At 36.9% G+C, this 72,089-nt stretch overlaps 1 protein-coding gene and 1 pseudogene across 1 annotated transcript; one reads left to right on the top strand and one right to left on the bottom strand.

The window, feature by feature from the left end:
- Positions 1-15,258: 15,258 nt before the first annotated feature.
- Positions 15,259-45,278, bottom strand: LOC139150856 (serine/threonine-protein phosphatase 6 regulatory subunit 3-like; annotated as a pseudogene).
- Positions 45,279-71,516: 26,238 nt separating this feature from the next.
- On the top strand, positions 71,517-71,885 carry LOC139150849 (uncharacterized). Its single transcript, XM_070723266.1, has one exon. The coding sequence runs from the start codon at positions 71,517-71,519 to the stop codon at positions 71,883-71,885; it is 369 nt and encodes a 122-aa protein (XP_070579367.1).
- The last annotated feature ends 204 nt before the right edge of the window (positions 71,886-72,089 follow it).

Raw genomic sequence — 72,089 nt, 5'->3', positions numbered from 1 at the left:
CTCCTGGATGAAATGGGCATGCAGAGGGAGGGTGTTTTCACAATTGCACTCCTAGTTTCGTTAATTTAACTCTTTCTTTGTCCCCCATTTTTGGCGAGAGGTGCGTGTTGGATCTCACCCAAAAGTCGGTGAGCCCTCCTAGGTGAAATGGGGACTCAAAGAGGGTGCTGTTCCCAAAATTACGCCCGACTTTAGTTAATTTAATAATAATAATAATAATAATAATAATAATAATAATAATAATGATAATAATAATAATAAGCAACGGACATGTTCAAAGGCATTGAACAAATGATGAAAAGGCAAATAAATAAATAAAAAGTTCAAAACTATAAGAAAGCAACAGTATAAACGATGGCAACCCAATAAAGGAGAGTAAAAACGTCACTTAAAAACAGTACGTTTGCTTATAAAGGAGGGTTTCAAGTTTGGCTTTGAAAGAAGTAACAGTATTTAATTCCCTTATCTAAAGAGGCATTATTGTTCCATAACTGTGGTGCTACATGAGCAAATACTCGATCACCAAATGATTTCGGTCTAGCTGGCACTTCATCATAAAGATGCTTTTGACCAGACAGAAGATTGTGTGATGACTGGTGTAGAGTAATGACACTGCAGATGTAAACAGTGCTGAGCCATGGATTGAACGAAATGCAAGGAGAAGAATCTTGACTTCTATTCTCTGTTTTATTGGTAACCAATGAAGAGAACGAAGAATTTGTGTAATATTATCATACTTCCAGGTCTTTGCAATGAGTCGCGCTGCAGTGTTTTGAACCTGTTCTACTTTGTTGCGGCTGGTTTTCGATATACCACACAGTAGACCATTTCCAAAATCTAGTCTTGAAGATGCGAAGGCGTGAACAAGGTGTATGGTTGCTTCCCATGTCAAATACTGTCGAATTCTTCCAATATTTATTATGTAGTAGTTTGCAGTTTTGCATACCTTGTTGAGATGGTCTTCTATATTCAGTTTATTATCCATCATAGCCCCAAGGTCACGTACTTTTGTTGATGAGGTTATTTCATAATTAACGATACGGATAGATGGAATTTTGATGCATAAAAGGGTTCTGGATGATCAAAAGAATATGACTTCTGTCATCTCAGAATTGAGCTTCAATAAGTTGTCACTCATTCGTTTTTGGATTTCTGCCACTGTAATACAATTTTACGTAAAGATTCAGTCATGTTTTTGAATGTAAAACACTGGTCTAGTTGTAAGTCATCTGCATATAGGTGAAAATTGACTTTACTGTGATATATGATGTTACCGAGGGGCGAGGTGTAGACGGTGGATAGTACTGACCTAATACAGAGCGCTGGAGAACTCTATATTCTGATGGCTGTGGTTGAGATGAGGTGCCTTAAACATTAATTGATTGTGAACGATCAGTGAGGTACAACGTGAACCAAGGTAATGCAGTGTCTGACGCTCCCATGTCATCTTCCAAACGTGATCATAGTGTAGAGTGATCAACTGTGTCGAATGCAGCTTATAAGTCTAGTAACACCAACATGAATTTAACTTTTTCTTTGTCCCCGTTTTGGCGAGAGTTGCGTTTTTTGACGAGATTTGCCTGTTGTGAGCCCCGTTAGAAACATGGAAGCTTAGAGAGGTTTTTTTTCACAATTGCGCCAGAACCGGCAGTCTTATACTACTTTCAGGTGAGCGAACGATATCAAGTATGTTTAGTGTCCTATAAACGCGAACAAGGCATCATTCTGTCATAGGTAATAGCTACCTTGAACACTTGTCACATTCTTTAGTTACACTCGACATCCGTAAGTACCATTTCTTGACCAAATTCCTATTCGATGGTCTATCAATAACTCTATCTCAGTGTTACTTTGTGCTCGTGATCTTATGGAGAGTGAGCTTTGAAATGCAAATAATGAGCAAAGTGTGTATGCTCTTAAATTTTAACAGACTTGCCCTGTTAACATGTCAAATGCAATTGGATATTTTTCAATCTTATATTCGTTGTTTATTTTCCAAATGTTAATCTTCAATGCTTACATGGTCATCAATTTACACCCTCCTCGACTTTTTATGTGAGCATTGTGTAGCGAAATCACGCAAATTTACTATAAATGAACGTAAAAATTACATTTATGGTCCATTTTGCGATCACATAAGAACGGTTTGGAAACAGAATATCTTGCCTTACCTGTCAGAAAAACTGGACACATTAGCATATTTGTACAAAAGGGATATTATGTGTACCCCCTTGCAAATCATATGTGCCTTGTTCTGTGCATCGATTGTATTTTTTTTTCTTCTATTGTAGCATGTTAGAATAACAAGATTCAGTTTGGCAAATACTCTGTAGTGTAATGACCATAACCATTGTTATTTATGGCAATTAGTTCTAGTGCCGACTTGAATTCAAGTTAAAACAATTACAATGCTGACAGTACATATGTGGCTGTGTGGACTTGTCATAACGCTTGAAGTAGAAGCTCCAAGGGATGCACAAAACAAAACGACCCAAAAAGAAGGTCAAATGTTACAGCTTAAATTGACAATCCTACACATATTTTATATCAACAACAGACATTGTGTTTCAAGTCCCCCCTTTAAAGACATGAGCTGCAACGTTTTGCATTATTTTCATGATTTTTTATTTAGATTAAGATTAGTACATAGAAATGTTCTCACTCAGAGATGTTTAATTAAGTATAATTATCCACTGAGTTGGACTGCAAAAGGAAGGTTTCAGTAAGACAAATAATAAATAAACGGGTGCCGCACCCAAATATGGCCGCCTCCATACAACTACATAATAAACAATGTAAATGGTGCACGTACAAATTTGAATCTTTACAGTACGACATGGTGCAATAAATGAAAGGACGGGAAGGTATTCACTCCACTTTGTCAAAAAATTCTCCGTTTTTCACATAAAATGGCAAGACTTTGAAATGGCCGGAAATTTAAAAAAAAAATCTGTTAAATTTATTGCCTATTCTGCCACTAGCAAACGTTGTTGAGGCATAGATAATGACTATCTTGTTCAATTTGCAGATTGCAATGGACATCTGAGGAAATCAGACGAGTTGCAGCTCATGGGACTTTAAGTCCCCGAGTTCTTCTAAGTGCCAGCCAACATACCCTTGATATTTTCGATCCGCCAGTCAATTCTCTCCCCCCCCCCCCCGCCGCTTCCAAAAGCCTATAGCCTTATCTCTTTTTACATGGTTTTTGTTCTAAATCAAAATGACTAACATGCAAGATTCCAGTCGAAGATACAACTGACAAATAGGAGACATACTGCCGAGCCTCAAAGCTATACTTTCAACATAGGTGATCCACCTACTTTTGTTCTCAGTCTAGCAGCATTTAATCCCGCGAATGGCCTTTAAATGACAGTCCCCTGATAAAAAGACAAAATGCGTTTACGGTTGCATTTTACCACCAAAAGTTCCATAAAAATCGTACTTTGTCCCGACACAATAAACGTCAACAACTACATAGCAAACATCAGGTGCGAAAAGTTGTGCCAGGTTCATTTTGAGTTTAGGATAAGAAATAGCTGCTCCCCCTTTCATTCGACACAGGTCTGTTAGCCTTGAGACAAAGGACAACCTTTCGGGCAGTCATAAAATACAATACTAAAATTTTTTGCCGTTAAATGTGTACAAAGTATTATTGATTAAGATCTGTGAAACGTGACATTCAAATATGAATGTTGAAGAATCGCTGTTTATATCAATCGCAGTAATGGATCCAATGAGAACGCTTTCGTTAATCAATGGCTATAACTGATATAGATCGTCTATTTTGATGACAAAAAAATGATGTAAAACAGAAAATTTAACCACGCTAAAGTGGAGTTCAATTCTTCGGAAATCTTGAAATCGTGTGAAACGAGAAGCCAAGAAATCGAGGGATTTGGGTAAATTTGCATAAATTTACACTTTTTGTCACCCAACTTACGACTTCTTGATATGCTGAAAGGCAAAGTCAGCCAATATTTTAACCCAGGGTTAACAAATAACATAAAATTGAATGAATCTTTGAAAAGTGATTTTGAGCAAAAGACGCTGTGTTACGTACAGCGCCCCCTTAAATCATTTTAGACGTTATTAGTCTGACTCGGTTAGAAGAACAAAGGATAAATATTCCAATTACAATGTCGACCTTTGAACTAGTTTTGTGTCGGATCATCATCTCCTAGATAATTTTTGTCGTTGTGCGAGACATTTCTGACCGCCCCACTGATCAGATCCCTGCCCTTTTCGTTTTTCTACTACAAAAAGCCTGTTCAGAGTGGGAGAGAATTTATTGTTTCTGTCGTTACCAACAAAAATGGACAGGGCAAGATTATGCAATATGCAAAGGTTCCTCTTATAGTGGTCCTTTTTCGGAGGCACCACTCGATATAATTCTCACGTTTAGAACCGTATCATAAACAACAACAAACATCGACATATAGTCATACGTTTACCCGTATATACCAATCAATCTTGCAATCCTTCCAAATGACTCAAAATAGCATCTTGTTAAATTCAATTTAAATGTTCCGCATTCCTTCTATATTTTGTCATGACAGGTGAAAGGGTGATATAAATATTTCAGAATTTATTATTCGGGTACGCTTAAAAGAGAACCAACGGTAAATATTCCCTTCACAATTTTGGCCTTTATACTAGTTTTTACTGATTAAGAACAAACTTCTCCCTAATCTTTCTTGCAGGTATATATATTTCGCCTTCATAATTGATGCCCTTTGCCCTACGCTCTTCCCTTCTTCCGTGTTTATTAAGTCCTAAAGAGCGACTTCTTCTTTTCAGAGCAAATGTTGAAAGCATCTCAATTCATTTAGACACGCAGGTCATATCTTTGAGTGACACCGCGAAAACCTAATCGGAGGAGAAGAATTTTGATTAGAAAGATTATAAAATAACTGAAATACGTTGTTATATTTATGGAGTACCAATGATGCAGTGCACTGACTACTTTCGAGTTCCTTTTTAATTTTAGTGACAAGTATGGCTGTACTGCTAAGCCTGGTCCAATTGTTGCCACAAGAGAACAATTAAGGTGATTGGGTGAGGCAAACGATATCAAGTATTTTTAGTGTCCTACAAAAGCGAAAAGGCATCGTTTTGCCATAGGTAATAGCTACCTTGAACACTTGTCACATTCTGGTGTGAAGCACGACTTAATTTTTCATCAGACTCATTACAAGTATTTTTATAATCGTATCATAAACAGCAATAAACGTCGGTATCCAGACATAAGTTGTCGCCGCCCGGTCGTCGCCGCCTTCTCACTCAAATACCCCTACACGTGATACTGGCTCCAGACAAAACAAAATGGAGAAATGGAAAATTTTCAAGCGTATTAACAAGTATTATCAGTCTTGCAAACATTTTTCTTCAATTCTAACCCTCAACAATTCTTCTCGCCCTTTACCATTTGATTTTAATCACGTAGCCAATTCTTATTCTTATACTTTATTGGAATCCAATCAGCTTTCTTCAAAGTAGTAGCTGTTTTTCATGGAGCCAAAAACCAATCTAAAAGTACATGTAAATCGAAATTGATATAAAATACTCAAGAGAGGAAAGAGGACAGGTAAAGACGGCATAAGCGAGAACATTTCATTTTGAATGCGTGTTTCAAATTGTGTCAAACGCCAAGCACGTATGACGATTGTAATATTGAGAATTGGCTTTGTAGATAGGAGTATCGAGATACTTTACAAACGATATTCCTATCAGGTATTTGCTTCGGCAGTGACGTCTTGACTGTTCAATGCCACTTCTGCAATCCTGGTTCATTGGAATAATTACAGCATTTCTTTGTTTTACTGTTTAGGTGAGAGTGCATACTGTATTTGTTAAACAGGCCCACATCACAAATTTGCTTTTACACCGAAAATCTTTACACATGTAATACCACAGGTGTTTTTTCACCGCATACGGCAACGGAAGGGCCCCACGACTTTTGTTTTGGTTCCTCATACGCAAGTCCATAACTTATCATTTAATAAATACTACTTGACAGATTATCGAAGAGATAAACTAGTTCCTGGTTGGGTTGTGATATCTGATTGTCCAAAATGTGTGCAAAAATAATCTAAATTTAAAAATGTTGTCACTTCGTAGAGCTTGTGATAGATATATTTTTGTTGGTTCTAATTCAAAGCGGCGTGAAAGATCAAAATATGCTTCAGCTTTGATTAAGTACAATAGATTGAAAAATTAAAAGGAAAAGAAATTATAGAGAACGTATATCAAGGCAGTGATGTCATGGCAGCCATTACTGCGTTTGATATCAACTCTGATCTATGCAACATTCATATTTGAATGTCAAGATCCACTGATCATAATCAATGATTCTTTGCATACATTTTAAAGGCTAAAATATATTTTAAGTGCCCGAAAGTTTGTCTTTTGTCTCAAGGCTGACTTACCTGTGTCGAATGAAAGGGAGGGCAGCTATATGTCATCGTAAAATCTAAATAAACCTGGTACAAATTTTATCACTTTAAGCTTGTAATGCAGTTGTTAATGTTTATTGTGTCGATCGGGGTAAAAGTCCGATTTTATGGTACTTTTAGTAGTAAAATACAACATTGAACACATTTGTTCGCCCGCCGACTGTCATGGAAAGGCCATTCGTGGGATCAAAATCCGTTAGATTTAGAACAAAGGTTGACGGATCATCTGTGATGAAAGTAGGGAGCTCGGTCTTTATGGCTTTATATTTGACAGTAGTATCTTCGACTGGAATCTTACATTTTTAGTCATTTTACTCTTTACCCGTCGACACTCATAACGTTATACCTGCAGGGCATGTTTTTCAGCAATCTAATTAAAATCAGAAGTAGAGATGGCGATGTTTCCACCTTTACATGTTTCCTGTTGTTCCGGTTAATCTTGTTAGCTGACAGTCACCTCGTTCATGTCGTTAGGAAGTACGTCTTCGGTTCACCAAGCGACTTTTGGTTACGGGTTGACTCCATCATAAACAAGAAGAGGGTTGCTGATTTTTACAATGGCACAAAGACATGGATCTGAATACCCGTTTGGGTTCATTTTGAGCTCATGGACTGGCTAACGTTTTCACACTAATTTTTGGTGCAAATCGTAAATTTTATTTTCCTCGTCGAAGAATGCAAGGATCGCGGCGACTTTTAATTTGCCAACACATAGCCTACTGCTTAGACTAGTTAGATTAAGTCTCCTAAATCGTCACGTACAATTTTAAAAGATAAGAAACATAGCAACCCAGTAAGCGATAGAGTCTCATTAGGAATTTTGCTAAGAAATGGACCTTACAACTGCATTTATGTCAGGATGCCAACATTTATTTTTGTTTATGGCACAACTCTCTCGTTAAAAAGTAGTAGGTAAAGTGAAATTCCAACGTCTGAAAATGTGAGGGTACCCAAAGTTTATCGTAAAGTCATGCAACGTTTCTATTTAGGGCACTTTAGAGTCTAGTACCTTCTGATCTTCATATAGGTTGTTACTTAACAACATGGACTGCGATCGTGTCATTGACCCCCCTCTCCTTAACAAAAACAGATACCAGATTTTTTTCAAAATTCGTTATACAGGTATATTCATTCTAAAGAAATACATGGAGTATGTATTTGCGACATTTCTCTGAAAGCAGAGTTATTTGCCTTTCAAAGATTCAGAACGCCATATCATTCGAAAAACAAGCTGCTTTTAGCAGTCCCTTAGTAAGGACAATTTCGGAATATGTTTGTAGGCATCACAATGATCGAATGAAGTTGCTTTGAGTAGGCTAAAGACTAGTTCATAGGCTATGATTACAAACTTAACAAAGTATGTTCTCACTTTCCTGGCCGCTGGGAGTGCGGGATCGACAGTGTGGGAAAAATCGATCCCACACTCTCAGAAACCGCCCCACACTCTGCAGTAAATATTACACGAGCTCTGATTGGATGATAAACAGTCTGTTTTGTTCCACGCGCAAAATGTTATCCAATGGCACGACGAGTAACACACGGAGCAGAACTACAAAGTAAGCAGGTCAAAGTACAGTGGCAGACGACAGAGTTGTCACGATTTTTGATAATATTGTACGTGTCTAATATGAATTTAACGCATTTTGTGGTCATGTGAGAAAAAGAATCTCACACACCAAGGACCTGGGATCAGATTTCTCACACTCGTTGGGGATATTTTGTCTCACACTCGCCTGCGGCTCGTGTGAGACAAAATATCCCCAACTCGTGTGAGAAATCTGATCCCAGGTCCTTGGGGGTGTGAGATTCTATTATTTACCCGACTCATATTCGCAAGCAATCTCACCTTATCACCTGCCACAGCAAAGTACAACGAGATGACAGGGAACCAACACATTGATATATCAGGTCAAATTCAAAAAAAATGCAAAGTAAAGATAAGAAGCGCTATTAATCAGGTCATAATTCAGAAAGATCTATGACAGTTCAACCGGAACAGTATGCAACGCTGTTTTGTATTGATGTTTATAAATCCGACATGATTTGCGTAAGCAGAATATTACAGTGAGTGTAATAAGCTTACCAAGACGTTTCAGCGAACAGAATATACGGATCGACTCTCAGATAACAGAATATACGGATCGACTCTCAGACTTTTTAAATTCTGTTTTGATCTATCACTTGTTATGGTTCATTTTGAAGGTCATTGAGTAACGATTCACCACCATGTTCCTGTGCAAATAGTAAATATAATTTTCTCAGTCGAGTCGACGTAAGAAGCGCTGCCACTTCTAATTTGCACAAACGACAGCATAGAGACAGGTAAGACTAAGTCTCCAGCATCCTCCCCACGTGTAACGCGATTTGGATAATTCTAACCTACCTTGAGAGTGTTTTGGTCATTGATCCGTTTGAATCCCGGGTTCAACCATTCAGTGTGGCTGTTGGTTAGACTCCCTAGTTAGGTTATAATTATCCACACCTCGATACAATCTCACTGCGTAGATTGACACTCAGCTCATATTGGGAGCTTGTATCTTTCTAGGTGATTCATTTGATGAGATAAAGTCCCCTTCTCATTTCTACCGCTGGCTGCGCTTCTCATGAAATAAGGGTTCAGGTGTACAAAAGTAAATGCTACCATAAAAGAGCAGAGTCGAGAAAGTGGAGCTGCACGTAACCAAGACATTTTTATTTTTATTTTTATATGTACAAAAAACTACCATATTTTGCATTATCTATCCTCATGCTAAAATGACAGGGGTTGAAAGACTGACGCCCAAAAAAGTCATTAAAATCATGATAAGCAACATTAAAATGCCTCTCATTTAAAATGTGAGAACTTTATTGCAAAAAAAATGTTTTGTTAAATAGAATTGAAAAAACATAATGTGAATTTTTTAGAAAATTTGACCCAGCCAGAGTGGAGTTGAAATTGGAAGGAAAGGGAAGCCAGGAACTCATTTAAGTTGCATAAATTCGCATACATTTACCCTTCTTTTTTTCCTAACTTTCGATTGCTAGCTGAAAAGGTGAACCAAACTTATATTTTAATCTTTCGTAATTAGTTAGGATGAATCTTTGCAAAAAAGTGATTTTTAGCAAAATACGCTGTATTATGTACAGCACCATCTTGAATGTGAAGCCATGCAAATGACACCGACGTTCGGTGTTTCGTCGTCTATTGATTCTGATCACGTGATATACTCAGGTTGCTGTAATAATTAATAAAATTAATATGCAGTCAAATTTTCACTGAAATAGTGGCCCATACCTGGACTCTATTTTCGTGTGCAGTGCAGCCAGCGGTCCAGACAACAGATGACGATATTGGTATGTGACTTATAGGCGAACAAATAATTTATTGTGACTACATTTGCGACAAATTTCATTTTTTGACAAATAAAAGCAGGATCTTTACGGATTTGTACGCCGAGAAGATAAGGCCGAACAAAAACATCGTGCTGCTCCTGTAACCCCACCTACCCTATTTTTTTACCTGCCGACCCTAAACTTTTTAGAATTACGTAAACACGGAAGTGAAAAAACAGGAAAGAACAAATCCGTAAATCACGCGTTCGTTACTTTGCATTTGAATTTTGCTTGAACGAGGATGTCTTTTTTGTTTTTATTCCTTTTATATGTATGATACATTTTTTTGGAAATGTGACCAGTGTTTGACCGCTCTGAACCCCTGAAAAATGCATATTTAAAACTAAAAATAGTTTGGAAAAAAATTCCTGCCGACCTACCTCTCTACCTACCCTATTTTTGAAAACCATTTATAGGAACAGCACAATTTATTTATTATCTATTTATTTATTTTTGGGGGCCTAAAGGAACATGTATGTATAAAGCTCCTTCACGATAATGGTTAGGGGGCTGGAGGAAGCGCGATTGAAATCTATTTTTAAGATCCCACAATACCCTTAAACATCTTTCCAAGTCCCCCATCTATATACTCAAACTTTTCAAGTCCTAAGAGTTATCATACAACCCCATATTTGGGGGAGGGGGTGTACGCAAAGAAAAATAAACATGTAATGCATAGTTCTGCTCACAGATATTCGACACTACCTGTTATCAGCAGCTTGTAGAGCTGTATTCTTGGGGCAGGTTTCTTAGATTTATTCAGTTTTTAACGCATCAGAGGACTTTTTGGATTTATCAGTCTATGAGTAAGAGGGCGAAATTGTGTTTTTCGTAGTTTTTTGTAAAGCGAATCTCCCAACTTCAATGTAATTAGCCGATTGCAATCGGATTTGTTTGAATGTTTGGTTTTGATCTTCGTTTTGTCTACTGCTATAATAGCAATAACCCCCGCTGCAGTCGGGTATACACTAGTGTATTACCCACTGGCGGTGGGAATTATTGCAGAATTATCTTGTCATCAAATACTGTCTACACCATCAAATATTGCAACAATGCAAAATTGAGGAATATGTCATTGTGGTTTGTACCTAATTTATGGCCGTCTACTGGCATGACTCCACGTCTTTGGAATCTGGCTTGCTCAGCGCCGCATAAGGGGTGTCATGTGCACACTATGTCAACATGTACAGACCCTGAGTGAGACCAACAAAATCCGGGAATCAGGAGCCAAAAATTCTGTGGAAGATTTGCATCAACATTTTCTGTTGAAGCTTTTCAATTAACACGATTGGAACTAATTTGGGATAATTGGATTTTTATATTTGCAAATTTCTCAAAAGTGTTACGTGTCATATAGCTGAATGTTGTAATGTGGCACTGTTCATAATTAAAATAAAGGAAAGAATGATTAGTGCCTGGAAGTGTTCGTGTTAATCATCAACTCGATTATTGCTACCAGGGTTGGAATACCCAAATCCCCCAGGGAGGAATCGGCTTGAAGGACTCTGTGTGTGTAACGTAGTTTCCTATTGGATAGACTGTCATCGTCATAGCAACAGGACGGACATTGACAACTCAAGGAGAAACCATTGTACAACCATATGAACATTAGCTAAGTGAGTAAACCCTAGACAACAGCCATTTTAGAATTACCTAGAACTTTATTATGGTGGATGAACTTTAGATTTTGCGCCTGGAAATTATTTCCAGTAATACTGCTATTAGTTTTAATTACTGTAGATCAGTGTGTTATTCTTTTATTATTATTATCATTAGTAGTAGATATTTTAGTTATAGTGAAATAAACCCCAATATAAACAGAGCGGAAATTGTATGATAATCATTCTTTCCTTTGTTGTTGATTGGATAATATGAACTTGGGTCCAGGTTTTCCGTGAAAATAGTGTCTTTTGAAGGAAACATAAGTACAAACCACAGAATTTTAACTCAAACGTTTACAGTTCTTTTCTGATCTACTACTTGTTTGAGCTCCATTTAAAGCTCTTGATGCAAGGAATATTTTTACCTTCTTAGTTTTTCGAAAATCGAAAAGTTAAATTTACTCCACTGAAGTAACACAGAAACACCCACTCGCGGCAATGTGACAATTTTGCTTAAGCAGTGTCAAATCATTGCAAACGGCTCAAAATATATACAGTAAAACCTGTGTATAGTGGTCACTCAATGGACTAAGAAAAGTGAACGCTATATGGAGGTGGCCTTTCTATAGAGGGTGTGTGTGGCATTACAGTGTATGTGGCATGCTGAGTGAATTTAGGAAAAGATAACAGCAATAATAAAATTCAATAACAAATCTGTTAAAAGTCGCAGTAAATTCATATAGTTTCTGAAAGCTTGTAATGCAGATACTAAATTGGTCAAAAGAGACTCTTATGTTTCTTGCTTTTCATTTAGAACAGTCAGAGCACTTTACAAAAGAGACCATTCATTATCAGATATGCTGACCATTATACACAGGATTTGCACCAAATTGGAGCAATTCAATGTGGCCACTTACCATATATGAGAGGTGGCTTTTCTGTAGAGGGCCTTAAACATGTTAAACATTAAGGGACTGCTACACAGTGACCACTATAGAGAGGTGACCGTTCTGTAAAGGTGAACACTCAGACAGGTTTGACTGTATACTGTAATAATCACATGTATTTCTTCGTTTATGGCCTAGAAGTTTTTAATGTGGAAGTACGGTTATCAAACTAATACCAAATCATGAAGTACTTCTGGTTTCTATGAGCATAATTACAAACTTGTATGTACACAAGTAACCGGGATAGTGACAACCATCAAGGACATTACACATTATCAGATGATGATACTGACAAATCCACTCAGATATTTTGGTGGTGGTACTGGGGTATACATTTGTACTTAAAAACCAGTTTTCAACAACAATGTAATTTCAAATTTTGAATGATAATTACTCTTTTATCAGTGCTGCATGTTCAATATACTTAGCCTCCAAACTGGCAGTCTACACTTGAAGAAAGCACCAGTTTCCCTTTCACAAAAGTATTGATAAGGCTTCCAGATATCAGTGTTTTTGAAAACCACAAAACCAGTGGCTAGACTGAAAAATCCGTCGCTCGAGGGCGCTCTAAGAGGGAGCATGGAGAGCACCCTCTCGAACAACGGATCTTTCAGTCTTAATCAGTTCCTTGCTCAGGAAATTCATTCCGGTTCAGTTACTAGCAAGCTAGAGCTAGGTTGTCAGTTTTTAATCACAAAAAAGAAAATCAAAAATATATTTTTGTCTTTATTGGTAAACGATTCAATCAAAAAGCTTGGAACCAGATCAATTTAGTTCCGGGGGATGGAATCAAACCAGTGAAAATGTGCAAAAACAATCCTGTTACCTGACACAGAAGCTACAGATATAGATAAGCATTGTATGCACTCATTTCATTAGGAAACAGAATGAGAGCAGAGACTAGTTTTATTTTGAGTACTGTATGATTCAAGGGCAAACTGAAAATATTCTGTTTAGATCAATCTACTCCTCCAACTAACGTCTGTCTTCCTCTCTATATCACCTTTGACGATGAAAGTTGAACACAAACAATCACGAAAAACTCTTGTGATTGTTTCTAGTTGAGAAATTCTCATCCTTGGTACTTTACTATGCTTTGGCAGACATGATATAGAGCTCCCGAAGGCACTGTTGTTTGGGCTTATCAATAAATATGTATTTGAAACCTAGTTGACAATATCTGATGCTTTGATATTACTGACAAATTTGATAGAGTCCCAGATTTCCTATACACTGCTGTAACACCAAACAGCTGTATGGCTGGGTATCTCCACTCTTACTATGACATGTTGTTGAAAGTGTCTGATCATAATTGGAGGATCTACCCTGGTATTGCATGAGTGTGTGAACACAAAAAATCTTATCTCAGAGTCTTGACACAGGCTGGAAATTGTTTAATTTTGCAACATCAGACATTTAAAGGTACACAAGCAACCACAGAAACACACAACACAAAAATTCTTAAAATACTCAAGGATATTTTACATTGGGAATAAAACAACCTTTACAAAATATTTATGACACAGCTTGTTTGTCACATGTGATATACTGCTGAAAACATTTCAGTGTCACTGATTTCCTTTGTACATAACCCTTGGCATATAACCTTTGACCTTTCATTTATGGCACTTAACTGATAACCTTTGACCTTTATCTCTGGTACACATACCCTCTGATATTTATCATATTCTCTTGATTATCCTCAATAAGTTTGCAAAATTTCAACAATCTGAGCATTTTTTAATCTTTATTCTGACCTGACAAACCACAGGCAGCTGTCCAGCATTGTTCGCTCTCATACCACCTGGTGTTTAGTTACACTGGAGTCACAATGAACAAAATGAACTGGTGGGAAAGAAAGGCAAGAATTCAAATCCTTTCTTGCAACCCAAGTAAATAAGCTACTCAGGAAGGAAACAAAATATATGGGGTCTGGTTATAGCTTTGCTTAATTTCTCTGTCAATGTTTGAGTAACTTGAATACATGAGCACCAGTGTTTTCATAATAATATGGTGAAACTCTGCAATACAAAATTATTTTGCTTGTCTGAAATATCAGTGGCTTCCCTTCAATATCTATAAATTCGGTACGGTGTGATTTTCAGAACATCAATACAGCACAGGCACTGATAATATCTGCTTTCATCCTGCAGGCAAGTGACACTTTCTTTGACATTTTTCTTGTACAAAGGAAAGAACAGAAACAACCAGGTTTCCAACAAAATTATATGCATAAAGGTTTGGAATATAGAAAACCAGACAAAGGTGTATAAAGATTTTAATACTTGGAGAGAAACATTCTGGAGAAATTCCTGTCTGTGAATAATATAATATTTCGATAAACTGCTTAGTCCCTGTGTTTATGTATGTAAATTTTTTTCTAATTGATTGCTTTTCATGGATACCAATCACTTCTACCTATGTTGTGAACATGCGTACAAGAGTCTGTCAGGAATTTTGTCAATAAACTCCTCCATCACAATTATTTGGGTTTATTGTTTTTCACACTGATAAAAAGCTGAAATTATACAGCTCAGGAATTCTATCTGAAGTCAGACAACCTTTCTTATTCCAATTTTTTCTTCTGAAATAATAATTGTTGTAAATAACTGCAGGAAAAAAGTACTTTCAGAATAATTCTTTTGTTTCTTTTCAGATAAAAAACTAAATTCAGTGTGCAATGGGATGTATACGAGTCTCAGTAAATGTTTCAATATATTTGCTAGAATTATTACAAGACCAGCCTATGCAAAATGACGCCTTTTTTCTTTCGAAGCTTTGAAATTCTGAATGAAGTGCCGATATAGCCACCCAAAAAAGTTACTCCAATAATTATGTAAACACATAGTATTATTTGTTTCAACTAAAAAATATTTCCTTGCAAAATTTGGCGAGACTATATTCCAATGGTCAGTTTTATTAAAGTTCATTATACAGTCACTTGCTCCTATTATACAGTCCACAACAAACCTTGATTTATTCCGCATGTCAATGAGATGAGTAAAATTACACTTTGATTACATTCTCTCACTCTTTTTTACACCAGCATTCAAAAAGTTCAAATTGCCTGAAATATTTCTTCCGTATAGCTAGGTGCACACAGTGTATTCTGCTTGGAACAAAGTCACCCTGAACCGGATCCAACCGGTTATGACCGGTTCATACTGGTCCGTTCTGCTGTGTTGCTGTTTTCCACTGTTCTAAGGCCTCTATTGCTTCAGCTCTGCAATTAACAATAATAGCAACAACAATAGTATCAACCACAACAAAACTATAGTGCTTTGTATTATCGTCAAGTAATAACAGAACCTCTATAATGTGGAAGTTGTAATTTCATGAGAAGCACAGAGATGATTCTGTACATTATACAGCAACATAAATATAACAGCGAACAGTGTCAACAGATTGTAATTTTGACTTTGACCATTAACCTACACAGGAGCCATGAATGCACCATGCTATAAAAGACTTTTGCCCTTTCTCTTGATTCACACGTACATGCTTAACCCTTTGTCGACCATGGTTTGGCCTGAACCCATTGTTATAAACTGTGATTCTAGACTGGTTTACAGCAAATCAGGGGTGAACAGGTTAAATTAAATTTTGAAGTTGTAAAGATTTGAGTTGACAGTAAACTACACACCTTGCTTTTTCCAGTCTTGCCTTTTCTTCCGGTGTCATACTACTTGGTTCATTGGTGCTCTGTTTGTTGGCTGTGTTTCCCTCCGTGGGTCCGTTGGCCGATTTGGGAGTTGCTGGGCTAGAGGAGCTACTGTAAGGAGAACCGAATTTCATTAGAACACTAGAGGAGAGGAAACTATTAAGATGAAGCCACACACACAAACACCAGCCAAGATGAAGATCAAGAATGAAACGAGGAGAAAGCGCAAGAAACACGAAGATGACAAAGAGGAGACAGTCACAGGAGATGGACATGTAACAATCAAAAAGGTAATGACCACCACAAGTGACAAAACAGTCAAAGACAAAAAACAAAAAAACAATGGAGAGGGGAAAAAAGAAGAAAAATAATATATTACAAAGCATGCAACAAAGCAAAATGTCTATTCTATTGTTGGTTAGAAGACAGATGGACAGATTAACATGGATACATGAAATATGAGACAAGACAAATAATTATACATTTTTAATCTTTTTAACTACCCAAGTTTATTTTACAATATTATACTATCATTTATTGCTATATTTCAACTTACATTAACTTTGTTTCCTTGTCTCTTAAAATCAGAAAGCCTTACATTTCTTTGAATCTTGATATGAGCTAAAAGGAATTCAACTTTGCTTGAAACCAAATTTTGTACAAAGTATGGCATTTTACCATGAAAAATTCAGATTTCTGTCTCTGTATAAAACTTGAAACATTTGGCAGTTGTGACTTGAAATCCCATCAAGATTTTACCGAATTCACACTTAGCATTGAAAATCACATCATAAAAACGCTAAATGGCTGGCTTTCTGATTCTGTACTAAATTTTGATTACCATTGATATAATTATTTTCTGTAAAGAAACTAATTCATTCCTTAAAATGATTTTACATAGGAACAGTAAAGAGATCCACAGTCATATTAAATGTGACTTCTTTAATTTTTCACAAAAAAATATTGTATTTTGTCTCATAAAGTTTAGCAATGGAGTTGACACATTAAACTTTTCCCCAATTTGGCATAAGCACCTTTAATACATTGCATTTTACTCAGACATATGGAATGGAACTTGTGAAACTTAAGAAGTGAGATGAGGTTATGAATAAAAAAGTAGATATGGCTCTATAACAGTGAGCCAATCAGATCAAAGGGACAGAATGGACATGAGGTGGACTGACAAGTTCAAACTAGGACACAAACACAATGAAAGCTACATGTCACAATGGGAGGAGATTCAGCCATGCATTTGATTTCTGTTATGCCATGAACTCACTCAAAGTTATCGTCAAGGTCACCTTCATCTTCTTCATTCTCCTCTTTGCTGTTGTCATGGGAACCAACATCCTCGATGGTGATCTGCGTTTTTGATTCACCTGCAGTTTCCATGTCTGTGGCTTTGCTGGATTCTCCCGATGGCTTGTTCTCATCACTTGTTGTTGAAGCAGAGTCCGCTACAACCAAGTTTCTTCACTGGTACTAGTACTTGAGACAGCTGGACTTGACACTGTGTCCTCCTTGGTCTCAATACTGGGTTTACTTTCCTGTGATATGCTGGAATCACCTTCTTGTGGAGTGGTTGCTGTGGAGGAGACCTGCCTTGGTGGTTCTACTTCCGCTGTGGAGCCATCTTCTTCCATTTTTGAGCTGTAAAGTGTGAAAGATGTATCAAGATATGCCATATAATTAATTTTCAAAATTAAATCATCTAATTGTAAACATAAAAACATCTAAGCTTGCAAGGGCTTGAATAATTTTACTAACTCATGAAAGTCAACACATAAATACAACATCTACAGTTGTTGAAATCATGTTACGCTGAAATGGGGTTTTGATGTACAAGAACCCATCAATGCTTCCAAGGTCATGCATGATCTTAAATTCAAAACAAATGAGATTTCAAAACCAAACACTGGTGGCGCTCATCACCAAATCTGGCAAGTGCTACAAGGCTGCGCTTTTTGACATTTTGAACACTGAGTGCAAGATACAGACTTTAAAAGAAACGATATTTCCATCAGTTTGAATACAAAAGGTTAAGAAAAAGACATAAAATGTGATCATGATATCAAGAAAGGTCATGGCCTGAGCTACTTTCATGTAATTTAAACTCTACAATCATGGATTCTTTGGTTAATATCACTCTACCCGCTTAGATATTTCACATGCCCTGACTGAAGAATTTTCTCTATTACTCAAAGAAATTTTGTCTTACATGTGCTGCTATAGGGCTGAAACACAGACATGTCAAGAAATTTTGAAATTAACAAGATGTCGGTGAGTTTGAGGGTTCAAAGGTCAGTATGCAAGTGAAATCATGGAAGCACTCATCCAAATGATTAAACACCATGATCTTGTAGAGCTGATAGGTTATAGATAGGTTATTGGTGTGAACAGTCAAAACTTACCTTTCTACTGTCATTGTTGTGGTTGCTGGTTGAAGTTCCAGACTACTCTTGTTGACTGCAGTGTTTTCAACACTTCGTAGGATAATGGGAGGTGCCGTGCTTACCACTGTGGAAAATGAAGTACAGAAGGATGGGTATCAAGACTACATTGTGATTCCAGATATCAGAGATACACATGTTGATATCGACCAATTTTTAGGGCTGCAAATCATTCATGCTGATGATTGCAATGTTCTGACAGTAAACTGTGCACCACTGAGATGAATATGATACATGCATCATGAGCTATCATCAAACAAATTTCCATCCAAATTTTGGTGAAATCACACAATTATGAATGATTCCTATATAATTACAAATTTTCAATCTCATGACCTTTTTCTTAAGACAATTACGCTTGAATGACTGATGGTCTAAAATTAAACAGACCACGCTGAACACAAAATCTTTCTCTGTTATGGTCCAATGTCCAGATGAACAGTTTCAGTCCGAAATAAACAGAACATGTGGTGTTCTACAAAGTAAGCCAAAGAAATCATGTGATGTCTGTGCCAACAGACAAACATGTGCAAATGCATATTGAAATACACATTTCTGTGCACATTTCCCAACATAGATTTGTTTATCCTGTGATATGTTAGAATTCTGAGTTTCACCTATTGATCATGAACATCTCTTTTGATGCATTGGTATGATGAGGCAGACTTTAAAAAAATTCTTGAAGATTCATGAATTGGATTCAAGAGTTCAGATATGCACATATACTACCATAGCCAGAGGGCCTTCTGCCAAGATAGACCATTGCATATTTGATCAAATATCCCTACATTATAATTGAAGTCATTATTTTTCAAAATGATCCCACAGCAGCAATTTTGTTATTTATTACAATGTTTGAATACAAATTTAAGGTATAGACACACGTTTAATGCATTTTTACAGAGATTTTGGTTTTATTTCAAAATTGGAGTCAGTACCGTATGACCTTTACATGAGGAAAAATGTTGAGACAATATTGTATAAAAAAATGCGTAAAATACTAATAAAAATATACTTTTTGGGAACTACGCGTACTGTTATATTCGGTTGTCTTAACTGTGAACGGATTAGTTAGGATAGGGACGCAAGGTCAACAGATTATGTTAATTTTTCCGATCTTGTCCGGCGCGCATGCGCATACTTTCCACTATCCTATATGAGTGATAATGGCTTCCGTGGTGACAAGCGGAAGGCAGAGACGCATAAAACGTAACGTAAGCGTGGTCGTAAGAAGAGATTAAGTAAGATCATGGACCAGGCTATCAGAACAAAACTCAGATTGTCTGACTTAGGGTCGTACTATAGCAACGTGGCAGAAGATGAGATGTCGGACACGAGTCTTTCTTCCGACGAGGAAGCTGATTGATTATCAGATTCTCTCCACCGAAGTAAGTTCTCTAACGTGAAAGTCAGCGACAGAGTCTGTTTACCACAGTACGCCCATTCCGATGCGAAGGTCGGCGATAAGTGAACAAATTTGTGAATGAAACTGGTGGACGTGTCAAGCGATGCGTATGCATAAATTTCATCTTCCAGGGGAAGTTCTACAAGCGCACGGGCCGAATGACGAACTTGAATAGTCACCGCCATGGCTTCCGTGACGCCGCGATGTCAAAATCAATGTGGTCCACTGAGACTCTCGCAAACATAAAATATCGCAATTCGCCTCCGACGGGCGTAAGAGATACTTCTAAACTGAAGAGAAACGGATTGATAGATCTTGACAACCGTTTACAGTTACGGTAACAAGCTTAGACTCTAATTTGAGCAAAAACAGATTAGCCGTGACAGTGTTTGTTATGTAAATAAACTGTCCTCATTACTCGTACAACTCAACAGTTTGTGTGTGTTTCTCCCGATTTTCTCGCCATTTATGATCTTCGGAAGGGTATTTGATGTAAAATACAAAACATCTAGTCTCCTGCTTGATGCAAGTTCGTGAACATGAATAAAAATCGCCCGGAAAGTCATATCAACGATCGATTTTTGTACGTATACGGGTGTTTACACAATTCTTTGATTATCTCTCTTCCGATTTTGGCCTGACAAGCGTAACTTCAAAAGAAATTAGGTTGGAGTAGGGTGCACAGATCGGTCTGATTTTTTACCAGGTCACAGTAGCAATACATATCTGTAAAACGGTGTCTCAGATTTTCGGTAAAATTTATGGAACATGAGAAAGTCTTGCTGAAGTGAACGAAACCCGGTAATTTATTCAAAAATCCAGAGTTGTTACTTTCACACCTTATTGTGCTGAAACAAAGGGAATAGAAAAAATCTGGGACACCGTTTTTTCCCCAGAGTACTCAATTGCTGATTTCTGTTAAAAGATCTCAAGTCGCCATAGTCCTTGAACACCTAATTTTTTTAAGTAAAAAAACTCAAAAACGCATATTTTTGAGAGAAATGGACACAGACACAATGATTTTGGAAAATAAACATATTTTTCATAATGTTGAGATATAGGGCTAACAGAAAATATATAATGTGTAGGGTCCAAAAGTGAAATTTATTGAGAAAAAGTGAGTTTAAAATAAGTATCATCTAACGTGTGTCTCTACCTTAAAAGGAGAGTTGACGCTAAACCCTAAATCACAGGATTTCACCACTTACTGTATTTTTGTTGTACACTACTATCTGCCATTGGCATATCTGAAGATTCACTCTCCATTGCAACTGGAGAATTACTACGAGGTTGTCCAGACCTGTCATGTGAGTGAAAGAAATATTCAAATTAATAGGAATATCTTGAAAGCTCTGTTCAACAGACAACTTGTGAGAAATAAACATCAATACATTACAATGTAACTGAGTAAAAGGGATACAGGCAATGCTGCTTGCTAATTGTTTAAGACTTTTGTCATGAAGAGCTACTGCTGTTCAAAAACTAACATTGCTCTCTAAACAGTAAAACACAAAAAATATGATGCCTTTGGTCAAACAAGAAATTCAATCTTAACAAAAAAAGGACTAAAATTATCAAGCATTAATCTGAAATTTCTAGAAGATGGACACACCTTGTTGAAAGGCCGTGAGAGAAAATTGGTGGTTTGAGAGATTCAAATTATTTGGACAGATGGCAAGGCATGATAGTTTTTACAACTGGGTGTGACTGTTATGATCTGAACTGACAAAAATACTTTTTGCCCGGAAGAAGTTTTGGCCACCAACGCAACTAAAACCAGCACTCCATAGTTACAAGATAGAGCTGTATTAGTGAATGCTCATTTCAGGAATTTTTTTCTGGCAAGGGTGCAATCCTGATACCTTAACTACAAAGGACATGTTTCGGGATTTGTACAATGGCAGATGCCCTTTTAAAACTTCACTGCCTGAAGCAGAATAGAATCGTGGTAACTCTTGTCTTCACACACCATTATGACAAAACGATTTTACATACAGTTCATTTAATAATAAAATCCATTTCCATTCTGCAAATTAATTTATCATGAATATCTACATTATGAGAGAGAAATGGTGGTGATATAAAAATCTTAACTACAGACAACGTCAGCTGTCACTATTCTCCAGACTTGGAACTTAATTTTTACATTTCACCTGACTCACTAAAAACTTTGCCCATAAATATGAGTATATCGAGATGCAATTTCTCATTTCTCAAGGAAGACAAGCAATCTTCACATAATTTCAAAGAATACTATTACATTGATACTTGTGCTACAAGCTGCTAATATTTTTGATAGTTGTGCTACAAGCTGCTAACTTCATATCTGTCCTTCCTTTTTTGAAAAAACAAAAGTACTACAAGACTGACAACTGAGGGCGCTACACAGATGAAATGAATCTGACAGATTACCAGTTCACAGACACTTCATTTTTAAGTTTATTGGAAGAATGCACAATTGAATGGGGAAAACAGTGAAGGAACAGTCATACAATAGCCTAATGAGTACCACTTCAAGACTTTCTTTGAAATACACACAGAAACTGGCTGATGTTTTCAGAAATAGTACTATAACAAAATTCTTATATTCTATCATTTATCAGAGATCAATTCATGAAAATGTACTTTCCCTTTATGTAAATGTTCTCATTATTGTAACCATATGTACAAAATTTGGTAAAATATATGAAAACTGCCTATTGTATAATAATTAATCTGTAATCAAGTCACTGCTCTAATACTTATGATTCATTTTTCTTTACAAATAAGATTTTATCTTCTTGTAATCTTCAGTGACTTACCTTGTTTTGTTATCAAAGGCATTGAAATCAGCAAAACTTGCCCACCCGACTGCTTGTTGCTCATTTGAACCACTTGCACTTCCCATCCTGCAGGCGTTGTATCCATGGCAACAGTTGTTTCCATAGTATTGAAGTTGGCCCATGCTACAACAGAGAACAATCAGTTGTACAGTAATTCAACATCTGTTTTTACTAATGATAGGCATTCAAAATTGACAGCAAAAAGACATAAAAGGCCAGTTGGTGTAAATTTTGATGATTTTCCACTAATTTTTGTTTTGTCTATCACATGGCGAGTTGTTGTTCTACTTCCCTAAGCATGTCACCACAGTGTCTATACATGTAAAATGCACTGTTCTTGTTTACCTTTGAATGCTGGATAGGAATAGAATTCACTTGTCAACAACAACGCAGTTTAAACATGTACAGGCTGAGTTGACAAGCTCAACACTTAGTATCTTACTGAGTATGTTTTGGCGAGATGAATAAGAAACTGTGGTTGATATTTAAAAGGAAAATGGTGGGAAATTACTAAAAGCTACATATGACAATAATGATTTTTTGATTATTTCATTGATATACGATCTCACGTTTTTTCTCAAAAACATTCTATTGTTTTTTTCTTGACTTGCCACAGAGGGCGCTATCATCATTTTTTTTCCCACGCCTGCCAACCTTGATACCATACACAGGAGAAAACATCCCACCATTGACAAGACTTGTACACAAAGAATGATGAAACCTTGATCAGCCGGAATACTTTACTGAGTATGTTTAATAATCTTCCATAACAATTTGACACTATACACTAATTACCCTCAACAAACATCCCATTAGTTGCATGTCTCTGTTACATTGTAACAATTAGAGTCTTGTCAGTGTCATCATGACTTAAAACTAATCAAGAACAAATCTTTTAACTTAGAGGTAGTTTGTATTACTATTAACCTCTACGGAGATGAAATTCTCCACAAACAGACTGTCTCTATACAGGTCTTTGGTATGAAATATGTTTCACAATATATGTCAAATCAGACGACCAGTTCCAAAAACACAACAAAGTTGTCAAACATGTTGTTAAAATATTGCAATCTTTAGCTGTAAGACCCATAGAAAGATGATATTCATGAGTGTCATGTGACAGTCACCTGACTTACCATCTGACGAATCAACATCCATCTTCATGTCTTCAGTTGTGGTTGCACTAGCTGTAGTTGTGGCTGAGATTGTGGCGGCTGTAGAGGTGACAGTCCTCGGCGTTCTTGGCGACTCTAGCCCTGATGACGGCGGAGAGTTGTTATCAAAGGCACCATGATCATCTTCATCACTGTCTGTGCTATTATCGCTATGATCACTGGGTGCGTCTGGTGATATTTCACTGTTGAGGGATAAAGGAAATTCTTATCATAAATGTTTCCTATGTATATGAATACTTGCAAGTACTGACACACTAAAAATTTGCCCTTTTTAACTATTTTCACATTCATTCAGAGTTAACATCAGTGGTTTGTTACAACCTTACACTTTCAAGATTTGCTATAACCCTATTGTTTTTTACATAAAAGTTGGACCTCTACACTGAGGAAGGAGGTGGTGAAAGGGTTACAACAATGCTGGTTTACCTTCAAATCATTTTGAATCCAAGGTTAACCAAAGGTCAACAGTCTGATTTGTGAAATTTTTAAACTCCACACGGCACCTGCTAAACACTACAAATCATTGCTCACTTCAAAGATGACCAGGGAATCAAAATGATTCATCAAATTCTGTCTAACACACAGATGGTGCTATAAACATTGGCAATGATAGAATTAAGATTACCAATTATGCTAAAATGTGCCTCTAGGATGTTTAGGATGCATAAATATTTACAATACTATTCTGGTCTAAGATGAAATTGTTCACCAACAATAAAAAGATATGAATGGTAGTGGTGGGTTACCTTTTTCTTGAATCTTGAACCGGTGAAAAGGTGAGTTCTTTTTCCTCCCAGATATCATCTTCATCACTTCCACTGTCGTTAAATTGTTGAATTCTCTCATTACAGCAAGCTTCAAACAAGGCAGAGTTTGGCTGCAGTTCAGAAAGATGGATACGAGAGAAGAGGTTGTAAATTATATTGTACATTTTTCCCAGATTTAGTGGTTTTCCTTTTCATCAAGCAAAGCATACAACCATACTTGATGTGACTTACAATCTCTCCTGATGGTCATTAAGAAAGACAACTTTTGAAATAACAAGTTTCTTCTTTTGATAAATCAAACCAAGGCTAAATAGCGTCCGTGCTGAGTTTGATAATACCACTGTTGATGTTGAATTTACTCATTCTTGCCTTTAGTTCAGAGTTCTAAGTCTAACTACCACTCATTCCAATACAAGGTAATAATATTACACAAATTCATAAACAAGAATCTGAAACTAAATTCATCCTCTGACTTCTTCAGTGAACTCTCAAGCACTTTTGGTAATATTTTTCACATTAGTAGAATCGCTAACAAACACAACAAGTACTACTAGCAGAGTTTAAAATTTTAGAATTTCCTGACGATGTTCAATTTATGATACTATTTATTCAATTGTCACTGAGAAGCACAACACGGAGATATAGGGTTCATGAAAATACTTACATTGTCCTCATTTGCTGATATTGAGAAGTTAATATCTGTGATACGGTCAAATGGTGCACTGTAACATGAAAAGATTCACACAAAGTTGTACTCATTGTTTTATCAAGAAAATTCCAGCAGTCTCTTTTGTTTTCAAAATTGTGCTTTATTAACTGTGATATATAAATGTTAAAAGTTTCTGATCAATCCATGATTATTTCACTTTCACATCACAGCAAATTGTCTTTGGTTATTTTGAACATGGCATCACACAAGTGTTTAATTGACAACTTTGCAATGTGTTTAGGTGATGAAATCTTGTAGCACCTACACTGATGACCAAATGACGTCACTCACAACAGCATGACAAACTTATCAAACACAGAGCAGTCTGGGTGCAGATGAAATGCAAGTACTGATACACAGCTATGGCATAGAGATACAGATCATGGTGATTTCATTACATGCAGTGGCAAACAAACACACAAATCAACCAGATCATAGAACAACTTACTTTACATTGTCGTCCTGGTCCCCAAAGTCTTCATCGTTGAATCCAAACTGGTCAATAAAATTGGACGTCATTTGTTGCATCTGATAATCAGAGAAGGCCTGACAATAGGTATCAGACCAAAAAACATACATTGACTCACTAAGAATAGACTACGGCACACACACACACATGCACTACAGCCACTAACACATTACAATCCATAATGCACAGAGGCTGATGCAACATGGGATACATGTGGCAGCTGTGTGGTTTGATACAGCACATAGCAATTGGTTTTCTGTGTTGTGGTGTTGGTAGTGTGATGATGGTGGGTGTTATACTGTGGTTTAACAATGGTATGGTGAGAAAATGTTTATTTTGAAAGAATGGCTACTTAGGATGGGTACATGACAGAAACATAGTTTTATTGTAGGGTGACTGTGAAACAGGTTGAAGAATACAGGCTATTGTGTCACAAAATGGAGCAATTTTATCCTGAGTTTGACAGTTTTTGGAAAGCCAATTATTGAGGCCACAGTTTACATGTTTGGCAAATAAAACACAGACATATTCTTTTGTACAAAACCTGCACCAATCGTACTGGTCATAGCAAAGACTTCCCTGTAAGCTTTCAAATTTATCATTTGTAATGTTTTTGTGTAAGTTTTGAAAACTATTCTTGGCAATGCAAACAGGCTGCATTAATTTTCGGAGCAGGTATTTCAACAGTCAGTTGCAAAAATACATCAAAGTGACTTGTCGTAACATTTGCACATATTATCTTAGCACATCACAGGGTGTGCATGCATGTGTGAGACAGAGGACGACACTGAAATTTGAACACGGAAGTAACACAAATGTGAGGTTATTGAACAGCGGCTTTAAGAGGAGGAAAACACAGTATTTAGCAGAACTCAAATCATGACACAGTAGTGTACAACAGTGTACTGTGGGTTAGAATTAGTAAAGACTGTGAATTGTATGGATCCACCATTCAACAGACACAAGGCAAAGATTGGACATGACAATGCAGTGAGTTACTGTGAATGACTGTAGAGTGAGTTCAACAACAAACATTTTTCAGCCTACAGTATTCGACAGAGCATTTCAAAAAAGAAGAGTTGACTGCATATGATTTGAGAAAGCTGATCATGACAATATATTATATAAAACTACTGAACAATCAAATGGATTTATCTAATGAGTTATGTTTAGCTTTATAATTTGCAATAATTTCACAAATCAATGAATCTGAAAAGTGCAACTTAATTTAAGTGAGTTTAAAGAGGATGAAACTTAAAATATAGCAGAGAAGCTAATACATGCCAAGACTTGTACACAATTTCTGTCATAAATATGTTATAACTTTCTTTCACATATATAAATAACATCCCTATCATACAGTTTGGTTAAAATGTTTTTAAATGCATTATCTTAAAGCAGTCAACTTTTCTTTTTATCAAAACTGAGGTAACAACACACACAAGAGACATCTACGCTGTTCCACCCCTATTTCTCTAAAATAGATTCACCCATACCATAGTAGGCAATGGGCTTATACCACATTGCAGCGGTGGCAGGGTTCAATGACAAATGTTAGAATTACTGGAAATGACGACCTCATTTACACACATTTCTACAACAAGACTCTACACAGATAATTAACACAGACATACACTGACAATATTTTAGTAAACAATAAATACAAATTAGTGTATGTGGAAGGTCATAATTCAATTTCCGTAACGTTACGCTGACACAGCAATTTGAAATTTGAGTCAGCATGAGGGTTGTGAGATTTCTTCAAGGACAAAACTGTAAACCATCTTGTGAACTGTCATCACAAATGATATAGATAAATGTTTGTGCTGATGAAACAATGCTGAGACTATACCTTCTTTGGTCTCTGTGAATTTTCCCTTTAATTACATTGCTTTTTATGATTGTAAATGTTGATTACCGATCACAGCTATCTTTTATCAAATGTTTAATGTGGCACGAATGAATTCAATCTATTTGACAGGAGGATTAGGAAATAATGGATTAGACACTGACCTGCTGCATTGCTGCATCTTGTGGAAAGGGAATGTCTCTAAAATCAGCATCATCATCCTCACTGGAGGAATGAAGTGGATGACCACCAACCTACAAACAAACAGGAACACTTCATGAGCACTTAGGAGTCACGCAAGCCACAGTTCTCATTTCCATACTTTCTGTTGAACTGTCGTGAAATGTTTGCCGAAAGCTCATTTGATGGAAACTTCTAGTTACTCAAGATAATTTTTGTGTATCTTGAAGGTTGGTCAACATAACTTATACTAAACAGAGAACAAATTTTATTATGCATTCATAAGCAATCTGTTCTCCTAAATCTTAAACAATCAAATGCTATTATAGACTCTGGAAATGTCTAAGCGTCTCTACTTCGACTTGCATTCACATACATTATACTGACCTGTTATGAGCTTCCTAGGACTGCTACATGACTGTGAGTAAAGATATTGTACATGAAAAATCTTATCAGCTAAACTATTACGGAAATCCACCAGTGGTTAACTTACCAAGTCTACTGTATTTCTCTTGTTTGTTTCTGCTAAAGGTCCTGAGACAAAGTTTTCCCACTTTTCCCTATAATCTTCCGGAACAAATTCTGGTCAGAAAGAAGAGAAAAACATGAAAGAGATAAATACACACGACTCCTAGAAATTTGCACTTCTAGCAAGATATTATTACAGCTAATTTTACGTTTGAACAAATTTGTTGACTTTAATGTTCCTTAGTCTAGTCATATTTTCTGGGACAGTTTGCCTACTCTGTTTATCGCATTACTGTAAAATACATTTTACTCAAATCTACATCATGAACCACTTGCATATCCACATATATCCTTAATTTTGCAAATCATATCTAATCCTGACATTCAACATTTGTGTTTCCACACACACAACTTGACTACGCAAACTTGATAACACTGTGGTTCCTTGCCCCATTGCTGCCGCTGTGTTCAGCAAAATGCGTCTTGGTGTGTGGCATTTAATCCATGGTTGTCATTGACCAGCTTTATCAAGTAATTTTGAGTGAGTGTCCATTGATGTTTTCAACTTTGTTCCACATTCAAACCACGATCTATAGAGAAATGGGGCAAGGAACCAGACTTGCCACACATCATATAGGTCTCCTGAGAGAGCACTACAAATGCAGGGACAACACTGGTTCATAGTTCAATAGATGGTGTGATGTCAGAGTATCTCAACTAAATGACGTGCACATATCAGATCATTTTTGTGTGCACAGCAAAGCTAGCCAGAGAAATGGGGAAAGGAACCAGACTGGCTTGACAATGGCCATTTGTTTGACTGTTATGGCAACTGCTTGTTTCCTCCAACTCATGTTGGTTTGTTAAAACATCCACCATTTTGTTTCCTCCAGTGCAGCAGTCTCACCTTGGAACTGTTGTTTTGTCAATTCACTATTGCAACCCTTATCCATGGCATATGTGATATCATTGGCTGTCTTGGTGAGGTGTCCCATATATCCCTTTCTTCTGCCAGGGTTTTGTGTTTGAACCTGTTCATTCTCTTCCCAACTATCTAATATCCTTTGAATTATTTTACATTCTGAAAATAGCTGAAATGAAAAATAGTATGCTCATTAAGGGTTTGGAAAAAGTCTATCGAGAGTATTTAATTATTCACCAGTTTTCTATCTGTATATCCATTTTTTGTTAATTTTGCAATTTTTATTTCTTGGTTGCATTTTGACATACTTAAATACTGTTGGATGTCAACTTTTTCCACAAAAACTAAAAGACAAGACAAATGCTAAGTTCAAAATACTGTAACACAGTAAGTCTAATTTAATATTTCACAATGATCAATAGTCAGCTGGTATTGAATGGATGACATTGTAAATCCAAAGAAATTTGACACAGATGACTTGGACGGCTAATTCACTGAATATCTGGAAAACTCTCCATTGAATTTGACCTGGCAGTTACTGAATCCGGTAAACTGTCACACCAGGGAGTTACCTCCAGGACTGTTCATTATTTTATGGGGAAGACAGAGGGTTATGAGGGACAAACAGATGGATCAATTCTACAGTTAATGAAAGAACTACTGATCACTTTTTTGGAAGGCCAAGCAAAACCATAACCCTAACCGATACAAAACAATACAACACAAACAAACACAACATCAACTACACTGCTTTTCAAATATTTTTCATATTTTTCATATTTTCTCTTTTGTACACTTGTTCAAGAAGACAAGTTCTACCCTTTCATCATAGCTTTCCACTGTCACCCTTTTTGCAATCCCTCACTCCCACTGGCCCTTCCCCTCCCAAAATAATGGTAGAGTCCTGGTGTAGCTCAGTTCATGACACTTGACCAGGTCAAATTGTAAACTACAACACTTGGAAGCAAAGGGACGAGTTTGATAGAAGTATTCACACACTGCAGCAAACCAAACAAGTCATCTACTCAGGAAGAAAATGCTATGAAAGATACACTTTTCAGTGTTTATTAGTGTTCAGTACAGTGCATAACCCTTCAAGCCTTATCAAGACTCAATTAAAATACACAGACATTTTCACTGAGGGTCACATGTTGACACTTTGAACAAACTTTACGAGAGAAATAAACCTAAAAACGTACACATAGAAAAAACTGTCACATTTTATTTGATGGATCACAGTGTAAGTCAGTGCCCTGGTTTTGAGAAGTATTTCCAGCTGCCTAGGTATGTCATCAAGGGTATAGGTATCAGTTTTAGAGACCTCCTTACGTAGATGAGGGAAGACATTGGAGTAATAGTCTGAACTTTGAACTGAGTCTGAACTTAAAGTTGCGTGTGTCAGCTCAGCAGATCTGACATGTACATTAACTATTGGTTTCAATGATTGCACAATGGAGTAATGCACAATTCTTGGACAGAAAACTTTGGAATGGACAAGTATTTGACATTAAGTGGAATGTGGTCCCTATGAGATTGGTAAACAAAAACACATCTTATTCGTAGCTTTTAAAGACTTACCTATTGTTTTCTATAAAACTGATGACTTCATTTGTTGTGTTTTAACAAATACTGGATCATTAAAGGTTTTGTACTTTCACTTCAGCGTTAACACAATTAAATGATATGTTACATTTAATATGCCTTTCAAAGTGTTAAAAGTGGGCTACACCCAACTTATGGAAAAGGGGAGCCCTACATTGGTCCAAAAGGGCCTATTTAACAAGCAGTTATTCAGATCACTAAGTCATGCTTAACGCACTCTGCATTTTCTCCAGGTTTCTCTCTCAAGGGAGAATGTCCACCTCTGCTTGAAAATTTTGATGAAATTGGTACTGATTGAGGTGTTAGCATGACTTAGTGATCTGAATAACTGCTTGTCAAATAGGCCCTTTTGGACCATAAAATAAATTATGCAAATTTAAGATTTTTTCAAGGTAATAGCAAATTAAGGTTGTAGCATTTATCAAGAATAAAAGACAGTCTTTCAGCTTTACACATCCCCACTGCAGATCGGAAGCTTGTATCACCATATACTGTGGGTACATATATTGGATTACATCAACTGTATGATGTTACATCATAGACAGTCATCATCAAGTGGAATGCCACTGCAAATACTCTGTGTGAATCATAATCTCAAACCTCATTGTAGAAGGGCGACACCGTGCACATTTGTAATTATTTTAGGGGAGTTTTGATAAGGTAGGGGGATTCATGCAATCGTACGTCCTGGAGAAAACACTGCTTACAGTATGTTATTGCAGACTGAAAACTACACATGGACAGGCTTTAGTTCATGTATGGAACAGTTGAAACAAGATTCTTTGTACCAATGTGTTTCAGTATGCAAGACTGAAATTATACAAGGCACAGTAAAAGAGAGTTCACTGATCAACTGTATTGTGATACTGTTATAGATTGGAAATGTTTTGAATGCAAGATAGTTCACAGTATTGAATTTGTAGTTTTTCATATTGTTGTTTACTTACATGAACTAACATTGGATGTTTTGTTTACCATCTTCAGCTTCTGTTGGTGTGTTTGTGAGTACTATATTGATACACTGTTCAACTTGAGTGTGAAGAAAATTATTCCATGAATACTGGAAGAACAAGTCCTGTGGACAAATCAAAATGCATGGAGCATAAAATGAAGAGTTTCTGCTCTCTTTGGATTCGAAGCCACACAGTCCTTCTCAGGCATTACTGCTCATAAAAAATAAATAAAACCATGTCATGATGTAAACACACATACTGATCAGATCCCTGCAGCCCCCCCCCCTCCCCTGATTATCAATTTGTTGTTTTCTTGTGATATATTTACATTTGAAGTCAGCTGCATATCACCTTTATGTATAGCTGCACATGTACTGGATAAAATGTGAGTTAATAGTCGCGCCAGCGGCTTACTGACTACGCATGCGCATATTCATAATATACTATGCGAGTAACCGGAAGTGTACCCTACTTTCGTGGGCGCCGCCATGTTTTTTTGAGTGCTCGTAAATTCGAAACGTTCTTGCTATTATTTTATAACATGCCATTGATAAAGTATATGTTTTTTATTAGCGAGTAATTATATTATCCACCCCATACAAAATATCGGTACTATCACGCCTAAAAAATAAAAGAAGAGAGAAAACTGTCGTGCATATGAACGAGAACGTTCGCAAAGAATGCTGGGATTGAATCTTAGAAAAGCGCCCTCTGTGTCAATAACTTGGTGCAAAATTTGCCCGTCCAGACGTAACGCTGGTTTTCAGCTTACAATATCGGAAGTTGGGCGGTACAGTTACTCTTGCAATGTTAATGATGGCACAATACGTCCCTTGTTAAACACAATAGGTAGTTATTATGGTAAAAATTGCCAATTTATGTCAAAACTTTTTTACACATAATACAGAAAATCTATACCTACTGGGTCTGACATCGTCATTTACGTAAACTGTTTTCATCAGGGTAAAAAGGTCATACTTGTACAAACGTACATAGAAAGTTACAATTAATTCTATTTTATCCTTTACGATATCTAATCATGAATCGATACAAATAACATTTTTAATATCAACACCTGGCGTGACACCAAGGGCTGAGCCCTATATAATATTACATGTTAGAACAGACAGCCACTACTTACCAATAATGTTTTAAGTGTTCCTAATCGACAAAGTTCACTATTGACAGCGTGTGTATTGGTCAGAAGTAGAGCACCAACCAACCTGGATAATTGTAACCTAGTATTACCAAACGGTGGATCTAGAAGACCTACTGTACTAGGCATTGCACGTTGCTGTGAAAAACAAACAAGACTTGATTCAGTAATTAGATTATCACATCATAAATATGAATTTATTCTTTTATGTAATCACTTGGTGAAAGTAGCCGGGCAGACAGTTAAGGAGCTCACATCTCCACTGCTCTGTGCTGTCAATGTTTTGATATATCTACCAGACTTCTTTAACCCTTTCACCACCATGGTTTGTCCCAAATCCATTGGTTTTCTATGGTAAAGTTGGACCTGTACACAGGGAACTGGGGGTGAAAGGGTTAAATATTTACAAACTTGCAAATACACTGTCATAACATATTATGTTGAATGAACAGATTACTAAGTAATTCAACAAGCTTGCAGTGTGTAACATGAGTCTGTACATGATATGAAAAATATTGTTATTATTATTATTATTATTATTGTTGTGTAGTTGTTGTTGTTAATATCATTATTACTATGTCAGATTGCATTAATAGTCAACTGTGTCAAATTAAATAAAGATGAAAAACCACTACCTATGAAAATATACTCAAACTCTTAAGTTTAAACAACATACTGTGAGAAAAATTTCTTATGAATGATATGGAAAAAGTGAGCAGATTACTGGAGAGATAAAATAGAATGTTAAAACACATTCTGTGTAATGGCGCTGTCAACCAATGTTATGGTAAACACCTTTATTCCCAATCCATGAGATGAATGCATTGCTCCATTGAACTTCTGATAATGACAAATGTATATTAGTACTTTTTATGCAATGATCTTTTATATAATGTGATAAGAGTGAAGATGTTAAACCAATACTTACGTGTCAAGAAATGACAATTACTGATGCTTACCTTGGGGGGATCAATAAAAAGTTGATGTAAGTCTTTAATCTTGGGAGTGACTCCTTGTAAAGCACTGCTTACACCTTTGGCTAGTCTTTCTGCATCAAGCGCTGTCAACTGTTCCTGACCATCCAGTCTGGAATACCAAAAATAACCTTGTCTATCACAACAAGGAGACATCAACAGGCCTTGTCGGCTCAATTCATCAACAGTTTGGTTTTTCTATGTCCTATACCTCCTCAAACTACCATCAATACCTTACACCATGTCAGTTAGCACCAGGAAAGTTATCAGACAACACTACAATACACCAGAATAATTGAGAACCGTTGATCCTTGTCCTGAACACACAGATGCTAATCTCAGGTCAACTTCTCCATTGGTCTTAACAACACAATGAACTGATGATGTGGAATGGTTCTTGGGAAAATGCGTCGCTTTTTCATTTTCCTTGAATCAATGGGAGACTGATAAAAAGATATTTGGATGTATTCTTCAGATGACCAAAAGAACTGAGAGGTGTTGTAAGATAGCAGACAGATAGGTGGTTATTGATCTTGTCTACAGAGTTAATGGTTAGATTTAGAAGAAATCTCTTTCTGAGGTAAATCTTTTCTCCCACTTTGAGGCAGAATGCACTTCAGGAACAGATATTCCAACTGTGTAACATTTACAGTAATTTGCAGGTCTACTGCTCTATGGGAAATTTTCACTGTCTTGTTTTTTTTGTTCAATTTTGAATTTCAAACATTGGTAAACTATCTTAGATTACTTCCAAAGTATTGATTTGCAGAAGAACCCTTGTATTTGTATTCTTGATTACATTTTAGAATTTCCTTAAAGAATGTTTGAGCAAAATTTTAAAAACTTTCAGTTTCTCAAATTCATTGATATTTGATCCTCCTTTTAAATGAGAAATCATCCTTTTTTGCAAATTCACACACTTACTACTTTTGGTCAAAACTGTTCAAAGACATACTGCCAACAGTTTAAAACTTTTCAAAATTCAAAATTTATGCAACCTAGTTTCTACAAAGTTGTCATGAACAATCTAAGGATATGTCACAAAGATAAACACACACTGGCACAATAATAGCTTCTGTACGGCTACAGAATAATTTCAATACTTGCCGCAAAAAATCAAAAATAGTGACAATGTCACTGGTCGCTCCCATATAGTTATCAAAACAAGCTAAAATCAAGCTAAAAGATTTTTTTATCACAAATAGAAACAATTCCCCCAATAAAATAAAATTATACAAATTTCACCAGAATTTGAGCAAATCTTACTGAAGTCATCCGTAAAAACCTCTACACTAAGTTTCAACTCAATCGGACGTGTGGTTTCAGAGTTAAAAAAAAATTTTTGATCAAAAATGAAAAAAATAGCCAAAAAATGCAAATATGCAAAGTTCACCACGATTTGCCCAGATTTGGGAAAGGTCACTCCTATGCACTTCCATACCAAGTTTCAAATCAATCAGACTTGTGGTTTCAGAGAAGAAGATTTTTTGACCAAAAATGGGAGAAAATTACAAAAAAATTCATGAAAAATAGCAAGTCCAAGATACTGACCCAAGATGTGCACAATCATTTCAGGTCAGCCCAAAGTACTTACATGCTAATTTTTCATCTAATCTGCTCAGTGGCTATTGAGATTTTCAATAAAATGTAAACTTGTAAACATATATACATATGGCTATGGGAGCTAACAAACGACCCAATGGTCGACAGAGCTCTGCTGTGTTATGAAGAGAGCAACGTTTTGTGACATATGTATTGATGAAGAAGGTTGAGATCTTTGATAGCTCATTTCAGGATGGCCTGACCTAAAATGGCAAAATTAGCTGCAAAAATACAAAATTGATGATTTCATCATAATTATGTATAAAAATGTATACCAAATATCAAAGCTATCACATGAGTAACTTTTGAGAAACAAATATTTTGACCAAAAACGGCAAAAACTGACCTAAAAATACAAAAATTGAAGATTTCATCAAATTTCACTATATCACACTAAGAGAACCCCCAGGAACCTGTATACCAAATATCAAAGGCATCAGACAAGTAGTTTTTGAGAAACACATTTTTTGACCAAAAATGGCAAAAATTGCACCGAAAATACAAAATTGCAGATTTCATCATATATTCTGTATATCATATTTAGTTTATCTGTAGGAACCTGTATACCAAATATCAAAGCTGTCAGACGAGCGGTTTTGATGAAATAAATTTTTGACCAAAAATGACAAAAAAATTCCTTAAAAATACAGATTTGCTTATTTCATCACAATTTGAACAAATCCAAGTTGGGCTATCCCTAGGGACCTGTATACCAAATATCAAAGCTGTCAGACAAGCGGTTTTGATGAAATAAATTTTTGACAAAAAATGACAAAAAAATTCCTTAAAAATACAGATTGCTTATTTCATTACAATTTGAACAAATCCAAGTTGGGCTATCCTAGGGACCTGTATACCAAATATCAAAGCTGTCAGACAGGCGGTTTTGATGAAATAAATTTTTGACCAAAAATGACAAAAAAATTCCTTAAAAATACAGATTTGCTTATTTCATTACAATTTGAACAAATCCAAGTTGGGCTATCCCTAGGGACCTGTATACCAAATATCAAAGCTGTCAGACAAGCGGTTTTGATGAAATAAATTTTTGACCAAAAATGACAAAAAAATTCCTTAAAAATACAGATTTGCATATTTCATCACAATTTGAACAAATCCAAGTTGGGTTATCCCTAGGGACCTGTATACCAAATATCAAAGCTGTCTGACCAGCGGTTATGAAGAAGAAGATTTTTTTACCAAAAACGCCTTTTTTGGCACTAATTTGCATATTTTTGGCAATGACAACTTCATTTGAACAAAATCTCATCTACAGCCCATCATCCATGTACACACCAAATATCAAGATGAAATGTGCAGCGGTTTTGGAGTTTTTGATGTTGACGGACAGACATACAGACATACAGACATACAGACATACAGACACACAGACATACAGACATACAGACATACAGACATACATACATACAGACATTTTCCTAGCCTATAAGAATAGCTTCCATTGCCATATATACATATGGCTATGGGAGCTAAAAAGACATACGGATGAACATCACATCACCCAAATATGTGCTAACCACTACAATGTGACACCCACAGTTATCAACTGACAGACAAAATGAAGTACTGAAAATACCATCATATGCAACTATGCCTGAAGTGGTCAGTCAATAATCATGTTACTATGTTGATAATTTAAAAAGACTATGTCAGGAATATTACGTACTTCTGAAAAACATCAGGATTAAGTTTCATACACAGTTCAGTGGCTATGACTGTTTGCCACAGAGTAATTCCCTGTTCTTTCAACTCTAGGGCTTAGATAACTTTCAGAGCTCATGACAGACGGACTTTTGTTGACAAAGTTTCTGTGGTATGGAAGCTTCAAACAAATAATCCAAGGCCGTAACATGAATTGAAATTATTTATATCTACATCCCTTTTTTCAACAGTTCCATTGTAAGCCTGTGTTTAATATACATGGGGATATTACAATGGTACTGACTGCTGAACCAGGTATCACTACCAGCGTTCTCACCAGCCGCGATTCCGCGACATTCTCGCATATTTTTCTGTTTTTTTCTGGTGAGAACACTGCACTACCTTTCTCCTATGGACATTAATCACCAGGTTATCTCCCACCAACAAGTCAGGGTAATCTGGTTATTGCCAAGGGCTTCACTATGTTAACAGAAATGGTCTAGTACGTGCTGTTCTATCCATGGCTGTCATTGGCCAGCTTTATCAAGAAGTCTTTATTTGGTGAGTAGTTTCTTGAGTGACAAAATACTCGTTTCTATGCATTTATGCATCAGTAGATGTAAGTTGTAGTTTCTATGTTTGCCATCCCATATCCATGTGGACATCTCTTGCTTGTCCGTACTCTCCACAACAAAACATGCACCAAGGGTTGAGACTTCAGTAGTGTCATTGTTTCAAGGCCATATTTTATGCTGTCCCATGATTCATTGGGCGATGGGACATCATAGTAACTAATGGTTGGCACTAATTGGACCCTTTTTGAGGATGTAGCGCCCCCAGTGGCAGAAATGGGACAGGGAAAGAGCAGGGGCTTCAAAAGTTTAGGCTAAATTTTCTTCAGCTGGGTAAATGTCCTAGGGTGACTGTCTGACAACCACACACCGTTTCCCCAGTACACCACACGCTGAGCAAAAGCCATTGATGACGTTAATCTGGAAATCCAAACTCTTTCACCCCCATATCTCTGTACATGGATCAAACCAAAACCACTGGATACAATGGAATGGACCTAATATCACCTAGCTAGGGATGGATGGATGTACTTACCCACACTTTTTGAATTCAGTAAGAGACAAGAGAATGGCAACTCCATTGGCCAATGCTGACTCTGATTTTTCTTCATGTGGCATGTAATTCATTAGCATACTCACAGTCTCTTTCCTAAAATAGGAGAAAATTTGCTTTGAGATAAAATATTTCATATCATCTACACTGAAAGAAACCAAACTGACTTCAAAAACTTAGTTTTTGAAGTTGGGGAAATATTGTTTATCTATAGCAGGATGGCGCACTTGCATGTTCATTGATGACTTTAAGAGGCAAATCCTCATTTTGTTTTTACAATATAATATATATGGACACTGGCAGAGTTTTTACAAAGGGCCATGGTGTAAACATTCGTAAACCTATTTGACTACTAAGATTACAGCTACTAATTCAATGTTATTTAACTATGTCTTTTCGTGACATGATTCTTTCTGGTGGCCCCTTAAGTGTTTTCTTACTGTTCAATGGTAGCTAGCAAGGGATCTTAGAGTTTTCTTACTGTTCAATGGTAGCTAGCAAGGGATCTTAGAGTTTTCTTACTGTTCAATGGTAGCTAGCAAGGGATCTTAGAGTTTTCTTACTGTTCAATGGTAGCTAGCAAGGGATCTTAGAGTTTTCTTACTGTTCAATGGTAGCTAGCAAGGGATCTTAGAGTTTTCTTACTGTTCAATGGTAGCTAGCAAGGGATCTTAGAGTTTTCTTACTGTTCAATGGTAGCTAGCAAGGGATCTTAAAATTTTCTTACTGTTCAATGGTAGCTAGCAAGGGATCTTAGAGTATTCTTACTGTTCAATGGTGGCTAGCAAGGGATCTAAGCTTAGAGTTTTCTTACTGTTCAATGGTAGCTAGCAAGGGATCTTAGAGTATTTCTTACTGTTCAATGGTAGCTAGCAAGGGATCTTAGAGTTTTCTTACTGTTCAATGGTAGCTAGCAAGGGATCTTAGCGTATTCCTTACTGTTCAATGGTAGCTAGCAAGGGATCTTAGAGTTTTCTTACTGTTCAATAGTAGCTAGCAAGGGATCTTAGAGTATTCTTACTGTTCAATGGTAGCTAGCAAGGGATCTTACAGTATTCTTACTGTTCAATGGTAGCTAGCAAGGGATCTTAGAGTTTTCTTACTGTTCAATGGTAGCTAGCAAGGGATCTTAGCGTATTCTTACTGTTCAATGGTAGCTAGCAAGGGATCTTAGAGTTTTCTTACTGTTCAATGGTAGCTAGCAAGGGATCTTAGAGTTTCTTACTGTTCAATGGTAGCTAGCAAGGGATCTTAGAGTTTTCTTACTGTTCAATGGTAGCTAGCAAGGGATCTTCATCGGCTGTTTCTTGATACTGTGACATCTGTTCTCTGCCAAGTCGTATCAATTCACAGACTGTTAATGAAGCATTGCTATGTTTGTTTTCATCCTGTGTTGGATCTATCAGTTCTATTAACCTTTGTATAAGCCTCTGTTCATTCAACCACTGTAAACAAATATCAAATGTGACAAGAACTTTAGTTTACAAATAAGGCATAGACACAGCAATGAAGATATGATGGTGTTAGCTTTCTTAAAAGTAAAGTCTCAAGGGTTAAGGTTGAATAATATAATGAAGTCCGCACATATGTATCCAGTATTGTGCCATGAAACATTTATGGAGCACAACAATACTGAACAAGTACATGTAATATAAAAGCTCTGATTTTTGGATTGGCTCAGAACTTTTGACACAATGACAGTGTAAAGCTGTTGAGCAAAACTGATCAGTTTCATTGAGTTGTCTCCATATGTAAGAACTATGACAAATGATTTGTGTCCACATTCCTGTTTCTTACAAGTTACAGAACCCAATTTCTTTAAAACATATGCTATGATGAAGTTACTCATATAATTCAATAAGAAATTTCTTCCATATAAAGAAATAATATCTGAGTAAATCTCTGAAATTCTGAAACGAAATTTCCTGAAATGGCATCCATCATGATCATCACAGAAATCATGCACACTCCTTGATACACTGTATGGCCTGAGATTTGGGCCAATAGTGACTCATTGACAGAGACCCAATTATTTAATTATCTGCATAAGAAAACTTATAATTAATAGAAACTTTGCATAACTGAATACATTTACACAGGAATGATACTTACATATGCTATATCTTGTCTAAGTTGGGCTGTTTCAGCACAGGAGGCTAATCTTAAAATCAGATCCATTATGGCAGAAGTTCCAATGTGACTAACTAACAACCCCACTGGATCATCTTTTGATTTGATAAATTCTACGGTACTTTCTGTCTTCCTGCTTAGCAACATTGCCATGCATTTGCTGAAGAACTTGCTAGAAGTGGATTCAGTGGGGCTTCCGATTCCAGAAAACCCCATAATCTGTTCAGTAAAACCTGCAAGGGTAAACAAACCATAGAAGTTTTAACCTCATCAATGTCGCCCATACCGGACAGTTTCTACCGCTATCAGACATATGGATTTGACATATTCAAATGTTCTGACAAGTACAATGACGATTTCCCTTTGGGGAAGAGAAACTGGATTGATATGACCTTTGACCTACGTTTGATAAGCTCAGAATCGTATCATTGTAACAAATGATGTAATGAGGTCACCACCTTTGAGATTTTGCAAAAGCAAGGTTGGTTAAATTCACCATGAAACTGGACCAGTGTCAAAATACATCATGAGATCCTGTAACTGTCTAGTCATCTGCTTACATTTTCAATCAAAGTTTCAATATTTTTACACCATTTTCACTGATCTTGATCACTAACACCAAATCAAATGAAGGTACAGAGCAAAAGTGATTGTCTAAGACCTGAAACCACCTGATGTCTTCACCTCTGGGAAGATTCTGAAATTCAAGTTGAGATGACCCTTTGGGACTTTCTGAACAAATTACTTACATGTACCATAAAAACAGAAATGCTGCAATCTTTAATTATTAATACAAACATACTGTTTTGGAATGGTATTAAACTCTTTCACCACTATGGTTTGGCCCAAACCCATTGTTATCAATGATAGGTGTGGACCTGTTTACAGGGAATGGGGTGAATAGCTTGATATACAGATATATGAGATTAAATTGAGACATGCCATTGATTATACATTTAGACAAAAGTGTACGCAACAAAATACCAAAATGTTTGCAACAAATTTGACTGTATATGATATACTTCTGTAATATTCCAGATTTGAAATTCATGTTTGTGTTCTTGTCTGTGCGTTGGCCTACATGTAATTGAGTTTACATTAAGATTTTAAACTAATCAATGAAAGAGAAATGTGGAGCAGATATTTTCACTAATTCTTACTCAGTTTTTACAGAGCAAATCTGTGATGTAAGATGGTTACTATGTTGATTATCTTTCAAATACAGCAATTTATGTTTCCTATTGTTACCTGGAAGTGCTGTTGATGCTGTGTTTCCTCTGCCACTCTCAAATTCGTAAAATTACTAATTTTTTAGATGATTTATTAATTTTTTTCATTGTTGATTCGTAAATATATGAATGCAAGGAAGCAGCCAGTTGATTGAGAGCTGAAGGCCCCCAAACCTCAAAATAGTTCTGTCTAAGCACATGTTGTACTTAATTTGAATTTGATTGAATGATATTTCGTATTGGAACGGTTAAGTTTACTTATGAATTTCAAAATTGACGAAAAGTTTCAATACGCAATTCGTAAATTTACTAAAACATTTCAGAAGCCAGGGAAAAACAGTGATGGTTCCCTGTCTACCAAGTACGTACCGGTACAATGCAGTATTGAGCCGATCTATATGTATTTGCTATCACTTGGCATGGTACATATATGTTGTAGCAGGTTTCATCAGGAAAAATCATATACCGTACATTTTCTGAGGCCTTCAAATGTATGATTGTTTTAGTTAAAAGGCAACATATGTGAAATGTTATTCCTCACTTGTATTAACCCACTTGACCTGATGGTGACCTATGAACTTGGTAGGATTAGGGTTAATCAGGCTGGATACTAATGAAAGCATTGAATCTGAGAACTTACCTCTTTGTCTAGAAGTGATTCAATGTGGGAAGTGGTATGTAAATCAAACTTCCAGAACATGATTTAATCTGCTGTTGGTGTTACCTGAAAGAAATTTGGAAAAATATTTAGTGAAAAATACCGGTAGTCAACAAATTTGCTGGAAGTACCTCTATACACGATCTGTAACTGTAATAACCTTATCATGCATGAACAGCTTTTGTCACCCTCATCCACCAGTCATCAAAAGTGGTTTGCTCAATGTCATGAAGGTCTGGTAATATTCTATGGGTTATTCCATAATTTGCAGAACAGCATGAATAGCTTACAATGCAAAATAGGAGAAGCTAAAAGTACAAAATATACTTTTAAAGTGTTGTCAATAATGTATACCAAATTCACTTTGACCACTGAACAGACACATACATACCTAGCAAACACTTTTTCACATTAGATGCATTTTTACTGTTGACTTCCAAGAATTTCATTGCCATGTAATATTTTTACTTGATACTGACCTTTGCTTCATAGAAAGGTTGGTTGTTTTTACTTGCAGCAAATACATTATGTTGACCGATGCCAATCATGGAATACAGGATTGACTTTCTGTTTCGAATTTTCTCTGACAATCAGGGATTGCTTCAAGCTTTAATTTCACCATATCATCATTTGTTTAGCCAGGGCTTATTTAAGCAGTAGAATTTTGAAAGGCGATAAAGGCATGTCAATACCTTGGGAAGTCATTGCTTGATTGCTGTGATTTATCTCTGTTGGAATGGTTGCCTGTCACAAAAGTTGAGTGTACACAGAATAGAATAAATGGAATAAATAATTTATATAGCGCCTAGTATCCATCAGCAATGTTCACTGGCGCTTTACACTAGGTCACAGGTAAGCTCTCTTGAAGAAATGAGTCTTAAGCATAGATCTGAAGGTGCGAATGTCGGCAACTGATTGAATATGAGCAGGTAGTTTGTTCCATAGAATTGATGAAGATTAGGAGAAGGATCTGCCACCGTATGATTTTAACCGAGTTCGAGGAACTTATAGTGTGGTTTGTAGACTTCATTTGAGAGATCTGATAGAGGTGTTGACTTCAATGAGTTCAGCCAGGTATGAAGGAGCAAGTCTTGATTTATATGTGAGAAGTAGGATTTTGAACTGAATTCTGTAAGACACGGGGAGCCAGTGAAGTGATTGATTACATGTAATCAATCACATGCATACGTTCAACTTTTGTGACTTTGTGAGAAAAGTTACACAGAGTTTGCACATGTAAGCCTCTGTACATTCTGACAAAGAGTAAGTAAGTCTACAATTATGCCAAATTGATGTGAATAAATTAGCATAAATTAGCAGTGTTGGCAGAAAACATGGTGTGGCTCTAATAAAAAAAAAACCTTATAATTACACCCATTTAATGTTGCGGACCCTGGTCTAATAATCAGACTATTACGGCATACACATACAATTAAAGACGTTGAGTCTGTAAATTTATCCTTCATACAATATATGTATAGGGGCTTTAATGTACTGCAGTGCAAAAACTTACTCATCACTGCAGCTATCTGTGAATGTACCGTACAGTTGTCAACATTTCATCAATGACTGTGTTCTTCTGTAATTGATCCATGGACCTTTCATAACCAAGCCACTCCATCTTTTGATACAATAAAATGTAGTTTGTGATATGTTAGCAATGTTAGCAAACAGGATCATCAATTTGATCTTTGCAAAACTGTTCCCAGAAAGTAGAATACAGGCTGCTATTTGAAGATTTCCAGCAAACATATGTACTCTAGGTTGTGATTGCCAACTTCCAACTGGGTGCCCAGCATGACATGTCCAGGTAACAATAACTGCCATACCAATGAATGCTGTCTTATATGCAAGGGCTTCTCTACAGTCTTTCCTTTACATATGATACATTGGATTTTTTAAGACAGTTCACAATGCAAGGAACAAAAGCTATACACTTCTGCTGTTCAATCACATTCATATCATCATCAATGTCATCAACCATCATCATTGCTGATGTCATCTGTACCAGTGTCCTGAACATCAAACACAACTTCCTCAATGGACACGTGTGGATTGCCCAAGAAATACATGTAGGATGGAAAGTCTATTGTATATTGGAGTGAAAAATTTGGATTTGTTCAGTAAACATTCATGTACCAGCACACGTAAAAAGAATATCAAACAATTGAAAACTGCTCACCTTCCTGTACTGTAGTTTAACTCAGAGGGAACATCAGTGTTTCCATCGCTGGTATCACAGAGTGTCTTCACTATCTCTTTCTTCACTATCACACAAAAGCAAAAAAATTACCCTTAGATATTTTTTGCGAGTCCAAAATATGTTAAACCACTACACATTGTATTTCAAAAAAGGGAAAAAGTAAATGTACCGTACATGGTCTACTGGTATGTCTATCTGTGAGACAAGTATGATCACAAAATTGTGATCATTGACTGTGCACATCAACAACATGGATAGTGCTGTACATCTCAATAGTAGTCTGTTATTGGTTTATTTAATTGGAATTCATTTAATCAAACAAACACACAAATAAAAAGTTAGACTGAATCTCCAGTTTTGATTACAGTTAATGGAGCGTCTGAACACCAATTAATGATTAAAACTTTCTGTCTGACGTGTATACCGGTACATGTATATGTGATGGTGGCTTTTCTAAAATGCATACAAGTTGATAAGGGAAAATGAAAAATAAAATTGTTCTAATATTGCTATAAATCTACAAAGCACAATTTTTACGTTATACATGAATAACATGCCATCTCAAAATAGCACTTGCTCATTAAAAAGCTGGACTACTCAACTATTCACTCTGATTTCCTTCTTTATACCTTACAAAATTCAGTATCATAAGAAGTACATATTTACCAAAGAAGCTGTTCACAAATACTTGCTTTCCTTGGAGTTGGTGTTGTAATTGGGCCTTGGCATACATCTGCAAATATAACATATATTTGTGAAAATATCAAATAGGTTCAAGAAGTACTGGAAAACTACATCAATCCTGCATTCCCAAACACCTTGCGAAGAAGGGGGTACATGTAGGGATACGAAAATCAGGACAATTTTGAAATACTAACAAACTCGGAACTTCTAAAGTTTACTCTTTTCAACTTGCAATTAATTTTTGAACCCCTCCCCCAATGAAACAGGTAACAAAATGTGATATTGGAATGGCCAGATTTAAGATGTCTTCACTTCATGGAGGTTTAACAATGCTTTCTGCACACAGCAAATACCAGTCACATTATCTTGTTGAAAAGCAAAACAGTGATCCCATATCCAGCCACCCCTCCATGTGTTTGTCAATGGTGCCTAAGATTTTAGGAAAAGTGCCAACGACCTACATGCATTTGTCAGCATCTGATTTTCAAAATTGCAATGGATAAGCATGCATAATCAAAGTTTAAACAACTTTTGTCATAAAGTTTCTCTACATTCTAAATAATGTTTTATTTTTAAATTTTAGAAAAATAGACACTGGAACAATTAATTAAATAATATTAATATTTTCACTAAACTAATCATAGTAGAAATCCCCATGGAGAATACTACACATGCATTTCCCAAACTCGCAGGAAAAACAGGCTGACTTATCAAAACAAACAGTCAAACAAAAATGAGGTGCGAAGCAAAGCTCAAAAATAGCTGGTGGTACATATCTTTGGGGAAGTCACCAAAGTACACGTAGCCAACTAACTTGTCTACACCATTATGTAATAAAAATGAATGTGTAAACCATAATATTTTGTTAGAAAATCATTAAAACATGAAACAACCTAAAAATAATGAAGTATTATCAAATGTACCAACATGTTTTTGTGGGACTAGAAAATGAGTGAATGAATGTCACAAGGTACGGTAGTTGCCATATTATGCATATGATTTTACTTCATCTTGTCACAAACTCATAATATCAAAGGCAAATGGCCATTCGACACTATGGGCATTCGAATGAATAAATGAATAAATATTATATAAAAGAAATAAATAAATAAATAAATAAATAAATAAATAAATAAATAATGCAAAAAGTAAAGATTTCAACATCTTATGTAAAATATTAACATTTGTAGAACAGCATACTGAAAGTAAACAAATTATCAAAACAATGATTTACTACTATAGTTACATGCACCTTTGAGATACAGGGAATTTAGGATCAGTGTTTACACTCCCATGTTCATCACACACATTTTTTTTTCTAAAGTACATACAAAGTGCGTTGATAAGCCAGACATAAAAGTTGCTGACTCAATTTACTGGTTAGAAAAACATTGAAGTCTTTCGGGTCTTCGGAAAGATGTATCTCTATTTCACACATCTGCAGAAAATATGGACTAGTAAAACCATGAGTTAGAAGTTTTCGAGAAATTGTTGTTTAGTGATTTGTAGCTGTAGTGCGTATGAAAAGAGATTTTTTACAAGTAAAAACGTGGTGTTACTGTTTAACGCAGTGACTTATTCAATTTTTTTGTGTGTGGTCAACTTGTGTGTGTCTGCAGTCAATTCCCTTTCTGTTTACGTGAAAGAGATCATAAACTGGCACCCTGAGTTCTGGATAAACTACTGGTCTGTCTCTACCAAGACCATGATATGTTTTTCTTGCAAATTAAAGATACGTCTTTTCTAAGACCTGAAAGACTTCAATGCTTTTCTAACCTGTAATTAAATGAATTGGCAACTTTAACGTCGGACTTATCAACACATTCTGTGTGTACTTAGAAGAAAATGTTTGTGATGAACATTAAGTGTAAACACTGAGCCTAAAGTCCCTGTATTACCTTCAATGGGAGAGATACTAAGAAAAATATCTTACGCTGTATATTATTAATGACATGACCATAAACTCTTTATCAGAGGCCCTTTCCTTCCTCTTACAGTGTAAAATTCTTTCCAAAAAAAATTATGGTATCTTCTCTAAAAATATGAAACTGTTTCACTTCTACTTGGCATACTTGGATGAAGCGTGCCCAATAGCTGGCTAATTAGGCAAAAAAAAATTGTGCTGTTCTGATTACATGGTTTTCAAAAATAGGGTAGGTAGGTAGGGAATTTTTTTTTTTCATTTTTTCATTTTTTTTTTATTTCTCAAGGTGGATTTTGTATGCTTTCAAACAAACTACCAGTGAACAATTTCCTCATGAAATGCACTCAAACTGAATACCAATTTATTAAAATAATTGAAACATTTAAGGACATAGTATGTAAGTTTCAATGTTGCAGTGATGTCACTTGTGATATACATACTGCAAGCCGTAAATCACTTGCTTACACAATCCAAGCTGCTGGATCCAAACACCATCCTCTATAAGATTTTTTCAAAGTCAACAAATTTGGGTGTCACTGTTGTGAATGTATAGAGCTTCCAAGAGTGGCGGACGGCTCATTAATATCCATAAGCTTTAATATCCCTAAAAATTGTAGCATATTCCCTCATGCTTAAATATCCTGTAATGTTTGTTTGCACATATTCTGTAAGTTTGCTTTCATAGGGCTTAATGTACATTCAAACATCAAAATTAACAACAGCCAGCCATTCCCATTGTACCTTCAAGGGATTTTTTCATTTTTCACTGAACTGTCTGCACTACACAAGCCAAGAAAAAAATCTATTGTAGTTATAAAAGAATGTTTTGTAGCTTCTGAAAAAATAATGTGCTTGTTTGTCACGTTTTTACTGTGCGTATATCATCCCTCACTACTGTAAGTTTGGATCAACATTGCCCTTTGCAAACCAGTGAGCTGTGTTTTTGTAGTGACCTAGCTGGTCTTGTAGTTTTGTGCGCAGACTCAGTAGAGCTAAAACAAACAACTTAGAGGGTCAGATCCCTTGTTTTGAATTGAATGCGGACTTGAGTTTTCTCGATGTCAGATTTGTTCCAGTTGCTTTTTTTCAGTCATTTTAGAATGGGGAAAATAATAAACAGAAAGGTTGGTTGTCACCGACAGTTAATTTTAGGGTTTATTTGCTCTGAAAAATGAGTCAGTGTCTGTTCACTGAATTCAAAAACCGGGCCCATGTGCCCATTGACACCACAGCTTGCTTCAATGCTTGTGCAGTCTGCACTGAGCACGTTTCTGTACCAGTAAAGTCCAATATTAAGTCCAATTTTTCGTGTCAATTTTGCTATCAGAATTATTTTCAGAGTGTTATGGACATTCATATGATGCACAAAAACTTCAGTTTGTCTCCTTTTCTCAATCGTACAGAGATGATGTGACACAGAAACCTTATCGGGCTAGGGCAATGAACTTTTGTGAACGTAACTCTCAACTGGCTGATAGGCTTTCATATGCAGCAAAATCAGCGTACGGAAATTTACGTGTAGTATTGTTTCAACAACATTTTATTGAAGTAGATCAAAAAGTATCAAAATCGAACTAAAATTAGTTTCATGCGTTTCACGTTTTTTCATATCATTATTTTTACTTCCGGGTTTACGAAGCTCTAAAAAGTCTAGGGTCGGGGAATAAAATTGGGGTATGTCAGGTAATCGGGACAGCACATATTTTTATTTTGGCCTTACTACAACTATCACTAAGACACTTCAAGTAATGTGCCATTGCTGCAACCGTGGGTATATACTCGATCTTGCTTAAAATATTACAAAGTTGAAAGCGTAAACTGAAGGATTTTTGCTCATGAGACATTACAGGCTGTCATTTCAGCAATAAAACTAAGAAACCCGGGACAATTCAGCCCTAGAACTCAGAAACCTGTGAAAATACAACCATACTTTTTCTTGTAAGCCTCGTTGTTCGTCGGAAACCAAATGATGCTTTTCACCGTTACATGTAAATACTTACAGATAGATGGAAAAACAAACAGTGCCTGTTCAATATGCAAGATTTTGTTCAAAAAGTTGTTTCATCATTCGAAGGCTGATTGAGATGTTGACATTATGGAGTGCGGAAAATATACATCACTTTGTCGGCTCTCTGGTGACAGTATTGCAATAAAAACCTGCCAAAATCAAATGCAATAATACAAACTACCGGTAGCGATGGAATGCAACAGAGCTCTGTCGAATATACCCATTAGTTCCAGGAAAATATAACCAAAACACTCGTCTTGGTTTCTGAGTTATTGAGCCGTCACAACTTACTCAAGCACAGGAGAAAAATGATCTTCTCCTGTCTTTGTAGCTTTATAGAGTCCAGTAATGTCACCAGGTTCCTTGAAAATGTATAATTCGTGCAAAAGACAAAACAACGAATGTTTGATTGCCATCTGGGTAAGTTTGTACAGGCAGGTAGGTTAGTAGTCTGTTGGGAGTTGACAATTTGATATCTTGAGGGCCTGGAAGTTTTTGAAAGAAAAGATCCCCAGCAAATGTCAATGAAAAAAAAATCAGTCTGAGTAGGCTGACCAAAACAAATGGGAGAGTTGGAAAAAATAATATACAATGGATCAGGTAAAAAATGCTACATGATCAATCTTCCAGACGCCCCCCTCCCCCCCAGGATATCAAATGGTCCACCCCTTACCAGTCACCACCCTCCATGTTTGGTGATACTACTAGCTGTGGGTTCATAGCTGTTTGGTATTTTTTAACAGGATTTCTGCCTTTTACAAGCTGGTTTTGAATTTTACGTTTTTAGCTGTGGTGGTTGGGTTAAACGTAAAAGTCAAAACCAGCCCGCAAAAGGCAGAAATCTCCCCTGAAAACACCACAGCTATGGACCCACAGCTACCTGCTGCATAACTGCGAAATTGCAGCTCTACGGTGAGGCAGTCGGAGACTTTCAGTTTTTGCGACCTCAACTCACAAGTAGCACTACAATGCCAGAGACCCTGCAGCGTTCAAAATAAGCGCGCCACACATGACGCTGCATTTTGATGTGAAATCCCACATATTTACTGTATTTAGTTGTACCAATTTATCACTGCTGAAGACTAAACACTATACTTCACTAACCTTGTCGTTTATGGGGTTTGGTATTTGTTCAAGCACGTCAATCACGTTCCAGTAGTCCTGTTTCATAAGTCAGGTCCATGACATATGTACCAACATCAGTGATTGGTTCATCTGGTAATTTAAGGTCCATTTGCGTTTCGCTGATTGGTGGGACCTCATGCGTAAGGTCTCATTACTATGTATTATTCACTTTACGGCTCCCCGATTGGTTAATGTGTAGGTCCGGTCCTCCAGTGTTCACTGCCTCATTATGCAATGTCCCACGTGCTTCCTGGCTACCACAGAAGTAATACGTTATTCGTGATGTTCACGGATCGGCCAAATTACAACGAAAAATGCCCGACAACCTTCATGCGTTAAATTTCCATGTTTTTACTTATCCCTGTCCCTTTATGCATTACAGTACCGGTAGACTCAGTTCAAGTCTGTGATTTGTTAATGTTTGAGTGGAACGTTGGCCGCATCGACAACAGTGAGGCCTGTGAATGACAATGGAAACAATAGAGCTTCAAGGCATTACGCAACAAAAATTACGTAACGGTTTCAGGCGTCTGTTCATTTCAACCATGGAGGTAGCAGGTATTCAACCAACTAGCGCAGGGAAAAGGACAAAATTTCTCCTGACAATATTTAATTCATGTATAATTCACAGTATCACATAAAATGCCATGAATAGTGAAGGAACTCTCAAACAAGGTCAAATCTAACTAGATATTTTGACAAATACTCGGCATGAGTACCTTTCTTCATATACTGGGATCGAGCTGCGACCAAGTGCAGGCACCATCCAAAAGTACATGGGACATTGCATAATGAGGCAGTGAACACTGGAGGACCGGACCTACACATTAACCAATCAGGAAGCTGTAAATTGAATAATACATAATAATGAGACCTAACATATGAGGTCCCTCCAATGACTGCTCCGAAAGTGGACCTTAGAGAAGCGGATTAACCAATCAGAGCATGCAGTACATGTGTGTAGGACGTGTAATGTAGGTCATTTTGAAACAGGACTATTAAAACATTGAGCGAGTTTCTGGGAGCCGCCATTACCGGAAGTTGGTAATGGCGGCTCCCAGTTGTTTTTGGAACACAATCAACGTGTTTGAACAAATACCAAACCCAATAAACGACAAGGTTAGTGTAGTACCGGTATAGTGTTTATCTTCAGCTGTGCAGTGATAAATAGGTATGACCAAATGCAGTAAATATGTGGGATTTCACATCAACATGTCGCGCCATGTACGGCTCTGAGTCACCGACCGCCGACCGTAGCACATTACCATGGGTCCATAGCTGTGGTGTTTTTGGACGAGATTTCTGCCTTTACGGGCTGGTTTTGACTTTTACGTTTAACCCCGACACCACAGCTAAAAACGCAAAAGTCAAAACCACAGTTAAAAACGTAAAAGTCAAAACCAGCTTGTAAAAGGCAGAAATCCTCACCGCGCCATAGAGCTACAATTTTGCTACGTGCTGCGTTCCCGAAAATTGTTGACAGGCTTTTAACATGGAAACTGATACAGGCTATTTACTAGCCCTGCGTACGATGCTGTGTGTTCCGCTACAGCTAATCGCCCCGCTCACCACAGCCCTGCAAAGACCCGTACGTAGGGTCGGTGACTTCAAATCCATTTTGGGACTTGACGTAAAAAGCCAAATTACTGCCGAAATTCAGCGTTCTTGGGCCAAGTCGTATCCCAGCCTACCTCAGCTACTCGATCGCTTCCAAAAATGCCAGTCTTTTATTCACTTCTCGTAAATAACCGTCGATGTCGGCAACTCTCTCGCTAGCCCTGCGTGCGATGCTGTGTGTTAGCTGTAGCGGCCAACACACAGGATCGTACGCAGGGCTAGCTATTTCAAGAACGATCCACTGACCTACATGTAGCTGCAAACTTGCAGCTCTACGGTTAGGCTACTTGTGAGATAGTTCGCAAAAACCAAAAATCACCGACCGCCTCATCTTAGAGCTACAAATTTGAAATTACGCTCTCACCTTGTAGTTTTTCATTGTGTTTCACGTCACGATCATACGCACGAACAGAGAAGTCAAGGAAAACATTTGTGAGTTTTCCGGTGCGAAGCAAAGTCTGGAAAATTTTGTAGCATGTATAGCGAGCAGCCTTCGCCTCCTTACATGTCTCGTGTGTTCTATACAGATAGATTTTAGTTTTGTCCCTTCTTTTTACCCAATTCGGAGCCTTCGACCTCCGGTACAGACTTATGGACGCCGCCATCTTGCTTGTCAGCTGTTGTGCACTGCCTTATGGGATATATCGTAACCAGGGGCTCGGTTTGGCCACCTGCGCACACGACTAAGTTAGGGACCGTCTCAGATTGTCGCATAAGTTCAAAAAAGCGGAATTCATTCGTTTACGGGGGAAGGGGGTTTGACCTCCATTCAATCAGTGAACTTTCGCACTTTTATTTAGTGATTACAAGCTCTCTTTATATTGTGTGTAAAAATAAACAAAACTGCACACTCGTACTAACAATTTTTGCTGTAGGCCTAAACTATTTCCAACTCGTTCGTGTCAAGCTGTAAGCTTAAGTGGTAAGTATAATCTAGTTTGATGGATTGCTTGACATAGTAATGTGGTAAGGGGATACATGTTCTTCAGAAGCTATATCAAAATGCTACATTGTGCTCTCAGGCAGAGGTCAACATTTCGCATTTTTGAACTTTCGTTTAGGGGAGGGGTTTTGATGTAAACGAAGGAATTTCGTTTCTTGAACTTATGCGACAATCTGCGACGGTCTCTTACTTCGGGGGGGGGGGGTGTTTATTTCCTGAGAATTTCAAATCGTAATTATTTTTTCTCTGGTCGCAGTGATAGTTTTGTTTGTTTGTTTGTTTGTTTTTCTGTCTGTCTGTTTGTTTTGTTTGGATTTTACAGACAATTCAAATTCTTTCTTTCTTTTGTTACGTGCAGAGAAGACGAACAAAAGGGTGAACTCAGCAGTTAACGTTTAAACAAAATTTATTACGAAAATAAAACTAATTGCTAAGTCAGGGATAGAGTACAAGCTTTAAAAGTGTACAGACTACTTATCTCAGCTGGGACGGCAAAGCTCCAGTCTCAGAGTTGTAACAGTCAGTCGGATGAATGAACAGTCCTTTGGCTTGCAGCTTGAAGCTGCACAAAGTCCACAGTATAAATCCAGCGTTGGCAGTGAAGGTCTTGAAAAGTCTTGAGAATGACTACTGCTGGAGTTTAGTAACACACAAGAGACACGATCCCAAAAGTCTGACTGGAAGCTGTGCCTGTCCCTTTTATACACGTGTTTACATAAGAGCATATAAGAACAGTCTAGAACTTTTATTGACATGCTAATTACTGTTCTAAAATTATCTCCCTTACACAACTAATCAACTTTCCAGAACATTCCAAACATGACTAATTGAATTCAAGGTTGTGAGGTCATCAAGGGCAGTGACCTTGAGAATGTTCTAGACTAATTGAACTCAGGTCATGATGAGTGTGGGGGGAATGACCTACATAACACACCCCCTCTTCAAAAAAAGAAAATTTTTCAAAGAAAAATCTTTCTTTTGCAAATGTAATCTTGAAAGGATTTAAGTACTCAAAATTTGTTTTACTCTAAAGTAAAATTTCTTGAAAGTGAACAACAATAAACTCTAAATACGAGAGAGACAGTCTGCAATTAAATTGTCTCTGCCTTTGATATGTCTAATGTCAAGATTAAACTCCTGTAACATTAAACTCCATCTTAGCAATCTCTGATTTTTGCCTTTAAATTTCTGTAGAAAGAACAAGAGGGTTGTGATCAATATAAACCACTATTGGCTGATTTGAAGAAGTAACATAAACTTCAAAATGCTGTAAAGCTAATATCAAAGATAAACACTCTTTTTCAATTGTAGAGTAGTTTCTCTGGGATTTGTTAAATTTGCGTGAAAAATAGCAAACAGGATGATCTACACCATGACTATCCTCTTGCAATAAAACAGCACCAGCAGCCGTATCACTAGCATCTACAGCTAATTTGAATGGCAAAGTGAAATCTGGTGCAGACAACACTGGGGCACTTTGCAGTATGGCTTTAAGTGTATCAAATGCCTGTTGGCATTGCTCTGACCAAACAAACTTTACTTTCTTTTTAAGTAAGTTAGTCAAAGGCTCAGTAATTGTGGAGAAATTTGGACAGAATTTTCTGTAGTAACCAGCCATACCGAGAAAGCGCATCAGTTGTCGTTTGCAGTTTGGTATGGGAAAACTTGAAATGGCACTGATTTTGGCATCAACAGGTTTTACCTCACCCTGTCCTACAGTATGTCCGAGGTAAGTTACCCTAGCCCAACCAAACTCAGATTTGGCAAGGTTGACAGTCAACATTGCTTTGCTCAGTCTCTCAAAGAACTTCCGCATGAGCTTGATGTGTTCCTCCCAGGTGTCACTATACAGGACGACGTCGTCAACGTAAGCTGCACATCCGTCTAGCCCGGATATGACGTCGTTGATCATCCGTTGGAACGTTGCTGGAGAGTTCTTCATTCCAAGTGGCATCACATCGTACTTGAACAATCCGTCTGGTGTAACAAAGGCGGATATTTTACAAGCACGATCCGTCAGAGGGACTTGCCAAAATTACTTCAGTAGGTCAAATTTCGTCACATACTTAGCTTTTCCCACTCGGTCGATGCAGTCATCAATCCTCGGGATTGGGAAAGTGTCTGTCTTTGTTAAAGTGTTGACCTTCCTAAAGTCCATGCACATACGATAACTGTGATCTGATTTGGGAACAAGTATGCACGGCGAACTCCAGTTACTTTTACTGGATTCAATAAAGTCATTGTCCACCAGGTATTTGACTTCTTCCTGGAGATATTTCGCTTTTGTTGGATTCAGTCTGTATGGATGTTGTTTTACAGGCTTACTGTCCCCAACATCAACGTCGTGATAGATGACGTTTGTCCTCGTTGGAACATCTTGAAACAGGTGTTTATATTCATGGAGCAGTTCTTTCACCTGTTGTTGTTGTTCTGGCTGGAGGTGTGCCAACTTTGTAGACTCCAGCTTCTCCAGGATTTCTGAGTTCTGAAGCTTGACCGAGCCCAGCTTTGAGTTTAGAGTATTTTCACTCAAGTCAGTTTCAGTATCACTATCTTCATAATGGCCAGAACTGACTGTACTGACAGGCTTTGTTTTAGTAGGATTATCCCTATCCAAATATGGCTTAAGCATATTTATGTGACATAGCTGTTTTTGTTTTCGCCTGTCAGGTGTTATTATGATGTAATTTAAATCACTCAATTTCTTATCGATTAGATATGGCCCAAAGTAACGAGCATGGAGTGGTTTGCCAGGAATTGGAAGTAGAACAAGAACTTTTTGACCTGGTTCAAACTTCCGTTTTGAGGTGCTTTTATCATATTTGATTTTCATTGACTGCTGAGATGACTCAAGATTTTCTCTGGCTAATTCACATGCTTTAGAGAGTTTTGTACGAAAATCTGACACATATTGCAAAATATTCAGACAATCATCATCGTCTGATAGGAATTTCTCTTTAACGAGCTTAAGTGGGCCACGGACTGTATGTCCAAATACAAGCTCAAATGGGCTAAAACCAAGAGACTCCTGAATTGACTCTCTAACAGCAAAGAGCAGAAAATGAATTCCTTCATCCCACTGCTTCTCTGTGTCAAAACAGTAGGTCCTAATCATGTTTTTCAAAGTTTGATGAAATCGCTCAAGAGCACCCTGACTTTCTGGATGATAGGCGGATGACCTATACTGTTTAATGCCTAGCTGATCCATTACTTGTTGAAAAATTCCAGACATAAAGTTGGAGCCTTGATCGGACTGGACACATTTAGGGAGGCCAAATAAAGTGAAAAATTTGACTAAAGCTCTCACTATAGTCTTTGTCTTTATGTTTCTCAGTGGTATGGCTTCGGGGAACCGAGTTGATGTACACATTATTGTCAGCATGTACTCATTTCCTGATCTTGTTTTTGGTAGGGGCCCAACACAGTCTATTAGTATCCTACTAAATGTTCTTGAAATGCAGGAATTGGCTGTAAAGGGGCCTTTGGAATGGTCTGATTTGGCTTTCCTACCATTTGACATGTGTGACAAGTTTTACAGAAATGTGCTACATCCTGCTGAGATTAGGCCAATAAAAGTGACTGAGAATTTTGTGATAAGTTTTCCTTACTCCCAAATGACCAGCCCAGGGCGTTTCATGGGCCAGGCGCAATATTTCAGCACGATAGGGCTTTGGAACCACAATTTGATGTTTTATAGCCCATCGTCATCAACCAAAACATCTGGAGGTCTCCATTTACGCATGAGAATACCAGACTTTGTATAATAGAAACAGAGCTATCTGAAGTTTTACCTTCATCATCTACCCTGTCAAACAAAGACAAAATATCTGGGTCTTTGTGTTGTTCTGCAATGAGATTTGATCTAGAAAATGTCTGACTTTGGTCGCAGAAGTTTTACTGGAAGTTTCAAATCCACGAGGGATAACGGAATGATCCGTGTCAAACACCTGACTGAGAAAGGTGTCATTTAAGTCAACATCTGTGACATTATTTTTGAGAGTATTTTGATTCTCGGAAGTTTTCTTTGACATGGCTCGAGTAATGGCACATGAAGGAAATAAATCGGGTATCTCTTGTTCAATTGGCTCTGGATCCTGATCTAAACTAGGATTATCAGTCACAAGTGGATTAGTAATGACCTTGTCCCCAGCAAGGTCGTTTCCAAGAAGAAGGTGAATCCCTTCAAAAGGCAAAAAAGGCCTAATACCTAAAGCCACAGGTCCAGAAACAAAGTCCGAAGACAAATAGACATTATGGAGAGGAACAGGAATGTAGTCATTACAATCTACCCCCTTAATAAGAACTTTAGAACCTGAAAATGACTTTTCAGAAAACGGCAGGGTATCTGCCACAAAAGAGACTGGGAAGCCCCGGTATCTCTTAAAATTTTGACAGGGGTAGCGGAAGAGAAATCACTAGAAAGTGATATAAAACCATTATGAATAAATGGTTCGAAAATACCCATAATGCTATCTTGAGAAGAATTGACCTTGACCTCATTAATTGGGGATAAGAGGGGTTAACCTCAGAAAATGTGTTACACACATTATTAGACTCTAATTGAGTTGATGAAGAAATAAAGCCGGTGGGCTTAGATCCACTTTGACCTTCACGTTTTCTTTTCAATTTGAAACACTCTGACATTAAATGGCCGTCTTTCTTGCAATAATTACAAGAAAGTGTACCGAACTGTTTGTCAGAAGGAGATTGAGACTTGGGATTTGATGATGTGGAAGTGTTACTTGAATTTTGTGAACTGTTGTCATTTGATTTCCTACTCTCCTTTGAAAAATTCTTGGATGAAAAGAGGAGTTAAATTTACCTGCATTGTTTCTGTAGGAAAGGACTGGGATGTTTGCTGAGAAATGAAGATTTGTGAGTCAATGAGTAATCATCGGCCAAACGTGCAGCAACCTCCAATGTATCTGCCTTTTGTTCATTGATAAACGTCTTGATGTCACTCCGAATGCACCTCTTAAATTCCTCAATCAAAACAAGTTGTCGTAATTTGTCATAATTCTGACTGACCTTTTCAGAAGAGCACCAACGATCAAACAGTTGTTCTTTTGTTCGAGCAAATTCAACATAAGTTTGATCCTTCACCTTCTCACAATCCCTAAATTTCTGACGGTAAGCTTCAGGCACCAACTCATAGCCCTTGAGAATTAATTCCTTCACAGAATCATAATCTGAAGCCTGCTCTACTGACAATTGAATGTAAATTTCTCTGGCTTTAACCACCAAAGCACTCTGCAAAAGCATAGACCAGGACTCCTTAGGCCAATTCAGACTCTGAGCAATTTTCTCAAAATGAAGGAAATATTTATCAACATCCTTTTCTTGGAAAGGGGGAACTAGCCTGAAATGCTTAGTGATGTCAAAACCGTCTGAAGGGAAGAATTTTCCTGACTGTCCAAGCTCTAAACGTTTCATTTCTAATCTTTCCTGCCTATCTTTCTCTCTCTGTCTTTCTTCCATTTCTAACTGCATTTGTATTTTTTCTTTTTCTATTTGTAATTCTAGTTTCTTGATCTCCAAATTTGTCTGCATTTCTAATTCTAATTTTCTGAGTTCAGAGGTAGACTCGGGCTCATAATCTTTCAATGTGGATTCCTCAAATTGGCCTAAATTAACTAAATGTTTGGCAATACGGTACTGTATTTCCCTCTTGCGCATAGATCTTTTGACTTCTACTTTAAGGAAATTGGCCAGTGTTATGAGGTCGTCTTTTCTGAGGGAATCAAATGTGTCCTGATCAAGGTCATCCATTTCCTCTGGTTTAAATTCCGCCATGATTAAATTTCGCTGAGTTCACAGTATACAGTAGTTTTAAAAAGGCTGGCAAAATGTTGTCAAACGGCTCAAAATGTTCGTCTCCCGGACGAGCCCCCAATTTGTTACGTGCAGAGAAAACGAACAAAAGGGTGAACTCAGCAGTTAACGTTTAAACAAAATTTATTACGAAAATAAAACTAATTGCTAAGTCAGGGATAGAGTACAAGCTTTAAAAGTGTACAGACTACTTATCTCAGCTGGGACGGCAAAGCTCCAGTCTCAGAGTTGTAACAGTCAGTCGGATGAATGAACAGTCCTTTGGCTTGCAGGCTTGAAGCTGCACAAAGTCCACAGTATAAATCCAGCGTTGGCAGTGAAGGTCTTGAAAAGTCTTGAGAATGACTACTGCTGGAGTTTAGTAACACACAAGAGACACGATCCCAAAAGTCTGACTGGAAGCTGTGCCTGTCCCTTTTATACACGTGTTTACATAAGAGCATATAAGAACAGTCTAGAACTTTTATTGACATGCTAATTACTGTTCTAAAATTATCTCTCTTACACAACTAATCAACTTTCCAGAACATTCCAAACATGACTAATTGAATTCAAGGTTGTGAGGTCATCAAGGGCAGTGACCTTGAGAATGTTCTAGACTAATTGAACTCAGGTCATGATGAGTGTGGGGGGAATGACCTACATAACACTTTCTGTAAGCTTAAATTGAAAGTGAGTAACTATGTGGATCATTGGATATGCATAATTTGGAAATACCAATTAGGCTATGTTTCATTTTCAAACTTAGTTTCGAAACTTCGAAAAACAAGATCTGCGTAAGCTGTTAAGCACGTACCAGGTATATGTATACATTCATTGTATTCTTTGATTCTGTAAAACTGCCCTTCTAGAGTTAGGCTGCGTTCAAAAAAAAGGCGGGGGTGGTATGGGCTTGAGGAATTCAGGGGGATTCGAAAATTCTGGGGATAGTCGAGGGGGACTTGAAAGTTTTTCTATGCCGATAGAGGGACCTGAAAATATTTTTCCCAATATTTGATATCACCCAATGCTTTAATGTTAGTAATAAACAAAATCTAGAACCGCTTTGCCGCATTTTATGACTTCTTGAAAAAATCTAAAAATGTGTGAATGCCCTTAAATTTTCATAAAATACATGTTTGCCTTGTAACGGGTTAGAAGCTGCAACTGTTGATAATTTTTTTTTTCAATATTTCTATGTAATGTATCAAATACAGTGTCTTGCTGTCGCTCTACAGCATATTGAAACACACAATATTCAATTTATTGACATGAAAGCCTGTATATCTTAATATTGGTGGTAATTAAATGAGAGTCAACTCTAAAAGCTATTTGTCAATGATACAAATGCACACTAGTACACGTACTTGAAGAACTTGAAGAAAAGTTTGGCTCATAGGATGCGCTTGACAGTGAAACATAGATGTACACAAGAGCAACACATGGAAGACTATTTGACTTAACAGTTACCAGGGATTTTTGAAATTCTCACATATTAGAATAATCAAATATTAGGAAAAAAGATCGGGTACCGTGCTTGATTTCTACAAATGCACAATGAAACGTCAAAGATTTTCTCAAAAATAATTTTAAATCAATTTCAAGTTCATGCAGTGAATGCCCTTTTTACATTTCAGTGTAATATAACACAAAGGCAAAACTTTGAACATTAAAAACTCTTATTTGATTGATAAAAGTGTGTGACTGAATGGAATCATTTATTTTTTACCAAATTTGCCATTATTACATCCACAATTTCTGAGATTAAAGGGTTATTTGATTGAATATTTTAACCTTCTAGTATTGTCATTTTGCAGAACATTTATAGTAGCATCTAAGTCATATATGTGTCATGATCTTCCAAATTGGCGCAAAGATCTAAGCAGAAGCTATTCATTGGTCGATCTACAAACCAACCAATGCCGACAGGACACATGACTAACTCTACAAGCGCCAGAAAAAGAAACTGAACTAAAGTTACTTCAAGAAGTTAAAGATTACTGTACGGACAAAAACGTAAAAACATTTTCTTGGTGCGCTAAAAAAAATTAACCATGAGAAGAAAGTGACTGAATAAAGAAACAAGGACTCAAAATGAAATAACAAAAAAATACGAAAACATTTTACTTTACAGTGTTGGTTTTTTTTTTGTTTTTTGTTTTGTTTTTTTTTTAAGATCTTACATTACAAAAACATTTATGTTTGCATTTTGCTATAACTGTGACTTTTCTTAAGTGTTTGTATCAGCTGTTGAGTGATACATTGACATTTTCTATGATTTTATTGTACGAGATCTCATATTGTGCGGAGTAACGGCCGGCTCTTTCATGCTGCCTGATGTCACCCACTCAGAAGCAAAGTACAGTGTTTCACGATTCAGTATGATATAGCAATGGGAATTTTGTCTACATCATGTTGTATTGTACATTTTTCTTCGATTTTTTAGTTTCCGTTGTTTATTTTTAATGTTGCATCTCATCGTTACTTGTGCCCTTCGTTGTGCGATTCAGCCTTTGTAAGAAATTGAATTGTTTAACTTTCGCTGAAGTAATAGAATTAGCTCAAATAATCGATCAGGTGGAATAAGTTTTCAGACAATATTACCCAATCCCTTTCGATTATTATTTTTCTTTTCGTCATACCTCCTTTACTCAATACGCGCTTAACACTCAACTCCATACAACGTGACAGTTACTGAATGATCTTTTCGTCTGTAGCTTATCTTGCGTAACCATGGGATATAAAATTATAAGAGTGGTTCACATGTGAAATAAAATCATGGCGAAACCGTCGGGGTAAAAAAGTACAGAAAACGGATATACAAGTCTACTCTATGCTGTTCATGCAGTGATTCGCCAGACTTTGAAAGTATCTCGCCTATTTGACAAGACGTAAAGAGGCCCAACTCCACTTGCTAAAGCCAAAATGCCTGGACACACGTCTATGAATTGCCAATATGGAGTCATAGAGATGTTATAACGAAAAAATTTCTTATTAAGTGTCTTAACATCTGGCAATTCTTTCTAGCTATTAGCAACACAGTATCACACGAATTTTAATTCTTTATTGGAATTAAATATACTTCGGCATTATGGAAGAGTTGTAAAATGTTTTTTAAATCAAACCATTCTTCCCTATATGCCGAAATTTGCCTAAAGCGAAGACGACCTTCAAATATTGAAAAAGTAAAAGAATTTGCAATGAGTTCGTTTGAAATTTCAGCATCATTAAATTATTTACCTGGACCTGGCGCGCTCTACCGTCACGTAGACAATAACAACAACAAAAATAACTCACCCAAATTTACCCAAAAACTGTGACTTCGGATGCAATGCTTCCCTGTAGGTACATTTAATGTGAAATTTCTCATCTGCCTAAAAAATATTACTCCTTTCCGTGTCATAATCAAATTAAACATCCAATATTCTTAGAGATTATACAAGCTTAGCTGTTTTTTGTCTTTTGTAGTATTGACAAAACATCAATAATATTCAGTTTTTTCATAAATAAGGTAATCCCCGAACTGTTTCCAAAAACGTCATGCTAATTGCTGGTATCGTTTTACGAATGCCAATCTGCAGTGGCAGCTACCCCCTCCAGTAGCTGCCACTGCTGTCCTTGTATCCCAAACTCTCTTTTCTTTATTTTTTTCTCCTACAGCCATGGAACAAATAATTGTCAATTCAGCCAATATTGATTATTATACAGTTCCCTTGAAACAATCTTGCTGTCTGCCATGGAAAGATAAATGGATTGACAAACAAGTCATTCAATATAATTAATTGCTTGGCTAAATGGCATAGTCCATTCGAATGGGCAAACATGTCTCTGATCAAGTGGTCTCACTTAATACAAACCAATAACATTTTGGCTGACACCTATAATACCATTAATTAGATACCAGTTTTGTGCCACGGCATGCTCCAGTGACGGAGTTTCTGATGTAGTCTCCGGCCGCCCTACTTGCGTCTGCCCAAGCTGTTCAAGTACACGTAATTCCCTCTGTTGATTGTATTCTTCCGATTTCATTTCGGCTGCAACCTAGGGTATTTTTCATCTCTAGTAAAGTTATTTTTAGATGGGTCTTTTTAGACGTTGTCGCCTGTAGCCTTGGGGAAGTCGACTGTATGCGTAATCTTAAGAGTTTTCTCCATTTTGGAATTCACTTTTGTCGTTTGGCATCTTCTATATTAGAATAGTATATTTCTTCCAATGATACAACCTATATTGTGTTATATGCAATATGAATGTACTTTACACAAGTCTTGTCAATCTATAACATATGTCGGTTTATTTGTCATATATGACAACGTATGTGGTCATACAGCAAAACAAGTTACATAAATGAAACATTACACAGATTAAATTATGTAACATCATCTTAGTCTCTAATTTGTATCATCTCTTGTGTGACCTTCATTGCAACTCTTGTCCTGGTACAAACTTTCTATAGATGCGTATGTGGAGTTATTACGCAAGTGTATAGGGTTTTGAATATAACAATATGGTCACTGTCATTCTTCTAACAGCTCCGAGTAGGACCGTGGTGCGTTTAGGGCTACATTTGTGGAGGAGGAAATAAAGCTTAGTGCTATCCAATGCACTCTGACATCCACTGCAAAAATATCTTAATCTTTTCTGTCAGCAAATTGCCTCGGTCTACCTGCAGCGTATCTAGGCTGTTACAGGAGAGAAAGTAACGAAAAATATTGTAATAATTCTGTTTTAGTTCTTGTTTAGCATACTCAGTTGGTGGTGGATGCTGTTTTAGGGATAGTGGCCTTCGGAGAAGCTGTTATTGCTATTGTCTCGTCAGCTTTCTGTTGTAGAGCCGTCTGTTATGACCTGTCGCTTATCGTATTTTAGCAGCTTTACGTGTTTGACCGTATCCGTTTGTTTGCCGTTCATGCTACTTTTTGTGCACGTCATAATATTTTTAGTGTAAACATATGAATTAGGTAGGATGCGCCTCGAAAGTGAGAAACTTAAACTTTTGATGAAGCTTTCCTTAAGGAATCTTTCAACCATTCTCTGTCAAAGTCAAGAATGAAAATAGGGTGTCACCGTGGACGCAAATTTCTGTCATAGAGAAACATATTACATAAGATTTTCTTATATTTGAAATTCAAAATGGCTGTCATCACTGTGTTATCTTTATGGGCCAAATGATATTTTCGATATTCGAAAAACGTAAGACGGTAATTTTTCTTCTTTCACCAACAGCTTTTAAAATGATTCCCCACAAGTGGTAGATCAGAAAAGAATTGTTACAATTTGAGAGTCCCTATACCTTTCTCCTAGCCGCATTCTACCTTAATACATTCATGGGTTTTGTTCGCCATTTCGGCCTAAACGGTAGTGGTTTATAGAAAAAAAATTGTATATCATTATAATTGTTGATATGTGTAAATTTTGTATAATAATGACAAAGTAACCACAGCAACGAGGTGTTTTGAAGGGTTGCCGTTGATTAGAATATCATATGTCCCATTTAATTGCTATCAGTATTGCATGAATGTCGAGTAGACTTATTATAATTGTCGATGTTTCAATGTCAATTTCCCAGGCATTACACAATGTTCCCATCCAGGGTTTGGGTGTTGCTATGCACTATGAAGTAACCGGTACTTTAGGCCGCGATCATTAGTAGCAATCCACAAGGTTACATCGCCAAACTTCTGGATGGACATCAGGAAACATGTAAGACACTCTATTCTGCATCTATATTCTATATCTTACTATTCAAAACGATAGTGTTTGAAACATCATTTTCACAGGTCCAGTAGGCGTGTCAAAGAAATATTATTATTAATATCATAAATATTGAGTGTAATATAGCCAATTAAATTAGTATGGCATTTCATTTGGGTAAGCTTCTATTCTGTCTATAATATCTGAACATTAACTGAACGTTAGTGAAGTATATTTGATGCTGCGGCCTACGGAGCGTCAAGTATACCCTTTTATTAACTTTTACTTGACAAGCTACAACAAATGTAATTAAGGCACATTAGATATTTTATAAATATAGCCGGGAAAAACGGAAACTCAACCCTAATGAAATACCAAAACGATTTATATAGAAATTTCATATTTCATAATTTTTATATGATATATAAAATATGAATATTAAAGGCCTGATAGCTGTATCTTTTAGCATCATTTGTGATTTTACTCTCAAATTAAAACACGTTCATGGGAATTTACTCATTCAGGGGTGCTTATACAGGTTGAATAAACTGTCCACTGGGACTAAATGTGCAACTTTGAGCAAGATAAATGATAAATGTTAGCCCAACCATAAAATGGCGCCCTCGTGCAAATAAAGCAAAACACTGTACATAGTGCATATATGCGTCGGAATCTTCACGGAAATAACAGAGTAGTCCAATATAATGCATGGTGCTGAATGTTTTCTACTGGGGCACCATATGCTATGTTTTCTATGTAATATTACCAATTTTTAAAAATGGCGGGAAATCAAAATAAAGGTTAAAATTTAAATGTACTTGTCCCATTTTTAAGTGATAAAAGACTGTATCCTTTAAATTTGTAGAATTTAAAGAAAACCGGAGAAAATAGAAAGCATTTTTCAGGTCGACAAATTTCAAGATTTACAGCTACAGGGGCTTTAATAGTTCTTTGAATATTCCCGTAAAGTGGAACTGCGTCCATTTATCTCTGTAGGATTCATAGTCAAAGAGAATTCTTCCAGAGATGGAATTAATGATTTCAAAAGAAGGTAAATGCTATAAAATAAATAAGCACGCAAAGTCATGTCTTCTCCACTTGAAACAGGTCCTCATAGATTGGCACAGCGTTGCGTTTGTTCAAGTCACTCAAGTCTGCAATATCCACAGCCGCCGAAGAATCAACATCATCAGCCACCGCAATGTGCAATCTGTTTGCAACAACACAAGTGCTGCACTTGCAGCAAGGAGTGACATCACAACAGCCAAAGACATTTCAACAACAACATCATCAGGGGTTGCAGCAACGACCACCGCAAATACACCAAACTCAACCACTGCTTCACCAAACACAACAAGGGTTGCATCGAATGCAGACAAAACAAAGAGGACTAAGCGAAGAAGACCAATTACAGCAAGCGCGCCCACAGCAGTTGCAACAGCTGCAAGCACAACAATTGGCATACCCGAAGCCACCTGCAAAAATGAAGTCCAGGTCTACTACAAGCCAACAATCTCGACAGCATGACAACATTGTCGTGGAGGGCGCAATGGTACCTGCAGTCATCGATATCGCTTCCCCTTCTCCCCCGCCATGTTCTCATGTCAATAATGATATGTCAACACCTTCGGTAGAAAGTGAAGGTCGAAGGTTGGATATTGTAAGGCTTATCCAACCGAAAATACAGTCAGAAGACATCGAATCTAAACGTAATCGACTCATTTCTAATAATTGTAGGAAAGAAAAGATGTTCCTAAATTTTTTCACACGTACAGTTTTTAATTTAATTAAGACTGTCACTCTATTTGGGAAATAAACTAATCTTCTATCATTACTATTGCAGTGCACAAAATGCCATATATTACTATACGCATAGATAGATAGATAGATAGATAGATAGATAGATAGATAGATAGATAGATAGACAGATAGACCAAAGTATACAGATGTCCCCGTGGCACACTACAGTTCTAGATCTCATGGGCAAAAGACTTCATATACGTTCAGTTTAAGTATATTGAGGAAATGAAACACAAAATTAGTGGTACATCGAAATTTGTTTTCTGACGGTTTCCGACGGCGATGCATAACATAAGCGAAAGTAATGAGAATTTCTGAGTGTAGTCTAATATAGCTTCAGTACCACATCTGAACTTTTAAATAATTGTTGTCCACATCTGAACTTTTAAATACCCTATTTGAATCAAGTACATTTGTATCAATTATTAAACACTTATAAAAGCACAAATTAATTTAGTTCAGCATTGTAAAAAAATTATTCTTAGTTTTCTAATAGACTTTTATGTATAGTGAATCAACATTTCGGTGAAATTCCAAAATCCAATTTCATGCACACATATCAACCTTTAACCATCCTAGGCTAACTAAGTACTCTACTTTAAAATGAATTATCAAACGTCTATAAATACACAGATTTTGATATTTTGTATTGGAAAAAAAATTATTCATTTTCCTCATAGACTCCCATGTACAGTGAATCTACCGCATTTTGGTATAATTCCAAAATCCAATTTCTGGCGAACACATCCATTTGATACCACCCTAATCTAATCAAGTACATTGATATCAATAATCAAGAGTGCATAAATACATGGTTTACCTATTTTTGTATTGGAAAAAAATTATTCATACTTTCCTCATAGACTCCCATGTATAGTGGATGAACATTTTCAGTGAAGTTCCATAATCAGATTTCTTGTACACATAATATGCACCTTTAACCATCATTTTCTAATCAAGTAAAATTATGTTAATTATTGAACGTCTGTATATGCACAAGTATACCAAATTTTTTATTTGAAGAAAAAATATTTCATATATCATTGACTCCCATGTATAGTGGATGAACATTTTTGGTGAAATTCTAAGGTCAAACTCTTTGTCCACATGCCAGTTGTAACAACCCTATTTCATTTAAGTACATTTATGTAAATTATCAAATATCTATACATGCACAGATATAGTTTTGCATTGAAAAAGTATTACATAGATTTCTCATACATGTATGAGAAAATATATGTATACCATGTATGGTGAATCAACATTATCAACAGCTGATTTTTAATTAAATCCAAATATCAAAATTTGTACACACACGCTTGCGCAAAAATATTGCGATCCACCAGTAATTTCTGTCCAACCCCTTTGAGGGGTAATTTCAAATTATAGCAAGTCAGAAGGGGAAATCTGAGCATTAACACCTTTTGAGTTTGTAAGGAAGGTCATTTGAAAAAATCTAAGCTCTTTTTTGGGGGATTTTATTGCTCCATACCCCAGGTGTTTGTGTGTGCAGCTTTACTCAAGCAATGTGGGGGGGGGGGGGGTCATGAAATTTTTGTCATCTTGAAAGGGGGGGTCATCAATTTTTTGGTACAATGGGTAGGGGGGGTCACTTATTTTGACTGATGCGCAGGAAGAATTTGCCGGCCCACCCCCGGCCATAATAACTGAACGCTCCCTAAGATGAAATGATGGGAATTGAAAAGGCGCCGATGTTTGTTTGATAAGATTGCCGGACGCATGATGACAGGTTGATATAAGCTACGTACAGAGGAAGGTAAAATACCTGCGGAAATACTGTTTTCACATGAAAAGGACATTCAAACCAAATATTGTGAAGGCCATCAAAAATTTCCTACGAAGATAAATATTTCTTTCGGAGCTGGGTAAAGTGCGTTATGATGTGATAGAATAGGTTCCCTTCCGTTAGGATAGCAAGGACTATAACGTATCAAAATAAAATACGATACGAAAACAATATTGTTCTACTGGGATGTTATTTGTTGTCTCTGACCAATAATAAAGCCTCCTTTTCACGATACCCAACTTAAAACACTGAACATAGTAATACATCTACAATTTCCTGCTTTCCCTATATCTCCTTTCTTGACAGAAGGTGTAAACAACGTAACGAGTGGCTCTCCGACAATTTTCGTAAATATGTCCGTATTTGTCAAATTGAAGACTTGGTACCATGCCTTCAGTTTGTTCTGAGTGTAGCAGCAAGAGACACGTCTCACTTTATGGCGATATTAGGCTGTGTCGTACTTGTAACTTGAACAGAACTGCAAGTTCGCAACCAGCACCGGAGGACAATGCTTCAAACATGGCGCCACAGACTGTTACGGCCAAAGGTAACAAAGGCGATATTACACTAATAACAGTGATGTCCAAATTGGAAGATATCAGTCACGATATTTCGACCTTGAAGCAAAATCAAAACAGTTTCTCGACATCCCTTGATTTGATGAGCGAAAAATTTGAAAATCTACTCTCCCGCACATCCGAACTGGAAAAAGCGAACAAACAGCTGAAGCAAGCGAAATCAGAGTTAAATAATCGGATTGACATTCTGGAATCTGACGTGAGTCAACAAAATCAATACTCGCGTCGCAGCAATTTAGAAATCAGCGGAATACCTCGAACGTTCTGATGAAAACACTGATGACATAGTACTTTCAGTTCTACAAAAAATTCATCCTAGTGTTGAGATTACGGATATCGATATCACGCACCGCATCGGCAAAGTCCTGACAATGATCGCGATCCAAGCATAAGCAATCAACATAGGCCGATAATCGTGGCTTTCACCAACCGTAGAATTCGGAATTCCATCTACGACCAACGCCGCAAACTGAAGGGGTTTTCAACGAAAAATCTTGGTTATTCTACCGCGAACAGTATCTTCGTCAATGAGAACTTATGCCCTGCTACTCGTCATCTACTTGGTAAAGTCAACATATCAAGAAAGAAGTCTGGCTATCGCTATCTATGGACACACAACGGTAAAATATATATTAAGAAAGACCAGCAAGCGAGATCTATCGCGATCACAAGAGAAGATGACATTACTAAATACTGTCCAAAATGAAATTGAAGCAATATTTTTACACTTGCGATGCAGGTTGATCCCAATTCTTTTGATGACTTGTTTACTGTTGTAAATTATGAGTTGGAGCCGTCCTTTTCAACCAAAAGTTTAGTTCTGTTTTAAACGAACATTGTTTTTCTATTTCCCATTTCAATGCCCGTTCTCTCTGTAAAAGTATAGATGATGCCCGTCTTTTGTACAATCAGTGCATTACCGGTAATTTTCAGATTATAGGTGTCTCAGAAACATGGAGGATTGACAATCCATCCCTACTTGATATGCCTAATTATTCTTTTGAATTAAATTGTAAAACAAATGGCCGATGAGGTGGTGTAGGTGCTTATATTCATTCTACGGTGAAATACAAATTGTTAGATTTCAGTGTCATACATTCAGAGTCATTGTGGTTGGAAATTTGTACTGCTAAAAATTCAATTATTGTTGGTGTTCTGTACAGTAAGCCAGGTACTGATATAGCAGAGTTTGAAAATAGTCTAGTTAATGTTTTGCATAAACTGAAACTTGATAAGAATCATTGTATATTTATGGGGGATTTTAACATTGATATTGCCAAGTTAGATAAAAGTGCCAAAAATTTTGTATCTAAATTACAGTGTTTTCATCTCGAACAGTTAATTTCAACTCCAACTCGGGTGACAAGTATATCGAGCTCAATAATCGATCACATTTATACTAACATCGATGCTTGTCGAATCTTTGCTGGCACTATCATTTCAGATATCTCTGATCATTTTCCGTTTTTTTCTATTTTCGAAGATTTTAATATTAATACCCCTGTGGTAAGATCTGTACGTGTACGAGATTTTAGATGTAATAACAAGGACAGCTTTGTGTCTGACTTACAAAATGTAAACTGGGATGATATTTTGAATAACAATAGTGATGTTGAAACTGCATTTGGTATTTTCAATGATTTATTTACTCATGTTTGTGATCGTCATGCCCCTTTGAAGAACAAATTGGTGAAGTCTATGAGTAATAAGAAACCATGGATCACAAGGTCTATAAAGTGCCATTACTAGCGCCCTCAGTGCGGTACGTGTTGTAGGTCGCTCCTGATTTTGCTTGCTAAAAAACTTGTATTGATGTAGATACCAGTCTTTTACCAGTTCAGTAAGCCTATGAGTTGAGTTGTTTTTAGTGGCCTTCGACGACAACTGTAGAAAATATCTGTGTCAGAAGGAAACGACCTCGGCAGTCACATGTGCGACAGAAATCAAGATGGCCGCTGCTACAAGGACAACAAAGTACACCGTGAACACGCGAAGTGGAGGCGTAGCCAAAACAACTTCGGAGAGGTCAAAGTCAACATCCACTCAACCCGCAGCGACGTCCACATCTTCTCCTTGTGGTTCATGCAAAAAAGAGGTTAGTGACGAAGATGAAGCCATTATTTGTGGCATATGTAGTTTTTGGCATCACACCACGTGTGAAGGAGTTGACAAGGCTACATACAAGTTGCTGGTCGAAAATGCAAACGATGAAAGCAGCTCTGTCCATTAGTATTGCAATAAATGCAACTCTTGTGCAGTGAACATTTTGAGAACTATGAGTATGTTTGAACAACGACAAAGAAAGATGGAAAATGATATGAGCATTCTGAATGAAACTGTAAACACATTAACTGATAACATGTTAGATGTCAAGACAAATGTAACGAAATCAAGGTCACTATACCTACGTGTGTTCGTCTGAGTGGAAGGATGTCACAAGTGGTGTGCCACAAGGCTCTGTATTGGGTCCTGTGCTTTTCTTGATATTCATAAACGACATGATTGTGGAATACATTCATCAATAAAGAAATTTGCGGATGATACAAAGTTATACCGGCCAATATATGACGACTCTGATGCTGAAGAATTACAGCGTGATCTCGATAAGCTGTGTACCTGGTCGCAGAACTGGCAAATGAGTTTTAATGTCTCTAAATGTTCATCTATGCACATTGGCTACAATAACCCTTCTCATACATATACCATGAATAATATTCCACTCAAGCATTCCAGTGAAGAAAGGACCTTGGTGTTATCATCCACTCAAATCTAAAGCCATCACAACAGTGTATTCAAGCTACAAAGAAAGCAAACAGCATGTTGGGACTAATCAAGAGAACAATGACACTGAAATCTAAAGATATTATGTTGCACTTATACAAACATCTCGTTAGGCCACGGTTAGAGTACTCCATCCAAGCATGGTCCCCCTGGCTTCAAAAAGACATTGCAAACCTAGAAAAAATACAGCGTCGTGCTACTAAGATGATCCCAGAATTGCGCAACGTGAGCTATCAACAGAGACTAAACCAGTTAGGCTTGACAACACTAGAAGAGAGACGAACCAGAGGCGATATGATAGAGACTTTCAAGATTATGAACAACTATGACAGTATCAATTTATCACTTAAACCAGCCACCTCATCAGTAACACGCGGACACAACTACAAGCTCAGCAAACCAACTGTCAAGCTAGACACCAGGAAATATTTCTTTGTATCCAGGATTGTAGATAAATGGAATAGCCTGCCTGCCACCGTTGTTAATGCCAAGTCAGTGAACGCTTTTAAACATCAATACGACCGTCTGCACAATGGTCCTAAAGGGATGTCATTATCCAGACCGGATATCTAATCCCTCAACTGAACTGAAACTGAACTGAACTGAACTAAAGAAGTCCATTCACACTAAGCACAAACTGTACACGAATGTTATTCTTAGTCAGCACAAACCATGCACAGTTTCACATTACAATGCTTACAGAAATATCCTCACCAGTGTTCTAAGAAAAGCAAAGCAGAATTATTATGCAAATTTATTCACTGTAAATCAGGGCAA

Source organism: Ptychodera flava, chromosome 2 (genome assembly GCF_041260155.1).
Source record: "Ptychodera flava strain L36383 chromosome 2, AS_Pfla_20210202, whole genome shotgun sequence".
Lineage (NCBI taxonomy): Eukaryota > Metazoa > Hemichordata > Enteropneusta > Ptychoderidae > Ptychodera > Ptychodera flava.
This window is presented reverse-complemented; position numbering and strand designations above follow the sequence as displayed.

What these genes read in the sequence shown, in the direction of transcription:
- LOC139150849 (XM_070723266.1), top strand. Translation starts at nt 71,517, where the DNA reads ATGATCCCAGAATTGCGCAACGTGAGCTATCAACAGAGACTAAACCAG.